Genomic DNA, 58774 nt, shown 5'->3' on the forward strand with positions numbered 1-58774 from the left:
CTTTCTTCTTTCTTTCTTTTTCTTTCCTTCCTTCCTTCCTTCCCTCCTTCCTTCCTTCCTTCCTTCCTTCCTTCCTTCCTTCCTTCCTTCCTTCCTTCTTTCTTCTTTTTCCTTTTTTAATTAGATGGGATGCAGGCTCTCTCTTTTAAGATTAGGTTAAATTACAGGTGACAAGAAATAAAACAGCAGTAGCTTAAACAAGATAGAGGTTTATTTCTTGCTCATGTAAAAGTCTAGGTAGATGGTTCAAGCTGGTATGGTGCTAAGTGTGAAGGATAGGATTCATACATACACCATGTGTACCTGGAGCTTATGGCCCAAGATGACGGCATCCAGGTTTCAGGCAGCAGGAATAAGAGAGAAACAAGGGAGCACACAGGTTCAGATCCCTAGGGAAGTTCTCAGAAGTTACCTGACAACACTTTCGCTTATTCAGTTAGCCAGAACTTAGCCCCATAGCCACTCTGAGCTCTAACATAACTGGGAAATACAGCCTTTGTTCTTCAAAAGCAGGTAAGCAGCTAAAAATGGATATTGGGGGGCAACTAGCAATTTCTGCCACAGATTATCCCTTTGATATATATGAAGGCACCCTACTTCCCACACAAATGGTATATTCACTACTAGACCTCTCCCTTTACTCCAGTCAGCTCCAAGTCCAAGACAGCTGAATAAATGTGTGGTTCTCATAAGGAACAAATCTCCTCATCGTCCAGCAAATTATACAGTAAAAGATGTTATCTGACCCAAAACACTCAGTATAAAAATGGAAGTGTAGGAACAGAATAATCACAATTCAGAAATGGAATAAAATGAAAATTATGTATCGTCATGTCATTACTTATCAAATACGGCTCTGCAGAAATTTTGAGGTCTCCCTACCCTACAGTAGAGCGTGTGCCTTGGTTAGCCCGTGGAACATCCCGATTCTGCTATTCAGAAGGAACTCCTTGTCTATTTTTTCCCAGGAAGGTTTTTCATTTTCCATTATCCTTCCTGGCTATGATTGGGGCCGCGCAGCTTTCAAACCTCACTGTAGGTGATTAGAGTGACCACAAATAGCAGTTTGCCCAGAATAATAGCTGTTCATGCCTGTTACCAATGTAATTATTAAAAGTTCTCCTTTCTCAAAAGTACTCTGGGTAATAAAATACACACTCACTGCATTCCCGAATTCAATTCACAAGGAAGTGAATTCGGCTGACCACCACAAACCACATGAGCTTGGGAAGGAACCCAAGTCTCAGATGAGATTGCAGCCCCGGATGTCACTTTGATTTTAGCTTGGTGAGGCCCTGAACAGAGGACCCAGGGAATATGTGCCTGGCCTCCTGACCCATGGAAACTGTGATAATCTACTTGCATTGTTTTTAGATGTAACTTTGTGATAACTTGTTACACGGCAATAGAAAACTAATACATACTCTGAAATATTGGGCTTGGGTGGGAAGTGTGTGTCCCAGGCCTGGCTGACACTTGGCATAGTCTGTGGGATGAGGTGAGTACAGCTCCCAGCGCTCAGGACAGTTCTGGGGTGGCTGCTTCGGCTATAGGATGATGGAGCAGAAGGGACTGAATTATCTCTGGAAGAGATGGCTCAGCTGGCCTCCAAACGGTGATGTCGTCCCTTAGGCAGAGCCTCCAGAATGTGGCACGTTTGGCGCAAGGTGCAGGCAATCACTCCTTGATTAACTGGCTCATGTCTGCTGCACGGACAGGGGGTGCTGACCTGCGGGAGTTGCCAGAGACTGTGAGCAGATGGACCATGTACTTAGATGTGTTCCAGATAATTCAGGAAATGGGCATGCGACAGATGATGTTTCGCGCCAAGTATACAAGCCCCGATGAAGAGGTATTTACAACCTGTATGAAAGACTTGATTTTGACTTCTGGCCCGGCCAGTACTTTTGGCACCATGGTGGCACCATGGCGGCACTGCTGGCCCCTGACGTGGATAGGCGGATCCATGAGGTGACATCTGCTATGGCTAGGTTGGGGGATGTGGAGGTGAAACGCAGGGAGTGTTCCACTCAAGTGCACCGTACTGCCCGCAGCACTCTCAGACCTCCGGCCAGTGAAGGGACGGAGGCGTGGCCAAAATGGGGGCGGGGCAGCTCCCAGGCCGTTCAGCAGTGAAAGTGAGTGCAGACAGATGTGGTTTGATCTTGTGGCAGGAAGGATTGAGCAGCAACCCAATGTAGTGCTGCTGGCGCTGTGGAATCAGCTGTGCCCTGACCAGCAATTCATTTTTATTCCTGGAAAGCCACAACCTGTGATGTTGCGCCTGGCAGATTATCTTTCTGATCAGGCCGGGGCACCTGGTTGGCGGGGGAGCCGGTTGACCTCAGGCTGCATGTGGAACTGACTATACATTGGTCCCCCTGCAATGTACAGAGGGAATTAGCCCTCATGGACATGGCGCTGACAGTACCCTGCTTTATAGGAGTCCAGAAAAGTTTCCTGGGCCCACTGCAACTATAGAGGGCTATGGGGATCAAATCATTCGTGTACAGCAGGTCCCTGTGACACTGGGTATCGGCAAATTGCCTCCTTGGGCATACCAAGTGTACATATCCCCCATAGAGGAATACATTTTGGGGATTGATATTTTGCAAGGCTTGACTGTGAATACCACTGCTGGTGAATTCTGCCTTCGCATCTGGGGTGGTGAAAACTATCATCCGGGGACATCTACACTGGTGTTGCCTCAGGATACCTGGGTAGCGAACACAAAACAGTATTACCTGCCTGGCGGCCATGAGGAAATAGGACATACTATAACAGAGCTGGAAAAAGCCAGTGTTATTCGTCTTGCTCATAGCCCGTACAACTCCCCCCTATGGCCAGTGAAGAAGGCTGATGGCTCCTGGTGCATGACGGTTGACTATTGGGAATTGAATAAGGTTATACCACCCCTGCATGCTGCCATGTCAAACATCATGGACATTATAGTCTGGTTGTCACATGAACTTGGACGATACTATTATGTGGTGGACTTGGCAAATGCCTTTTTCTCTATTGCCATAGCTCCAGAAAGTCAAGAACAGTTTGCCTTCACCTGGGAAGGGCGACAGTGGACATTCCTCGTCCTTCCCCAGGGCTATCTGCATAGCCCTTCCCTGTGCCATGGTCTCGTGGCTCAAGATTTAGCCACGTGGAAACGACTGCCTGCAGTGCACTTGTATCATTACATTGATGATATAATGTTAACCTTTGATTCTCTTACAGGACTAGAAGCCATGACGACCGGCCTGTGAGAAGTCTCATCGACTGGGGTTGGGCAGTCAAGGAGGACACGGTCCAGGGGCCTGGGTTCTCTGTCAAATTGGGAGTTGTCTGGTCGGGTAAGACAAAAGTAATGCTAGAGGTGGTGATTGATAAGATACAGGCATATCCTTGACCTGAGACTCCAAACCTATTTAGGACTGCTGGGGTTTTGGAGAGTATTCATTCCTATTTGGCCTCCTTGATGTGACCCCTGAACCATCTAGTGTGACTGGCCCTAATCCTGTGGAGGGGTGGCTGCAGTCTTAAGGAAGACTCCTTGTACGGGAATTGCACAGACTTCCTACACTGTCCAAATAGAAGGATGTACTTGGAGCAGGGGGCACAGTTCTCTGAGAGCCCCCTGTCTGGTCAACTGCAGTCCCTATTGGGACAATTGCATTTCTAAGCAGAGCTCCTGGTGGAGCCTGCTGAGATGGGAGATGTACCGAGTCCCTATGTAGAGGGTCGGACTCCATCCCTGAGGATGTCTGGTACGTAGATGGCTCGTACCATGGAACAGGTAGTGAAATGATGGGGGCTATCACTGACTCAGGCACAAGCACAAGTTGCCATGTCACAATGCCCATGGTGTGCTGAGCAGCACCCAGAGAGAAGGCGGGTAAAGAGTACCTCGGGGGTGATGCCCCACAGGGCTAAGCCACTCCAGGAATGGCAAGTGAATTGTGGGCCCAAGGTAGCGCCCTCTGGGCCAGATCCTGCACCGTGACCCTGTAGGGGTGGAGTGTGGGTCCCAGGCCTGGCTGGTCCCAGGTCTGGCTGTGATCCAGGCTCAAGGCTAGGAATAAGACCTGGATTTAGAATGTTACAATAGTGTAGTAGTAGTGTGCCTGCGCCTAATATATGTAAGCATGACTCAGCTTATTGTATTACGCATGTGTGGCTGAATGCCACTATTGTTCTCTGACATATAAAAAAAGCTCATGCGGTCCCCTAGAGAGCAGAAGCAGCAGCGCAGCAGAAGTGTGTTCCTCACAATAAAGTTGGTGCCTGCCATTTCATTCTCATGTCAACCCCTCATGCATTCTTCCAACTGGGCTTCTCACCATCGAACCTTCCCTTCTCAATCAGCTTGGCACTGACAGGAAGGCAATAATTCCCTTATCGTCATCTCTGCTTTCAACCTTATGTCCTGTTGGTGTTATCATTTTACACCTGCAGTCCATAAATTACATGTGAGAAAATGAATGACCCTAACAGATTCAGTGAACTTGGGAACTTTTTTGGATCAGTGATTAGTACATGGTAATTTTTGCGAGATGTGATGGTGCAACTGGGTTCTCAGGCATCCCAGACATGGGAGGAGGGATTATGTACAGTTATTAACTGCTTCCTCCCATTTTCCACCTCACCCTGTAGAGTAGCTATCTTCAGCCTAAGGCAAGAATTTCAATGTCTTTGCCTAAGTCACCGGCTTTCCAGCCTGCAATATCTATGCCTTACTGTACCACCCTAGACAGTAGTTCAGTAATATTCCCTTCCTCCATGGGGTTACTTTTGATTGTCACAGGATTAGATGTTTGTGGCGCTTGGTGCCTGGGGGCAGAGGTGATGAATGCACTATGGAGTGCAGTGTACACATCGTACTGTATTAGTGTCAGCAGAATTCCCAATGATGTGCATGGCCTTTAGCTAGTGCCACGTTTTAGGTTTTGTTACTGGTAGGATCTCATCTCTGGTCCCAAATTCTGAGTAGGATGGGAGGCAAACATGAACAATTAAAAGAGTGGGAAAAAAAGCCAAAACAGCAGTGGCTTAAACAAGGTATGTTTACTTCTCAAAGTCCGAGTGGGCAGAGACAGTGAGGCTCTCCATCATGTCAGGGGCTCAGGCTTCATAGGATCTGCTTTTCAATTTTTCTCCTGGACTCTTATTGTGTTGTAGGTGCTCAATAGACATTAGGAAAATCAACCATTTGTCAAATAAGTTGCATTTTTCTCCTGTGGATGGTTTGTCTTTTGACTTTGCTTAGAGTGTTTTAAGCCACGTAGAAAATCTTGATTTTTATGAAGCCAAATATATCAATTTTTATTGTATGGATTTTGAGGATTTTGTCTTAGAAAGGTCAAATACTCTGAAATTTTTAAAAATTGTAAGCATGATTTCTTCAAGAACTTTTGATAATTCTACCATTATATCTTTGATCCAATTGTAACTTTATGTAAGGTGTGAGGTATGGATCCAATTTAACTTTCCCTTCCCCCTCTGCTGGCTACTGTTGTCTCAATGCCATTTATAGAGTAATTCATCTTTACTCCACTGATTTGAAATGCTGTGTTTAAAAAATCAGAACTGAGTACAAAAATTTTGACATGTTTTAATGGTATTTACTGGGAGGATCACATGTTCCTCTCCTTTAATATGCAAATGTAGTACACATTATTAGATTTGCTAAGAAAGAACAATTTTGTATTGCAGTGATAAATTGTACTTGGTCACATTGTAGTATATTTTGGTTATTACTATATTAAGAATTTTTGCTCTTTACAGTGAAGTTTCATCAATGGTTTTCTTCTTTTGGTGCTATTCCTATTTAAGGTTATGCTAGTTTCATATAATAAAGTCCCATCTTTTTTACCATCTAGGATAATTTCTGTAACATTGAAATGATCTGTATATGGAAAGTTTGATAAAATCTATTGTACAATATGGGTCTAATAAGTTTTTGTATATATTTCCTTCTCATATAGTTCCAATGTGTCTGCCTAAGTTGTGTAATATTTTAACTTACAAACTATATCAGATATAAAAATTGAGAATGTTGTAGTGAATACTTGTATCACCCAGTTTAAGAAATATTCTTACGGATACGATTGAAGCCCTCTATTCTGTTCCCCAATCCCATTCCTCTATTCCTCCCCACACATATATGATCCTGATTTGGTTTTTCCCTCCATCGCATGTCTCATACATTTGCTATTAAAATGACTTACACTCAAAATATTGTACTGTACTTACCTTTTCACAACTTGCTTTTTTCTCCCAACATTTATAGCATGTTGCTACATGAAGATCTGGCTCATGAGTTTTTAAGAAGTATTAAGCTTTATCCTTTGTGTGTTTATTCATTTTATACTGTGATGTGTTTAATGCTATTTGACTATGTGTATCTATCAGAAGGAGCTTTACTAGAAACCTTTGATGCTTCATTTAGATACAAGAGAATTTCCTGCCTACTAGTTGCATACAAGCATACTTAATCCTTTGCAGGAAATCTTCCTTGGCCTGACATCCCCTTAAAAGCTACCTTAGTAAGTTAGGCTTGAAGAACATCTTGTAAAAAATCTAAAGTATTTTATATGTGTTATCCACAGCACGCTTCTCTAAAGGTGTACCGAAGATACTGGTCCCCTGAGCCTATAGGGCAGTTGGCAAATCGCCTCATCCATTCCCTCCAGAGTACCTTACAAATATCATTTTATATCTATGTTGTGATGTGAAAAAGTTTGGAAAACACTGTTATATAGTCCCATGACTACTTTGTAGAGAACTTTAAGAAACAGTTTCATATTTTCCTGACTCCTCAATGCCTAGAAGTGGTCCCCTGAACACAGTGTGATTAATCAAGAACAACCTGACATTAATTTCTAATACCAATTAGACCTTTAAAGTTTAACTGGTTATTTTAACTGGTGAATATTTTGCATCTTTTCCAACCATTAGCACTAACAAAGCTTTTACATAATACTAAGAATGTCAACTTTGAAAATTCCTATAAAAAGTTTTGCCTTTAAAAAGTTTTGTTTCAAGGCCAAAATTACTATAATTTAGAAATAACAAGCACACTGCAATTCTTTTAAATAATTTACTGTAGAGAAGTGAACAGAAATACACATTCTTCTCAGGATGTTTCACAACATGCATGCAATTATGAAACATCTGTGTTAACTGCTGGCAAAATATGCCTTTATATTTTACACCTACTTGCTGGCAAAGGCACAACTGATTATCAGTATGGAAGATCTTTTCAAAGGATCTTGCATTCTTCCAAAGCTTTTGGTGTGATTAAGTCAAAAATGATTTTAACCACAGAATGGACCACCTAAACAGACCACCTAATGAACAAGTTGACATTATAGAATTATCTATAGTTGTGCTTAATCATTTTCCTAAGAATTTCACTTTTCAGGAACATTTGCAATGAACCAGAACTTCTAGGATGCCTTTCTTCGAATGCTCCTGTTCTCGGTTTAGTTTCCAAAATCCAGAATGAGATTAAGTCTTGTGGTATCTGTATCACAGATTTATCTAACTCATACAAGTGTATTAGAAATGCACATACAGGTATAATCTACAAAAACAGCATTCACGTCAGAACACTTACCTCTATCGTCATTATTTCAATATTCTCAGCAACCTTAGGCTTCACAGTTGCTGAACTCCTTGGTCACACAAGTCATTACCAATACCTTTAACTCCTTGAAAATCTCATTTTTAAGCACACAACGTTTGCCACCATTTCCTACATTTCTAGATTATTCCTTTTTAGGATCCCAGCTCTCATATACCTATAATCCTGTGGATGAGAACAGTAAATCAAAAACTCCTGTAATAAATCATAAACTCCTAACTGGGAAGGCCCTTGTGGGGAGTCATGCCCCAGACATGTGACTTTTTTACTGAAAAGGTTTTTAAGTCAGCCCTGTCCATTGTTCTTGTGCATTTAGGTTAACACACCTTTGAAATGCCAGAATAACCACCCTCAAGAGAGCACATAATCTTAACTATCCATAATCCAATCCCCGTCTTGTAATCATGTAATCTTCCTTAAATTCCCTCATTAATTTCAAATGCATAAAATAGACTGCAAACTGTCATTCTCTGGAGCATTTAGATCTTGCTTCCCGGCAATTGTCAGTTTGGCTCAAATAAACTCATATAATTCTTTATAGGTTTGGACATTTCCCATGTCAACGATCCATTGATTGTGCCCCATTTTCACTATCTCTCCCCTCCCGTCACATCCTCACTTGCCTGCTCACCTAAATTCCACAGACTATCGTAACCTTGTCCCCTCTTTCCATGTGGTCAGTCAAGTTTGTCAAATCATATTCTCTTGGCAAAACCACAATCTTGGTTAAATTCATCTACTCTATGCCTGTACCCACGCCAACTTTATATGGCTAAAGAAAAACAAAGCCATACTCATTGATTTCACTTTAAATTCATTATTACTAGCCTTGAGGAACCCTTTATTTTACCTGGCATTCAGACTGTTTCCCAGACCCATTCGCTCTCCCATTCTAGAAGCCCAGAGCACTCCTCAACCAGAAGTCTCCAGCATGAAATTTCCCCTTGAAATCCAAGATGGGGCTCCTGACCTATTAAAACGACACCACTGTGCTTTAAGATGCTCTGAGTTTCCATTCTTCCACATTAATAAAATGCTATTCTTAGACCATAGAAGGCTACTATATTGTACAAACCTTATTTCAAACTGTGTTCTGAATTATTTTGGTAAATATTACCTTTCACATACACATCATCATAAAAATAACTGCATGTATTTTCAAGAAAACATTCTAGCTATAAAACAGAGCCAAAGCAATTAATTGATCTTCAGGCGATACAAACCCATGACAGCCCAACTGATATGACTGAGCTAATCGATTAACGATTCATCTAGTATTTAGTTAAGAATCATCATCAAACTTTTGAAAATGACTTAAATTTTTCAATTAATTTTCTTTAGGAATCCCCATATGGCAAAACTTGTATTTTAAAACTAGAGAAAACAATTTAAGCAAAAATGTCATAATTTCATATTATATTCTCAATCCTTTCAAAGCCCAACAGTGATTTTTAAAAAGAAATTAAACATGCTTTCATTTAGAGAATTTAAAAAATCTATACAATTCAAGCTAATGAAATATTTTATTGTACATAAAAGTGGTGTTTTTTAAAAAACATTTCCAGGCCCAGACATCTGCAGGAGTATGTGAGGAAAGGATTCCATTGGAGTATAAGCGATACTCGACTGAATGAAACCATAATCCACCCCACTCCCTATAAATACTAACATTCACCACAGGCTTGAAATACCTGTAGCATCAGTAAATGTATTTTTTTTTAAAATATTACAAACATGCGTATGATGCATAGGAAGATGGAAAAATTTAGACTGTAATTGCATACCATATGTATTCCCAGCTTTTCTAATTTACAACCAGTTAAGAATCACAATATCCAAAGAAAAGTATTTTAAAATAGTATATGACTCATTGGTAAGTGATTTTCTACTCAAATAAATAGAAAAATTTTCATTTTAATGTTACATTGAATTTCAGTACTTTTCAATCCAAGAAAAAAAAATAAACTGAGACACGGTCATGAGTTCAGGATTATATATATTACAATTTGCCTTGTTATAATACATTTGTGGCTTTATGATAAAAATAACTCAGGAACATATGGAATTCAAGCTAATTTGCGTTAACTGTCACAAGAAAAAAGCATTAAATGCATTTCTGAAATAAGTATTCTCATTTAATTCCAGAATCTCAAAACAGCATTAGACGTTGGCCTTGTTTAAAAAAAGTTTAGTTAAACACTAAGCTAGCTAAATAATCTTCTTGAAAGGTTTAAACACAATCAATATAGAAAATGCTTTTCCTCTAATCTCAATCTTACATAAATGGAAGAGGTGAGGGGAAAAGGTAGACAATTTCTTTAGCAGCATACATGGCTAAATCCATCAACCACCTTACACTAGAATGTGTGTTACTGACCTCATTAAAAGAACTGAGCGAATATCAAAAGTTACCCATTTCATAAACCAAAAGACAATTTTAGGGTTACGGTAAAATATTTTTGAAACACTTCAAAAACAACATTAAACTAGAGAAATCATCTCTTCATCGTAAGAAAGGCATAACAGAAAGTGAAGACATTTAAACTAAACTGATTTTCAATCTTCTTTGAACAAAAGAAATGAAAAATAATGGTTGATTAGCTAAGCTTTGTGCTCTAACCAAACTAATTAATTACAGTGATTTTAAATGGCAATAGCCCACTGGACTGGGCAGCTTGACAGTTCTGAATACATCTGCAATGATTTTTTTAAAACGCAAAGACACTAAAATGATCCGATCATGCAATGTTCATCTTATGCGTTCTGCATCTCTTTGCCAATCTTGTAGCTAAGGATCTTGTTCCAATCAATCTTAGTGCGTGTAACTGGCAACTGTCGACGTAAGGCTTTGAAAGTAGTGTCCGACATTGTCTGATAATTCTCACTGATGGCAGTCTATGAAAAATAGTAGTTAAAAGTTTAAAGGCATAAAAGAAACATAACAATTTATAAAACACATAGATGTTTTAAGAAAAAACTTTATTTAAGCAGCCTGTTTCATTGCTTTTAAAAAGCCAAATAAAAACCTCAACCTGGTTTTAAAAAACTATTTAAAAGCAGCTAGAAAAAAAAGCATATAATCATTTTGAATAATTAAATTCAAGGAAATGAAATTGTAAATGAGAGTTAGTATTTGTGTGTCCTTATTTTGAATCTATTTTACTATTTCTCACAGAATAATTCCATAAATTACTGTTTGCAAGGAGTGGAAACTTGTCCAATCAACAAATTAAATGCTTAAGTTCAAGAGTGTATAACATAAAATGCAGAAAATTTAATATCATCTAATCAGATTACACATAACCTAAATGCTTCGGGAAACACAACCTAAAGGAAAATTTCTAACCAGACACAAAATAACCATTTAAAATTTTGGTACATTTTGACAAATACTCTGAAATTGTAGTTGGCTAAAACTGAGTTTTGGCCACACTGTCACAAGTTTGTCCTTTACTAACATTGAACAAGCAAACAAAAAAAGACTGTATCTTATTATAGTGAAAAAATTAAATCTAATAATTGAAATTAAAATTTCAGTGCCATTATTTGTAAGCAAATATAGATTATATAATATTTTTGAAAATCGTACCTGGTATTCATTTTCTGCAGCTTCTACAATCTTTATAAATTCTTTTGCTGTTTGCACCTCATTCTGAATAAAAAACAAAACCAAAAATAAAATAGTAATTTAAAACTATCTACTATTACTTTTAAATAAATATGTTGATATATATGGATAATAATTTGTTATAATTTAATAAGATGAAAATTACAATAAATAAAGGGAAAATACTGTAAGATCAATTGTTCTAAGTCTGAGGGGAACCAAGTAAAAATATTTTAAAAGTCTATAGACTGAAGCTGGTCTCAATGTTCCACTGGTTAAGGAAAATAAAATTTTAATAATACACATTGCTGAAAAACTCAAGACATTTAACATGCACTCTGATAGAAAATCTTTGCAGGTAAGACGTTAGTCATAGGTTCCTAATAAATGAGTATATTTGATTATTGTTAAATTTACAGAACAATATTTACCACCATAATGATATAGTAAAAAAATTTACCAAATAGAATGAGCATATTTTAAAGTTTAAGGTGAATTTACTATAGTCTTTAAATGTTTATTGGAAAAATTTTTTTAACTTTTTAAATATGAGTTTCTTTGCTTTTTTCCTAATAGTAAATGTTAATGAAAGTCTAGATTCTTTTATAAAACAATGTTAATGTAAAATTCTCAAAGACCTTATTTTATATATATTATTTGCAGCTGATCCTTGAATAACATGGGTTTAAACTGTGTGGGTCTACTTATATTTGGATTTTTTCAATACATACATACAGTATTGTGAATGTATTTTCTTTAACTCATGATTTTTAATGTTTTCTTTTCTCTAGCTTCCTTTACTGTAAGAATACCGTATGTAATACATACAACATACAAAATATGTGCTAATCAACTATTTATGTTATTGGAAAGCTTCCAGTTAAGTTTTTGAGGAGTCAAACATTATATGCAGATTTTTGACTGTGAGGGGGGTTGGTCCCCTTAATCTCTACATTGTTTAAGGGTAAACTATTATATATTTACAAATATATTTATATTTTGATAATAGGTGCATTTTTCATCTAAAAACAATAAAACAACAATGAAAACCCTACAAGATAAAGTGAAAAATATATTCCTAAAAATCTCAGCACAAACTGACATACTAGTCAGTTTAATTATTATGACCACTTCTTACAACTCCACAGTCTAAAATTTTGTAGACAAATTTCTCTTAAGAATCTTTGCTCAATGTCAAACTCTCCAAAGAAGATAATACCAAGTACCCTGTTATACAAATAAAATTATGCTTATGCTCATGATACAGAACTACATCGAATACAATGTCTCATGGAAAACAGACGTTTAAGTTTCTTTTACAGGCAAATTTTATAAGAAGAGCACTACTTAACAAAAAAGCAGAAATCACCTTAGTGCTAATAAAAACTTTTAAAAAATACACCTTTCTCTTTAGGTAGCATCTGACTTACCACATTCATACATGTTTCTTAATGTTAAATCAAATGCTTTCTTGAATTAAAAATAAACTTTTCCTCATTATTTGTAGGTTAGCTAATTTTGTATATTAGCAGTTAATGTTTAAATATACTGGTACTTTTAGGTATATACAAATGTTTATGGGAATAAAATGTCATTGCTAATGTTATATTATTAATATCCCTGGAGCAAAAAAATTCCACAAAGAAATAATTGCATGTGCAGTGGAAAGAATGTATAAAAGAACTCTGCAGGGAAATAAAACCAAGTTCAAATATTCTTGAATTTGAAAGCTGAACTTCAGAAAAACTTTATTAAATCATAACCCAAATAGATAAAGGGGAAAAAAAGCATACAGTATGAACAAAAGTTAAGTACAGGATCATGAATATAAATTTAAGAGCTAAAACTATAAAATTCTTAGACAGATATAAGTTTTGGTGAGGATGTGAGGAAACTGGGACTCTCATATGCAACTAATATGTAAGATGGTGCAGCCGCTTTGGAAACAGCCTGGCTGTTCTTCAAACGGTTAAACACAGAACTCCCACATGACCCAGCAATGCCACTGCCACATATATACCAAAGAGAAAGTAAAAAAATGTCTACACAAAAATTAGCACATGAAGATTCATAGCAGCAAAAAGTAGAAAACACAAATGTTCGTCAATTGATAAATGCATAAGTAAAATGCAGTATGTGGAATATTATTCAGCAATAAAAAGGAATGAAATACCAATACATGCTCCAACATGGATAAACCCTGAAAACATGCAAAGTGACAGTCAGTCAGTCACAGAAAACCTTGTATTTAGGATTCCATTTATAAGACATGTCCAGAATAGGCAAATCCAGAGTCAGAAAGTTGACTAGAGCTGAGAGGCGCTTGGGGAAAGGGCTGGTGGGGGAGAGTGGGGAGTGACTAGCACAGGATTTTTGGAGGACAAAAATATTCTTAATTAGATGGTGGTGATTGCTGTACAATCCTGTTAACATACTAAAAATCACTGAATTTCACATTTTAATTGGATGAACTGAATGATATATGAACTACACCTCAATACAGCTGCTAAAAGAAAGTTAGGTACCAATTTCCATTACTTACCATCTTTTAATCTACCCGAAAACACTTTAATCCGAAGCAGAAATATTACTTAAAATGTTAATTCCAAAACTGTTCTGGTTTTATAGAAGTTAGGTTGTTTAAATTTTATTTTAGAATCAATTACTTACAGATACTGTTAGGGAATCTTGTATATCTTTATGACTCACTAGCTGAACATTACCATCTTCATAATAATGAACCTATTAGAAATAGAAATCACAGAAACCATATTATAAATAGGAACCATTAAGATCCTCGTGGCTTCAACAGTCACATCAATGCAGATGACTACCAATTTCAGCTCTAACCTAGACTTTTCTGCTGAGCTCCTGACCTTTCAAACTCCAGCAAGACTCTCCTTGCCCTCAGTCTAGTGAAGAGACTGGTTAGCGCTTCTCATGATTACTTAGGCAAGCCCTCTACTGACCTGATCGCTGGACATTTTACCTCATAGATATTCTACTGATACCTAAACTCAAGATTTCCAAAAGCAAGCTCACAATATTCCCTTTCCAACATGCCTCCTCTTTTGTGCATTTCCAACAAATCATTTAATTCCTCAAATTCAAAGACATGAATTTATTCAATAAACATTAATTAATTACTATATATGCCTCCTACTAAGGTTCTAGGGACACATAGCTTTTAAAAAGATAGTCTTTGACCTCATATTTCAACACAATAGTAAGAGGCAGGTAAAAGTACTTTAGCAATACTCCAGACTCTCTCTGAGCACTATAAACAAGGGCTTCAGAAAAGAGGCAACACTGCACTTACTGTACTTGGGTTTAGCAAAATGACTATGACAATCAAGCCGGAAAAGATAAGGAAACCAAGCTTAGAGAACAGCATACTTTAGGAAGGCTTGTAGGTACTTATGGGTGGAATGTGCGTGAGGTCAGGGAAGGAAAGGAGTTGCTGGAGAAATTTGTATAGGTAGGGAATAAGTCAACTTTGGGCTTTGTATGCCATACAAATGTGTGGACTATCTACTAGATGAGAGTGTACTTCTAAAATGGTTTTAAATAGGCAAGTAACATAAGCAGATTTAAGTGAAAAAAAAAATCATCTTTCTTGATGGTAATGTGAAAAAAGAAGGGATAAGGGAATGGCAAAGTCCGGCAAGGCCACAAAATAAAGTAACAATTATATGCCAGGCATGATGCTACGTGCTGAAGATAGACTTGTGAACCAGATAATCCTAGCTCTCAACAAGCTTTGGTCCAACAGGGACATCATTTCAGAAATTATCCAGGTAAGAGCTGCTGAGGCCTAACTGAAGGAAAAAATGTCAACAAAATTGGCTACTATTCATCAAGCACTTTATGTCTGTCTCTATTCTAACCATTTTGCCCATATTAACGAATCTTTAAACAACCCATATGAGCTTATTTATTGAGGTTGTTTCCTTTTAGCTGATGAGGAAACTAACAAAAAGAGCTTAAATGACTTTCTGATGTCACACAACTAATAACTGGCAGAGCTGGTATTCACTTGGGCAGTCCATGCTCTAAACCTCATTTCCTTATTAGCTCCTAAGGAACAGTCACCAATACATAAAATAACAGGATATAAGACTAGAAATGTATACAAAGTTAGATGATAGAGCTGCATCATGATTTGTCTTTATTCCTTTATGGCTCTTAGAACAGTATCTTTCATGATAGCTGATCAACAAATGTACTGAATTTATGAACCGAGATAGAAAAATATTAGTCAGTATTTTTCTTTAACTTATTTAGTAATATTTATATTGAAATACGTGGTCTTAGTTATCAGGTATTCTTCTATATAAACATTTGAGCTTATGTTAAAAGTCAAAGAATTCAGTTCTAACGGGTTTCACATAAGAAGCCAAATATGGGTGCAGCAGATATTTGCAAGATGTACTATGTACACATATTAACATATATATAATAAGTACATTTATACATCTAAACACACATATATTAATATCATACTTCACCCAACTCCACGCAATTGAGAAGACAGCAGCACAACTCAAACTCAGAAGATGCTTGTATGAACAAATTATATGAAGAGCAGAACAGATGGTAGCATCTAATTTTAGCTGTGTTTTTAGAATCTGTCAGCTATCCTTCCAGATTTCTGATGACAAGGGAATGAACTACAAGGTTATTTAAAAGACGAAATCAACACTACTTATTTTTCCCATTACCTCAAAACAAAGATCTGAAAAGAATGTCTACTGCCTATTATGTAAATATAAACTTATGAACCAGCAATTTTTCTGTTCAGAATCACCCTGAGATCAGTAAACAAATTATTTTAATTTCATACCTGAATTTTCAAGATGCCAACCACTTGAGTGGTCGAAGGAGTGATTGTAAACTTCCACTCTGACCTCCAACGACCATTCCTTAAAAATAAAAACAGCAGCTGTAAATAAGGTAGGGAAAATAATTTGAATAAATTTTAAGTTCCAGATTTAAATTTAACACTACAGTATGAGAGAATGTAGGGGATGGATGCTAGACATTCATTTTTTAATCACTGAAATATTAAAAAGAATTAAAAGATTAGTAAGTTCAGTTATACTATATTTAATTTAATCTCCACCCTACTGATAAAAAAGGACCTATATACTGGAGGCAATATCAGAATTCCAAAGCTGAAGCTTAAAATATAGTTCAAAACTAAAATATATAAGCTACTTTTGGAGAAAAATTTTAAGCTACTTCTTCGACTGACTCACTTATGCTTTAATTAAGAATAAACTGAATACATGTTCAGATTATCAAGGGCTTTCTCAAATACAGTCAATGCAGTTTAACATCCACTGAGTGATATAAAGTACCAAAAAATTTAAAAAGAATAGATAGTAATATATCATTCTTAATGAAGTTTTGATATCTGGAAGGAGAAGGGCTATAAAAAGTTTTTAAGCATCATATTTTTTTTTCTTTTCCAATTTTAGGTTTAGAGTTTTTATATAAAAGGCACATACTCCTACTTCCCACCAAAATGATTTTTGGTATACAAATTAACACATACTCATCATGGTAGGAAATTGTGACATTACAAACAAGCAAGAGGTACGTTATTCATTTCTGTCTCCCAGATAATGAATTTTATCCTAATTTTTTTCTGACAGCATTTCACAGCACCTCCTTTTCTTTTGACCTCTACTTGCTCTTCGCATGCTAAAGACATTCTGATATGTAAATTTATACCTGTTAGTTTTTTTGAACAGCATACATTTCTAAAATAGTCACTGGATCACTATACTGGCTTTGATATAAAATTATTCCTGAGTTCAACATTCTTGCAGTCTAGCCAATCATGAAAATCTGTAGAATGACGGTAGTCTCATACTCAAAGTTAACACTTAACATTTGAAAAGTGCTATTATTAGAACAGTGTATATGGTCTACAAAGTAAAAGAGAATTTTATGACATGTCTTGATTTTTAGTGACTCATCCAAAATTATCCATAGAAGCTTGGCTGGAAAGAACCTAGGTCTATTCATTTTATTTCATGATCCCAAAAGAAGTTATTCCTTTTATTTAGGTATCAGTATCAACCATTTTTGAGTTCTAACAATATCCACTTCTGATTTTTGATGACAATATGCATATATCACCACTGATTGAAAAAAGAAAAAAAAGGAAATTCCAATTAAGTAATAATAGTACCAATATGAGAACTATTTGAAAAGATCCTTCCAAAGACATTACTATATAGTAACAGTAAACGATGCTTAGTAAATAGCAGCCCTTTATTAATGGAGTAAACAGTGTCAAGATGTCTTAACCTTTAATTATATTCTTCCCTTTTCTATTAATGCTGTAATTACAAATGTGTATTCATTCAACAAACATTTGTTAAGCCCCCAATACTGTTAGACATTAAGACAACAGTAGAGACCAAGAAGAGAATGTCCCTAGTGAAATCTACAAAGCATCTATGACTATTATTTTTCGATTTTTATTCTATCTCTTGGTGTACTAAAGTATATTTCTTTGTACCAAAATATTTAGATTTAACTGAGATTATTGTGATATGTGACGTGTAGCACTTTAGACTATCATATTAATTTTGTCTTTTCCAAAAAGTGGAAATCATTTTTAACTTCAATGATTATAATGTTCATAGTGGTAGTTTAGAAAAAGATATTCAGATATATAAAGTGAAATAGTGAGAAGAGAAAACTCAAGGACAGACATCATCATTTTACATATGCTACAGCTCAAATTAATTGTTTTTGAAAGCTAAAAAAATAAATAATAACATCTCCAATATACTTTAAAGTAAAACTTAGTAACAAGAATTTTCCTTTAATAGTAGTTCAACTTCAATGAGTCTTTTATTATACATATTGTGGCACAAATAACATAAGTAGTGATTTTGTGCAGATATCTTTAGGATCCTGGCAAATTAAAGCTACAAGTTTTTAGGATAAAATGGAGAAACTACATTAAATCCATAAAAGTAACTTTGTATACCAGAATCTTCAGGTGACTGTAGCTTGTCATTAAGGTAGATGTTTACACATGGAATTGATTTTCCTTCAGTGATAATGTATCTGCATTCCTCCAAACGTTCTCTGTTCACCTTGTTAACCTTTCATTTATTTCTAAGATGGTTAAACAGTGGAACAACCTTGGGCCATAGACCAAACTGGTCTGTACAGGTTATTGATAACCTGTTACTTTGCTGTCAATAATACCGCCAACCAATCTGGCTAACAGGACAAAGACTAATCTCCTTAAAAGGTAAATATTATGACCATATTTACTCTGATTACCTTAGCATGTACTAACTAAAAAGAAGAATAAAGGTAAAGATTTCATTTAATGTTGAACTTATAAAGTCTTGGAAAGCCTCAGAAATTTATAATAGAAGATATCTCAGAAACAGTCTTATCTAAGAATAAAATGGCATAACAATTTATCGAAGGTCAAAGATTAATAGAGCAAGTCAGTGCTTTGAGGGGCTAGACTTTTATAAGGAATAATCAAATGATTTGTACACAAAATTATAAGATATGATTGTAATTTGCCTCACTGTGTAAAATATGCTGTTACTCCTTCACATTGGCCAACCAAACACAAGATAATCCACATGAAATTATCTACTTCAGAGCCCCCAAAGTTCACAAAAAACCCATAGTTCTTCATTTTATAATTAGTTATCTCTGTCCTCTTCCCCTGTACAAGTCCCATTCAGAAACACCACCTCCTCAGAATAATATGGGCCTACCAACTGGTCTGCTCACAGGCACACATGTTCCCTTAGGATGCTGCTTACTAGTCTCCAAAAACACTCACTGCTCTCTCATACTCTTTTTCTGACTGTCAATGGATTTAGAGCTACCTTTAAATGATTACGCTGATTATGGAGCAGATATCTTTCTTATATCAAAAGTTCTATATTATGTTTAGATTGCACTTAGTCAATCATATACAAATGAGATATAGACCCGATTAATAAAACAAGAACCTTTTACAAAGAATATAAACAATGTCAAAATTCCCCAATATACAAAATTTTAACTTACCAGAAGTTTTTTGCTTGGAACTGATGGCTTTCTATGCATGCAATAATGGTTTGCTGTCCATCTATTTTTTTACCATATACCTTGATGGCAAAGAGAATAAATACAAGAGTGAAGTTAGGGCACAGAATATCCAACTTTAAACATCTATAAAATACTTAAATTCTATGGCACTTTGGCAAGAATGTATAAAAGAATCCAAAGCAAATCATCATTCTAATATAGTTGCTAGAAAAACATACTCAAGTATTACACCTAATCATAAATGCTTAGCGGATCATAAAAGAGCTCACAATTAATAAAGTACAATTTATTGAGTAAAACTAATTGTATTTTAAAATATTCATAAACATCCTAGACATACCATTCTTTTCATTCCAAACACAAGTATCATAAGAAGTGTAGATAATTTAAACACATAGATATCAATCTGGCTGTTTCCATGAAATAAAAACTGGATCTAGATTGTGATTATCATCTTTGTTTACTTCACAACGGAGAGGTTGCCATTCCTCTAGTCATTTTTTAAAGAGTATCTGGATAGAGGTGAGAAACTTAATTTACTTTTAACTAAAAAGGTTGTTAATTAAGAGAATGCCTGTGATGGTATGATGTTATTTCACCTCTTGCTTACTGCTTTAAAAGCAAGGAATAAACTGTGCCTTTCAATTCCCCAGGAATAAATGAGGACTCTTAACCTAACCTAATCACCTTATTTTTGAGTTATTCTTCCAAAATAATCCTAATCAACAAGGTTATATAATTCAAAGAACTTGTAATGTATTATAGGTTATGTTGCTTTATTTTTCAAATAATTATTGAGAGCTAGATACTTAAAGGGACCATGTGAGTTTCTATCCTAACCAGGAAACTTCTGAGAGTGAAATAAGGTGCTATTAATAACTATGATGGGACAGCAGGTATAAACCAGAATGTATAGCCATCTTTGGCTGGAGAGGTAGGCAGAGGCCCAGTCCACAGGGCCTTGAAAGCCATGTTCAGAAGCCTGGACTCTAAGTGCAACAGGAAATCTTTGAAGAATTTTAAGCAGGGGATTTTCATGATCTGATTGGCATTTTAAAAGATCACTCTGGCTATGGAGAAGATTATAGAAGCACAAACCAACCATGGGGAACTAAAAAGCCTATCTAGGTACACACAATATTATGGAAAAAAAAAAGAAAAAAAACACTCCTACTTTCTAACATACTTTATCCTGAGAATATAAAAATAGGTTAAACCTATGAAAAACACTAAAGACATAAGAAATTTGACTGTAAAAGACACAAGGACACGATTCCACTTCCAAATAATTTTATTTGTTCTAAGATCTCATAACTTAATAAAAAGAAGTTTCATCTAAACTTACTGAGATGAGTCAGGAACATGAGATTAAAGAATCTCATTCTAATCAATGTATAAAAATTCCTACTTGAAAATTAATTCAAGGTACAACCATTTTTCCATTTTGGGCTATCATAATAAACTTACTATTTAGGGTTTCTTGAAAAAAATTTCTTAGAAACATTTACTTCAAGAAAAAAAATAATGGTAATTAGTTATAAAATGTCAGTTCTGTAAGTTATTGTAAATTTCAGATTATAAAAACACTGTTGAATATACATAAGACAGAAAAAAGGTACACACTGATGACTTACAGTGCAGACCCCATTTGGATAATGTTCTTTTACGTAAGCTCGCAGAGCAGTTTCTACTGAAGTTCTCCATGATTCAACTGCATTTTCTGCTTCATATGGTCTTGGATCAGTTGCTTCCTTTCTTAAGTGATCAAATTTGAAACAGATTCTGTTTTTTGGATCCAAAAATTTTCCATTTCCCAAGTCACCATGTTCTGTGATCAATACCTTTAATGATGCAATAAAATTTGGAAAATAAGTATTTAAAATAACATTTAAGTACTGACATACATTAATATACATTCACTTAAGCCTTTTCTTTAAAACTATAAAATAATTCTACTCTAAGCAACTAGTTTAATTATATGGCACAACTATAACACTTCAAATGAGCAGACTATAAAGACAATTTGGCTACTCTCATTCGGCTCAGAGCAGTGGATTAGATCTAATAAAACTTCCAGTTACCCAGTGGGGGAAAAAAATGCACTGCATCTTCTAATACACTGCTGGAGTCAGTTTTTTATTTTTTTGAGAACTATAAAAAGTTACTTTTTCTGTTATCAGTCTCCAGTTCCTCAAATCTAAGGAACTAGTAATAACATTTGATGAGGATATTTACAAGAATGGTTTTAATCCAGTGAGACTCCTCCTCAACATGACCTATCCTGCTCCTTGGCTCACAATCTCATCTCCTATGAAGTGCCTCCTTCTTGTTTTTTATAAGCTAATCATTGACAATTGTTTTCAATTGACTCCCAAATTTAAAAAATGTAATTTATTCTATGTACATTTATATCACACATGCATAAATTTAACATTGTGTTTTGAAAAAAAATTTCTCTTTTTCCTTTCCTTGCAACTATCCCCATTTTTGACTCCTTATCTATGTCAAGACTTCTCTATCCTCTCTGATGTAAATCATACAAACATACGATGATTCCCTCTAATTTTTTTTCAGTCATATAATCCTGTATATAAATATATACACATCTATGTATACATATACATGCATATAGGGTTTTTATTTTAGTCACTGTTATATAACAACAGAATAAAAGTGCATGCACACACTGATTTTCTGCAACTGGCTTTTTTCAACATTAAAACCTTACGGAAATCCTTCAAAGTTAACTGATATACCTCTCACCATTCTTTTTTAATAGCTGCGTAATATCCCACGATGTGGATACAACAGAATTTATTCTGCTTTTCCACTACTGATGGCCCATCTCTTTATTTCCAGGCTGTTTTCTTTTTGGGGGGAAGGGATGGATACATTAAAAATTTTGAAAGAAGTATTACTGTACATTTATTTTAATAAACTGATGTTCTTACTTCCATTGGATAATTCAATTTCTCCTGGATGGAGTCTCAGAAGGACAGAGGTAAAGGGTTTACATATTTAATTTTTAAGTACATAATTAGATTCCTTTCCAAAACATGGCTGTGACAAACCACATTTCTATGAAAAATATTTGAGATCTGTTTCCCTTTGCATTATCAAAATCAAGAAGCACGTAGTTCTTTTCTCAGTCTGAGGGATATAAAATATATCCCATTACTTTAATTATATTTCTTTGACTCCTGACAGATCTAAATATCTTTTCATGTGTTGTAGGCCATTTGCTCTTCTGTGAACAAATATCCTTTAATATTTTTACCTTTTCTTTTTCTTATAATTTATGAGTCCTTTGTTTAAGGTATCTGTTTCATTCTACAGTTAAAATAATTATTATGTAGCAAAGTGTCCACCTTTTCTTTCATAGTTCCCGGGTTTCCGGTCTTATTTATAAAGATGATCCTTATCTTGCACATGTAGATTTTTTCCTCCTAAAATTTTAGTCATTTTACAAATTATTAATTGACCTGAAATTTATTTCTGTATATTGTATGAAACAGAGGTCGATTAACATTTTCTTGATAGAAACCAGTTGTATCAATATCTTTTATTAAATGTCTGTTTAAATTATAACCTTGTCATGTATAAAAGTTTTCATATCTTGGAACTAAATCCTGGTTCTATACACTGCTCTACTGATCTATTTGTCTACTCCATACAATACTACTATGACTTAATCTTACATTAGCTGTAAAGAATCTTTTGCTATCTAGGTTAATGTATAGCTTCAGCACTATTTAAAATGGAACTCTTCTCCCTCCATCCATTTCTAGTTTAAAGTACTAACTTCCCACAATAGAGGAAAGTTAATGAGTTTTGTATACTTACCTTAAATTCGGCTATTTCATGGAATTCTTTTAAGTTTAGTAGTTTTTCATGGTTGGGAGGTTAATTTTACTAAAATCTCTCAGTATTTCTAAATAAATAAATAAATCATATTATCTAAAAGTGTTCTTTTCCAAAGCTTTAAAAGTTCTCATTCTCTTGTATTTGCTACACCTCCATTTATTAGGAATAATAATGGAGATAAGTAGATATACCTTACTAATTTTCTATTTTAACTAAAATTGTAGTTTATATTTATATTGGTTTCTGTTAAACAATCTATTATATTTAAGAGTTTTTTTCTATCCACATTTTACTTAGGGTTGGACTAGTTGCTGTATTTCTCAAATTCCTTTATACTGTCTATTGATATAAGGTTTTTCTCTTTGATTTGCTGGCCAATAAGAACAATATATTGCCTTACATGAAACCATTGTTACAGTCCAGTAATACATTCTATTTGGTCTTGGCATATTATTCTTTTGCTATATTCCTGGATTTTATTTCTTAATACCTAGTCAAAGTTTTAAAATCTATAGTCATATGTGAGATTACAATTTTCTTTTTTTGTTTTATCTTTATTAAAGTATTAAAATTATGACAGGTTTGAAAAATGAATTTGGGGCTATCCAACATTTTAAAAAGATGCATTCCATAAACCCAGCGAGTCTTTTTAGGGATTTATCTTTAGAAAATCATCATCAATGTACCCAGAAGTACAAAGATTTTAATACAGCATTGTTTATAACATAAAAAAATAAAAATTAAAAAAAAAACCAAAATCTCACAAGAGAAGGAAAATAAATTTAGGAGATTAATAAAATGAAGCACTATATAGCTTTTTATATATGTGTATACACACGTGCATATCTACATATATGAGCTTATGTTTTCCTTTCAGTTACAAGTCATCTTCTGTCTAGTCTCTTTTCTCCCTGTAATTAGAAGACTACATATTATGTAATGAATAGCAAATATAAGTTTTGCTATAATTAGCTATTAATTATACTATGTATAATTAGTTCAGTTACTACTATGAACATAATTGTTACCACTCTTATGTTCTACCTGCCAGTTTCTTCTTCATATTGTTTTATATATATTGTGCTTCACAAAGCACAATATGAATTAATACAATTATTAGCAACTCTAAACCAAAAAAAATAAAAAATAAGAATGCTAGTGAGTGGCCTTTTGTGGCTTTTCTTAGCTTAGCAATTCTAACTTGCACTTCGAAAAGAAAAGATTTAATAATTACTAAATGCTAAGTTACTCACATGAAGACTGTAGAATTCCAGAGCAACCAAATTATGATATAAATCTTACTAATATATATTCTAGATTTTGGATTAATATAGGATTTTTTTTTCCCTATAAAAAACAAGAAAGTAAATTTAAAGCAATTATTTTCTAAAATCTTAAAAGAATTACATTTGAATATTTCTAAAAGGGACTTTCTGCTAATAGCATTATTGATTTCAACAAAAGAAACTAAATATTACTTTACCCATAAATGGTTATGATTAAAACAAACACTTTTTTATCTTTAAACATACCACTTCACAATTCTTGCAGAATATTGACCATTATAAATTAAACAAAAATAGTCAGATCCTGTGTTTACATGAAACATACCTGATCTTCATAACCTTCAATTTTTACTGGGGTAAACTGGTCCAAGTTATACTGTGCAAATGCACTAAAAAAGAAAAAGGCCAATTACTTTAAATTACTTAATACTCTTAAAAAAATCAAACAACTCACCTGTCAATAAAAGTCAAATGGCAAGTTAAATAAAATTATAATTCTCCATGAGTGATCTTATACAGGTATGACTATTTTTAAAACTGATGAATGATATCCAGCTTTCAATGTTAAGCAAAAGAAAATTAAATCAGTAAATATAATTAATCTTTTCATTCAAAATCCTGAGAGTAAAGGTTAGCCATTTATAAGATACATATCCGATTATTCAGGTATATATTTAGTATACAACAGACCAAGAAACAGAGTAGGTGTTGTGAGAGATGAAAAAACATGATCTTATGATCAAAGGGCTTACGGTTGAATAGGAGGAGGTAATTGATAAATATAAGACAAAGTAGAAAGTACCATAAAAGAATGATTAATAAAGCATCATGGAGAATATATATTTTTAAAAAATTACATTCTGTTAAGACAAGGTAAGAAGAGAATTAGAGGTGATTTCATAATGGATGTAATACTAAAAATTGGTCTTGAAAAAATGGGTAGTCTCTGTGGTCTTGTAGAAACTGGAGAGATGGAAAGAGAAGAATATTTCAATTGGAGGGACCAGGATGAGCAAAACACATGAGATGACAGGTTAGGTCCAACATCATAGAAAGCACCAAGCTCAATGCCTGACACATAGCAGGTGTTCAGTTATATTTGCTGAATTGAACTGAAAGGCTTAAATGATGGAATAGTTACTTCATTTGGGAGACAAAGCATACTCACAGCTTTCTGAGAAAGGAGAACCTAGAACTATTGTGAAAAAAGATTAACATGGCAGTAGTGTGTAGGACAAATTAGGAAATGAAGCAACTATAGCCAGAAAAAGTAGTTAGGTTATTGTTAGGCATCCGTCCATGTTAGAATTCCTAAGAAGAATACACTAGTCGCAAAAGGACAAATACTGTATGATTTCAATTACATGAAGTACCTAGAGAAGTCAAACCCATAGAGACAGAAAACAGAACAGTGGAAGCCAGGGGATGCGGGGAGAGGATAACAAGAAATTATTGCTTAATAGATATAGAATTTCAGTTTGGGATAATGAAAACAGTGGTGGAGATGATGGTAGTGATGATTATACCACAATCAATGTGAATGTACTTAATGCCAGAGAACTGCACACTTAATAGTGGTTATAATGATAAATTCTATGTTATGTGTGTTTTTCTGACAATAAAAAATAATAAATAAAAACTGCTATTAAAAAATAACGAATTTAAATCAGAAGCAAAATCAGATAAGCCTAGAAGTCTGGTGAAACTCTACCTTTGTTAGGGTTAACTGTAAAACAGGATATATATTTGATAAAGCCTTCAAATGTCATAAAAACAGAATCAGAGCAAATTTCCCCCATTAGTTAGGATTTCATTTAGATAGTATAAGAGGATGAAATTAGGTGACTGGATGAATTCTAATATTCTCAGTAAAATTTGTTTAATTATATCATTTTCAAATGAATAATGAAGTTGGTTAGCCTAAAATATGGGTCCCCAGACTTTATTTTGGGAGGTGGTGGTAGGGAAGAGAATCAACCATTTCTCTGAAATCTTAAGACAGTTGTGGCAAGTCATGATTCTGGTCACTGGTCCAAAGATCATGTACTGGGATTCAGAATTATCTGGTTCTCTGAAGCACTCACTCTGAATCCAGTAAATACTTATTAGGTAAATATGTGTCTGATACTATGGTAGATATTTGTGGATGAATAAGATAAACTCCTAACCCTCAAAAATCCATTAGGGTCAAACATATAACCAAAAATAAAACCTGTATAAAAATTTAAGCAATCACAATTTCAAAAACCAAAGTTTCTAAAATAATTTTACTCAACTTTGCAAAAGTCAAAATGTAGTACTGAGAATATAAGCCATTGCCAAACACAATAAGAGAATTTCATGTTATAATTGTGTCTCTATGTCTCTCTGTGATCAAAAATATTTATCTTCTAGCCTAGTACATATGTATAATTATGTGCAGTTATATAAATCTGAACTTGATATGTAAATATCTATTTCAGGGATTAATGCTTAAAAACCACCTTTAAAACATTTTCCCATGTCACTTCTGTCATGTAAATATACTTACTGGGCTGCTCCTTCCCTGAGAAGATTATCGTTATTAAGCAGTAACCGAACATCTGCAAAACAAATATTACGTTTTCTGTATTACTATTTTTCTGTGTCTGAGATTTCTACATAATAGATACAGGTTATTTTGGTCATGTATTAACAACTCCCTCCCCCCAAACATGTAAGCAAGATCAAAATATCACTTTGATGGCTAAAATAAGTACAAAACACACCATGGTATTAATTTAAAAAGTGCTAAGAAATAGAAGAGAAAATGAAATAGAAATACAAGTTATTTTATATCCTTAAAAGTCAATGTAGGCAGACTATAATCTATCTCCAAAGAACTAAAAGGGAGATAAGCTATACCAAAAAGATGCTGTGATAAGATCTGAAAAGCCTTATTAGCTCTATACCTCTAGTCTGACATTACTACCATGAGTTTCAAATGAATTTGCTCTATAGAAAAGTGATTGATTAAACAATAAACAGCTTGTGAACAGAGTGCACACATAGACATTTTTGTCCTCAGACAGCATACGTTCAAACAAGATATTTAGTTTGACATAGAAGCTGCTTTATTTTAATTTAATATTCTTTATTTAATTTAGTATTCTCACTTCGGTTGATTCTTAATTCTGTCCTAATTTTCAATCAATTATTATGTAGATGTTTGCCTATTAATCACTAAAATATAACTTTAAAAATAATACTTTTTATTGGAAAATTCGAGCACTCTGTAAAATATAAAGAAAAAAATTCATACAATTTCACCAAAAACAACCAAATTTCTACTGTAGTGTTGGTATATTTTCTTTCATTATTTTCCCGATGTACCTGGCCTTTTTACATAAAGTTATCATAAAGTGCATAAACAACATATCCGAATTTTTTCATTAAATAAAAATAAATTATTATTCATTAAGAAACTGGTTTAACATAACGAACAGTCCATAGTTCTTAAAAACAATGTAAAATTGGACAATCATTAAAAATAATGTAGATATGTATTTACCAACATGGAAATACTTTCATAATAAAATAAACAGAAAGGGGAAACTCAGCATGGATAATATCGTATTTATATGTTATGTATGTGTATAAATTGAGATGTTAGAAGCATTTCATTCAAACAGGAGAAGTGGAGGGTAGAATTCTGCATGAATTTTTTTTTGTATTTTACAATACAAAATTGATTCAATAATTTTTACAAAAATAATAGTTATTTCAAAAGAAAAAATATTGCCTATTCACATACCTCTTTTCAGTAGTAGGATCTGATTTAAAATCAATCTCTTGTTTTTATCATAAGGAGAGTACAGTGTAAGAAATATAAAGATAGAGAAGAATTTGAATAAAATAAAAACACACTATTAAAGAAGGGATTAGGCTATGGTTCCAAGCCAGGCTACATATCAGAATCATAGGGTAGTGGGTGGGAGGCTTAAAAAGAGTCCCAGCCCAGACAGATCTACCAAAAATCAGTTTCTGAGAATAAAGACCAGAAATCTATGTTTCAATGATTCTGATGTAGCTGGTCCAGGAAATAACATTGGGGAACACTGAACTGACAAGATTTTAAGACTGAAATTCTAAAATTTGTGGCTTCTCTTGGAATTATTCTGATGCCAATGTTATCAACAAAAATAGAATGAAAATAATCAAATTCATATGAGATTTCCCCCTCAAATATTTAATTCCTTTTTAACTCTAAAATTTAAACTCCTCTGTCAAAACTTATATAACATCCTATAACCCACTTCTATTCCACAGCTCATTCTCCATTCCAGGCCTACTTACTGGCTTATCTTAAATGCCCAAATTTACTGTACCTCAATGCAGAACATTCAACAGCGATTTCAATGAGACTTAGAAAAGCAATTTCTAGGACTCCTACATTCTTTTAGGACCTTTCTGAGTAACAGATTTGTAGGGCATTTTAATTCAGAGTAAAAACATTCTGTGAAAACTTTCTTAGAATTATAACTTACTTTTGGCTCTATGAATTGTGCAGAAGTCTATATGGGCTACTAACTTTAATGCAGTTTCACCATTATCAATTTAAGTTTCATGCTCAACTTTTGAACCTCACAAGAGGCTGTATCTTCTTTAATGCCTCGACTATCAAATATATTAGTCGTGTATTTAGGTTATAGAAGCTGAATAGTAAAGCACAAGTTAAACCCTACAGAAGAAGTACTTTTGAATTCTCCCCAACTTTCCAATTCACTACTACAGATTTTATTATCTTAAAAGGCAGAATTATTTTAATTTCCAATTTTTTTTACAATGTAGACTTGCCATTCTTCCTCTAATGTAGCTCAGTGGTTCAATTTTTAAATGCGTAAGAATTATCATATGTAATTGCATACACAAAATCATATATTATTATAATTTGTGGATGACTTAAAGAATTTTCAAGAGTAATTTTAACTTTATATAATTTTTGCTTCCTATTTTGACTTTCAAATCTAATCTTTTCTGAGATGAGATTCCATTATATCTTATACTATGAATAAAAATGAGTGATTAAACTTAATAGACATGTTTAAAAAATGAAACTAAAAAGCCCTGCACAAATTAATTTTAATTTAAGGCATGGTGAAGGCCAAATATATATGAATTAGAAATAACACATTTAATGTACTTGTGGTAGCTTATTCTTAAAACTACTTAAGTTTTGTAAAAAAAAAAAAAAAAAAAAAAAAAAAATCACCACAGGCCATTTTCCTGGCGATTGTGTGAACCATGTCATTCTTATTGTTAAAGTGGAGCTATTGTTACAGTTTTTACAGCAACCGGGAGACTATAGAACAGTTTAATTTCTGATATATAGGTGAATAATTATTAAAATGTTTGCCAGTGAAGCTTAAAGAAAAGCATACTGTAAACTAATTTATAAGATATTATTTAAATAACAAATTTAAATTATAATATCATCTGCTAAATAAGCATGGTGAAATAATACTCCACCCCCTTTGACTGTTCATATAAATCCAGTATGTTTTTCTTTACAAGAAATACAAAAATGTATGCAACAATTCTAAAAAATAATTAAAATTGAAGTTTTCTTATCTTTTTAAATGATTTAATATTATTCTCTTAAGAGTGTTAATTTAGTCAAACATTATTATCACATATACCATAACTACATTATATTCTAGCCATTACAAAATCCAGATTGACAAATATTTTCACTGTAACTAAGAAAACACAGAATTTCCTATATATTCCCCTTTGCTTATTTTGGTTACATAATTTATTCTTTACAAAAAGAGTACTTGATATATCGATTAGTGTTATGACTTAAACACTCACCATTAAATACCTCATTAAATTCTCCAGGAGGGGCGTGAATGATGAACTTGGCTGCTATACGCACCTAAAATAGAAATGAAGATATAAATGTTTCATAGCATAGACCTCTGCTATAACAACAACAACAATGATAACGAAAGCAAAATTATACTATTCTAAAGTTCTACTGAAAATAGCTTAATAAAAATTTAAAGAGTCACACTTCTTCGTTTAAACACCTTAAGCTTATTAATATTTTAATCATTTAATATAATCACAATATATAGGTTGAATATAGATAAAACATATAAAAGTCTCATGTAAACAACCCAGTTTTAGCCTTATGGAATTAGAAAAAGAATAAATGAAGCCCAAAGTTAGTAGAAGGAAGAAATAACAAAAATTAGAGCAGAAATAAATTATTCTGAGACTAAAAAGACAATAAAGAAACCAAGAGCTGGTTCTCTGAAAAGATAAAATTGACAAGCCTTTAGCTAGACTTACCAAGAAAAAAAGAGAAGACTCAAATAAAATCAGAATTGAAAGAGGAACTGTTACAAATGATACCACAGAAATACAAAGGATCATAACAGACAACTATAAACAATTATATGCGAACAAACTGGACAACTTAGACGAAGAGGATAATTCTTAGAAACAAACAACCTGCCAAGAATGAATCATGATGAAATAGAAAATCTGAACAGATCAATTACAAGAAGGTTGAATCAGTAATCAAGAACCTTCTAACAAACCAAAGTTCAGGACCAGATGACTCCCCTGGTAAATTCTACCAAACATTCAAAGAATAACTAGTACAAATCTTCCTCAAAATTCTCCAAAAACAGAAGAGGAGGAAACTCTTCCAAACTTTTATAGACCAATATCCCTGATAAACAGATGCAAAAATCCTCAACAAAATACTAGCAAACTGAATTAAACGATACATTAAAAGAATCACAATCCTTTTAATACCGCAATCAAGTGAGATTTATGCCAGCATGCAAGGATGATATATCATATTAACAAAATGAAGGATAAACAACATATGATCATCTCAATAGAAGCAGAAAAAGTATTTGACAAAATTCAACACCCAATTATGATAAAAAATCAACAAAGTGGAGAAAGAGGAACATATCTCAATATAATAAAGGTCATATATGACAAACCCGCAGCTAACATCATATCTGAAGATGATTTTAGAGGAAAAGCTCTAAGATCAGGAACAAAACAAGAATGCCCACTCTTACCACTTTTATTCAACACAGTATTGGAAGTCCTAACCACAGGAATTAGATAATAAAAGGAAATAAAAGGCATCCAGTAAAACTGCTGGTATTTGTTGGTGACATATTATATACAGAAGACTCTCAAGACTATATCAAAAAACTGTTAGAGTAAATGAATTCTGTAAAATTGCAAAGTACAAAATCAATACACAAAAATCATTTCTATACATTAATAATCGACTGTTAGGAGGAGAAATAAGAAACAACCCCATTTATAATTACACCAGAAAGAATATCAGAAATAAATTTAACCAAGGGGTAAAAGACTTGTATATATTGAAAACTACAAGACTTTCATTCGTGAAAGAAATTGGAAAATATAGCAAATAAATGGAAAGGTATTCTGTGCTCATGAATAGGAAGAATCAATATTGTTAAAATGTCCACACCACCCAAAGCAATCTACAGATTCAATGCAATCCCTTTCAGAATTCCAGTGGCATTTGTGACAACATGGATGGAGTTAGAGGGAATTAAGCTAAATGAAATAAGTCAGAAAGAGAAAGATAAATGCCTTACGATCTCTTCTGCATGTAGAGTTTAGGCCAACCAACTAAGCAAAAACCTAAGCCACCAAGCTCATAGATACAGAGAATAGACTGGTGGTTGCCAAAGGTTAGGGATGGAAGGGAAGTGGGGAAAAAAAGAAAAAATATATTTTCATGTATAATTTAATGCATTTAAAGATTCAAAGCTACCCTACCTATAAATATTTCCTTGTAAGAAAGTTTTTCTTTAGACAAAAGTAGAATAAAATTATTAAATTTCTCATGCTAAGTGAAATAAGCCAGAGAGAAAAAGTTGAAAACCACATGATATCACTTATATGTGGGATACAAACCTAAAAGCAACAAATGAACAGGACAAACAGAGACTCATGGACATGGACAACAGATGAGCGGTGACCAGAGGATGGGTGGAGGTTGGGGGGGTAGGAGGGAGATAGATGGGGTAAAAGGGGTCAAATGTTGGTGACATTAAAAAGTTAAATAAAATTTTAAAAAAAGAAAGAAAATTTCTATGTGTGAAGAAATAAGATGCAGTTAGGTATAATGAAGAAAACGGACACATTTGTGTCTATAAAGTCACAAATTAGTAAAAAATACAGAAAGGAAGAGGGGAAGAATGGCCTAATGTTTTTAATAACATGAGACTTGACTATATCTTAGGAAATTTTAGTTCAAAGATAAGTGAGAGAAAAAAATATCAACAGGTATACTGAGAGGCATATTTTAAGAGAATAAAGGCTATGTTTGATAAACAGATGAATCAGTAATATATACCTAAGTGGTTAAATAGCATGCCCAGTCTTGAGTTTTCCAACCACTACACAGTAATCTCTGACTACGTTCAGGCAGTGTTCCTCAAAGCAGTACACCAGTGATTTTGTCGGAAATGCACAGTCATAGGCCCCTCTCTGAACGACTAAGTTAGACTCTGGAAATGAGGCCCAGGAAATACTATTTAAACAAGCTTTCCAGATGATTTTTAAATGCACATTCAAATATTTGCTGAATTAAGGGATCAATCAGCCTTGGCAAAAACAAAAGCTTCGACTTATTTTCATCTTGTCCATTTTACTAGCACTGTCATTTCTCTAATGTGGAAACTAAAATAACGGAAAGAAAAAGAAATAGTTATATGTGTTTGTATATATATGTTGTGTGTATGTGTGCATCTAAGTACACATCTGATTTTCAGAAGACAGAGACGGATGAAAAAAGTGCATATAGCTAGAACAAAGATGTTCCTAGGTAGAGGCCATGTAATTGACAAGGCCTTAAAAAGGTTAAAAAATGTCAATTTAAAAAGTTTTTATAGTCTGGAACATTAAAAAGTTTTAAGCAAAATCAGTGATGGGTTGTTGGATACCATAGAGATAACAATGATGAAGATGATGACAAAAACAGGATTAACTGAAATTAGTGTTTACCAAGCACTTTGCATGGATCATGTCATTTAAGTTTATAAGGTAGTTACTATTATATTTGCAAGTTTTTTAGATGAGGTATTGAAGCAGAAGTAACTCACTCTGATTTGAGTCTTTTATTCACTACATTATGCTGCTTCTCAGGTTTAAAAGTTTTGGTACAATGGATAAGATCCAGCTACCAAAAGATGAACATGGCAGAATGTAATAGTGTAACCACCTACAACTGTCTATTCAATATAAATTTTTTTTTTTTGGTATTTAAAATGTCATTAACAACTTAAAATGAAACAAATTCCTTAAAAGACACAAAAACCTAGATTCACTCAAAGGATAGATAATCTGAACAGTCCTAGATATATTAAAGGAATTGAATTTGTTGTTAAAAGTCTTTCAACAAATAAAACTCCAGGTTTTCTTATATCCAACATTCAAGGAAGAAATATACCAATTCTACACAAATTATTCCAGAAAACAGAGGTGAGAACACCTTCCAACTCATTTTAAGAGAACAGAACTACCCTAAACCAAAGACCAAAATATTACCAAAAACTCAACTGTAAAAAAAAAAGTATAAAAAGAGCCACTTTGAAATGGAGCAGGAGCTGCCATCCCAGAGGAACTGCCTTGTACTTATGCCTCAAATCTTTGGAATGTTTAAACAGGGCAAAATAACCTTTGGACTGGGCCTAAAGCAACAATGTGTCTCAAACAACTATTTGCAAAGATAACAAGAAAGCAGATACTATGACTACAGGACTGATGACTACCAGACTGAAGATTAAAAACACTGTTTAGAATTAGCATCACTATGTTAGCTTATCTGCACCAACAGAAATATCTTCCTTCTACTGATTTAACTGTCTCCTTCACCTTTCTTATAAATACCCTCAGCTTTTTTGTCTCCTAATTGGAATGCTATTTGGGTTTCTGCCTGAATCAGCGCTTCCCAAATAGCTGTTCTTCTCTGATCCCAAATAAATGCCTGTTGCTATTCACTTTGGCCTTTTATTTTTAGGTTAAGACAATTCATAGACCAAAATCTCTCATTAACATAACTGCAAAAATCCTCAATAAAATATTAGCAAGTTGAATCCAGAAGTATACAGAACAGATAACACATCAACAAATAAGGTTTATCCTGGAAATGTATGTGTGTTTCAATACTTAACAATCAATGATAGCAATTCACAATAACAAGTGATTAAAGATGAAAATGACAGATCATCTTAATAGATACAGAAAAATTATTTGATCTTCAACATTCAATGAAGGTAAAAACTCTTTGCAAACTGAGAATATCTTTAATCTGATAAAAGGTATCTACAAAAAAGCCTACAGCTAACATCACCTTTAATGGTCAAAGACTGAAGGCTCTACCCCCTAAAAGCCAGAACAAGACAAGAATGATCATTCTCACTCCTATTTAACATCACATTGTCTTACTACAATAAGAAAAGACATAAAAGAAAGTTCATAAATAATATAAAACTTTTTACTTGCAGATAACATGATTGTTTACAAAATATAAAAAAAAAAAAGACCTATAAAACTCTTAGGTATAAATCTAGCAAAATAAGTGCAGGGCTAGCATGCTAAAAACTACAGAAAACAATGATGAAAGAAATCAAAGAAAGGCTAAATAAATGGGAGAGAAATGTTATGTTCACAGACAGGAAGTTTCAACATCATGAAGATAATCTTTCCCAAACCATTCTACATGGTCAACAGAGGTCCAATCCAAATCTCAGCAGGATTTTTTGGATATACACCAACAAGCGGATTCTAACATTGATGTTTTCTTCGTTATTTTTCTATGTTTGAAAAATGCAATGAATGCTGATTATTTTGGCCATGTATTAATACTCCTTCTGCTCAAATGCAAGCAAGATAAAAAATCACTGATGCCCAGAATAACCACAAATACACACACATTAATAAACACCATGCTAGTAAAAAAAGGATTTTAGTTAGTAAAGAGAGGAAATGAAATATATGTTATTTCATATCCTTAATAGCAAATGCAAATAGTAAAGGCAAATGAACTAGAATATAGAATAGCCAAAACAATTCTGAAAAAGAACAAAGTTGAAGATTCATACTATCTGATGCCAAGACTTAAAATAAAAAGCTACAGTCATTAAAATAGTGTATTGGTGAAGGGACAATCAACAGAACTGAGAGTCCAAAAGCATACTCATATATACATAGGGCCAAATGATTTTTGACAAAGGTGTAAAGGCGATTCAATGGAGAAAGGATATCTTTTCAACAAATGATATTCAATGAGATATCCATGAGCAAAAAAAAAGTACCTCAATCTAAACCTCATACCTTATTTAAAAAATTACTTCAAAATAGATCATAGGTCTAAATGTAAAACAAAACTTAAAAAACTTAAAAGGAAACAGAAGAAAATCTTCATGATCTGGGGGTAGGTAAAAAATTCTTAGACATGCTACTAAAATCATGATCCATTAAAAAAAAAGTTAAATTAGGGAAATGAATATTAAAATCATGAAATACTACTACATCCCTAATAGAATGGCTAAAACAAAAAGATTGGTAATAGTGCTGATGAGGATGTAAAACTGGAACAGCCCAGTGAATTACTAAATACATTCCTAGACCTACTGCTAACCCAGTATAAAAGAGTTTGGCAATTTCTTATAAAGTTAAGCACACACAATACGACACAACAATCTCACTCCCAGGTATCTACCCTAGAGAAATGCAAATCTATTCACAATTGGTCAAAACTGAAAACAATGCACAACCTAAATGTCCACAAATGAGTGTATGAATAAATGATGGTGGTCTACACAATGGAATACTACTCAACAAAGAAAAGGAACAAATTATGAATATTTGCAACAACTTGGATGAATCTCAAAAGCCTTATGCTGAAAGAAACCAGTCTCGAAAGTAATAGTATATGTTTCATTTATCTGACATTCTCAAATAAACAATATTAGAGCAATGGAGAACAGATCAATGGATACCAAGGGCTGGGAGCAGAGGTAGGAAGGGTGTGAATATAAAGGGAGAAGTGAGGGAAAGAAAGAAAATGAACAAGTTTTGGGAGGCGACAGATTTTGGTAGTGGTTACATGAATCTGTACAGGGTTGAAAGTCATCAGAAAAAAGGGGGCGGGTACTTTTGCTGTATGTTAATTAAAAATATATTTTACGTATTTTCAAACCATTTTTTCCTAAACTATTTAAGAGGACTATTAAAATAAAAAGGCAAAATATAAAGATTACTTTTAAGCAGGCAAGGATGAAATAGGTTATGGAAGATAGCACATGCTAAACATACATTGGAATCTATTATGATTATGTAAAAGTCTTACTTTTCTTCTGCCCCTTCCTCATCTTTCCTACTGAGGTAAGGAGTTGTTAGGGAGAATTTAAAACAAAGTCTTAAACACTAACACAGGCAACAAATAAAATTGTGGTAACCTGCTGATGAATTAATGAAACGTTTCTTTCGAAACTTTTAGAATTTAGAGGTAATTGTTTTTAATACTCCTAATGACTTCCATACCACCTATAAAACTGCCAAAAATTAAAGTATTAAGAGCAACACACACACACACACACACACACACACACACACACACACACAGCATGCAAGAGGGCACGTGTATAGTGATGGGATATATTAGTTGTTGTGCTTTAAAATTTTAGTTGTTTCACAAAAAGGCATAAATCATTTAGAATTTTCGTCAGTTCTATTTTGAGTTTTCACCAAAAAAAACAAAAATGAAAACAAAAATGATCTATATTTTTATTCTACAGACTTAATTGCAATTGTTATTGCAATAAATGTATGCAGTAGCCAAAGGAGTTAATGGACTGCTCACAACATCCAAAGAGAAGGGTAGGTGAGAAGAAGCACTAAGGGTTGGGAGGTCATGAGAACAGTTGGGTTGAAAATCCTCAAAGTTTCTCTAACACACATGGCACTATTATCTACCCCTAGGTATATCAAAGTTTTTCTGGAAGAGCCCAGTGAATTACTAGATACATTCTTAGGTCAACTGCTAAATCCTTTACTTTAACCACCACCTTCCTCCATATGACATTATTAGAAATCAAGCCTTTATTAACTGGAGTCACATTCAGGAAAGAGCTATTATTTTCATTGTATTTCTAAACTGCAATTCTAGATTGGGTATGGGGGGAATACCTTGGTTTTGATGGGAAGGTGTGGCTAGATGGGAGTCACCAGCAGCTGACAGGCATGCCGCATAACAACTGCACCAAGAAATATAGTTTTAAAAAGTTAACCTTCTTAATGTATTAACCTGGGCTAAAAGCTGAAAGAATTATATTTCTCCTTTTCTTTTTCTTGGACCCAAATCTAATTTTCTATAAGATATACAGAAGATAAACATAACATAAAAAGTATGTTCCATTCTGTTGTGCTTCTTGTAAAAGAGCAGGTACCACAAATGACTATAGTTACTTATACAGAAGATAAAATAGTGTATTCAAAACCATATCCAAAATGTTAGCTCTGAGAAAAAGTTCTTCCCATCAACTGAGATACAAAAGTATTTATTCACTGTCGAACTTCATTTTTGTACTTTCTCTTATGTGCTTAAAAAAAAAAAAATTCTACAATTCAAGTAACAAATAATGATAGAAATAAATAGTAGCCCAGAGAATAAAATAAGAATCCAGAGTCCACATTAATATAAGTGAATGAACAAATGGAGAAAAGGGAAAGCTCTTTGTTATAGTAGAATTTCAACTAATGTAGAAGGAATAATTGAATTAGAAAGTCAGCTTGGGCAACCACCACAGTAATTGTTGCAGGCAAAAAATTGTCTATGGATGCTAAAATTAGTGGGTAAAAGTATGATAAAACAACAGGACTGAAAATATCTTACATGGTCTGAAAATATCTTTCCACAAAATACTTAAAGGGATAAACAGTAATTTTACATTGAGGAAACCTGCCACATACCACCTTTACTCAATGATCAGTTATCTTAAATGACAGGAAGAAATGACACCATGTGCCTCCTCTTCATAGGATATATGTGAGGACACAACATCACTTTTGTGATAGTCCTGCCAAAAATTCGTAGGCTGAATCTAACCATGAGGAAATGTCAAACAAACCAAATTAAAGAGGAGTTTACAAAATTACTAGTCTGTACTCTTTAAAAGTGTTACAGTTTTGAAAAACAAACAATGCTGAGAAAGTTTTCCAGATTAAAAAAAGACCAAGAGATATTACAACAAAATTCAATATGATCCTGGACTGGCAATTGGTTGAAATCTGAATAGGGTCTGTAAATTAGATAATATTTGTCAATGTTTAATTTCTTGTTTTTGATAACTGTACTATGGTTATGTAAGACAAATCCCTAAACACAGTGAAATAGTTAGAAAGTAGGAAAAAATTCATCCTCTGTAGAAGTTGTGGAGATTTTCTCCTATATTTTTTCTAATTTTAAAGTGCTGCTCTTTGCATTTAGGTCTTTAATCTACCTGGGATCGATTTTTGTGTTATGATGTGGGATGGAGATACATTTTTTTATTACATTGTCCTATGCGCAAAAAAAAAAATCCTATTTCTTAAAATGTACCTATTTTCCTCACTGGACCAAAAATAAATATTTTAAAAAGTATCTTATATGTTCAGCACTATTTTAAAAATGTGAATTACTTCTTTAAGTCAGTCAGTTACTTCTTCATAGTCATGTCATACATTTTAATAAATTCCAAAAATCCTTCTAAAAAGTGTCTAATGAACTTACCAGTCATCATTCAGGTAGTAATCACAAGAATGTAACTTGCTCAAGGAACTTTTGAATATTCAATTTACAGGCAGTAAAAAAGGGTAACTATCCTGTTATTACAGAGGCATGGCTAACACTAAGAATATATCAATGTAAGTAATGTGACATTAATATTCCATTTCTCACAAACAACTTAATTTGTTTAAAGATTTCCAATGGTTATCTCAGGAAGTAATGAATAGTTCATTTTTGTACACAAAAATCCTAATAAGGTTATTCAGGCACTGTTGCAGTTTACCATGAGCTACTGTCTCCTTAAAATCAAGTTAAGCAATTTTGGATTAAATAGAGGGTTCTAATTACCTGATTTCTAATTAAACACCTACCTAAATTGTGTTTGCTGGCTGTAACTGTTTAATACAAATTTTCAAATGACAAAAAACTTGTCTTTATTTAACCTACCAAAATTGTTTATTTCAAAAGTTCTCCCTTATGACCAAGCAATTTCATAACTAGGTATTTATATAAATGAATGCATATGTCTACAAAAAGATTACCTAAGAATGTTCATAGCAGCCTTATTCATAATAACTCTGAATGATTATCGAGAGGAAAACGGCTAAATAAATAAACTAGGGTACTGATACAAGCAACACCATGAATCTCAAACACGCTGAGTGGAAAGAAGTCAGATGCACATACAAAATACTGTGATTTTATTTATACGACATTCAAAACCAAGGAAAATTAATCTATGGTGATAAAAGTTAGAGTTTGGTTGGGAAAAGGGTATAGGGAACTTTCTGATGTGATAGAAAATGTTCTTTATTTTCAGTAAATAAATGGTGGTTGCAAAGGTGTATATAGTTGTGAAAACCCACTGAACTGAACATTTAAAAATTGTGCACTGTATAGTAGGTAAATTATATTGTAACTAAAAAAATGCAAAAAAACCCTCATATACATGATAGCATTTTACCATTTTGTCTTTATGTATAAATGTTAATTAAAAAGCATTCTAACAATGACAATTAAGAAGTGAAATTATTTTCTAGTTAACAAACACAAACGTTTTAATATTAATTTTTACTGCTAAAAATCCACAAAAACATATTTATCTAACCTTTTGCTTTTCTAATAAAAATACAGTAAAAAAAATTAAAAATAAATGTTAAAGAAATAAAGGACCTTAGGCTTTCATTCTGAATTACAGAAAGTACTATGTTGGCATGAACCTACTATGTAGGGCATTTGCCTCAGTCTCCTTAAAAAATATCAGACATTCTGGAGGAAAAAAAAATGGCATAGATAGAGGCTCTGTTCATCCCTCTGGCAACCAAATCAAGGTTATGACAGAAACAAGGAGCAGCAGCAAGGAAAAATCGCCTGGGATGTAGCCATACAACTAGGGAGAAATCCAAGAAATCGCCCTGCAACGGCAGAAGGTAGCACGGGGCGAGGACGCAAGGCTGCCCAGTCTCGAGTGTCTGAGTGAGACAGAGGCTGTCGCAGCAGCAGACGCCTCTTAAAGGGGCCACATCCGCGAGCGGATTTTTCTGGTGATAGACGTGCTCACTCTGAGCACCAGTGCTGGTTCAACTATGCGCAGGGGGCACCAGGGACTTACAGGGAGATACTGTTGGAGTGAGGGAGACTTACAGGGAGACTCACTCTATATGGAAGTGCCGGCAATATCCATTGTTCTCTGTTGAGCCCCTCCCTGTCCCAGTGTGCAAACACAGCACCTCCATAGCCAGGACATCGTCCAACTGGATAACAGAGGTCGCTCTGCGCAGAGGATTCCCTGAAACCCCAACTCCCCTAACTCGAGGTCCCACCCAAGTCACACCCAGGTATATCTCAGCCAGTCAGGTGCTCCTTGCTGAGCAGCACCTAGACTCACACTGGAGGCAACCTCCATTTCTGGTGTGGCCTTTTGAGGCAGCTATAAGCACAGCCATCTGTAGATTGCTTGCTGAATCTTAACAGGTAGCCCCAGAGGGGCAGACGCTTAGGCTAAATTTGGCCTGTAGCTGAACCCCTCTCAGGATTGTGCCACTGGACACTTACTTCACAAATCCATACTAACAAGACCGGGAGACTTAGCAGCATTGCTTAGTACACAGAAATAGACACAGAAAGGCAGTCAAAATGGAAAGACAGAGAAACAGAAACAATACGAGAGAACAGAACAGAGATCCAGATACAATAGAGTCAAGTAATCTAACAGATGCAGAGTTCAAAATACTGGTTATAAAGATGCTCAATGAACTTTTGGGAAGTGTAGACATTCAGCGAGAACTTCGACAAAGAGATAAAAAACATAAAAATGGAAATGGAAATTAGAAGAGGGAATCAGTCTGAAATGGAGAATTCATTATCTGAGATGAGAAGTATATTAAATGGAATAAACAAAGCGAATAAACAAAGTGAATAAAGAAAAGGATCAAATGCTCTATCTAGGAAATGGGGAAGCCAAGGACATACAATCGGAATGGCAAGGGATAAGATGCCAAGACTATAAAAATAATTTAAGGAGCATATGGGACACTATTAAGGGTCCAAATATCTATCTGATGGGCGTACTTGAAGGAAAACAAGATGTTGGACAGCTATTTGAAGAAATAATGATGGAAAACTTCCCTAACCTGGTGAAGGAAATGGACATAAAACCCCAGGAAAATCAGAGAATTCCAAAAATCAGGGATCCAAAGAGGCCCACACCAAAACGCATCATAATTAAAATGCCAAAGGTTAAATACAAAGAAAGAATATTAAAAGCAGCAAGAGAAAAACAGATAGTTACTTTACGGAAACACTGGCAGCTGATTTCTCTAAAGAAACTATGCAGGACAGAAGGGCTTGACAAAACATATTCAACAGGATGAAGACCCAGGATATACAACCAAGAAAACTTTATTCAGCAAAGCTATCATTTAGTGTCAAAGGACAGATAAAGAGCTTCCCAGACAAAAATAAGCTAAAGGAATTTATCACCACCAAGCCAGTATTACAGGAAATGTTGGAGGGACTTCTTTAAGAAGAAAAAGCATGTATCAGAAACATAAATAAGAATGGTAATAACTACATTCCTATCAATAAGTACCTTAAATGGGAAAGAATTAAGTGCTCCAACCAAAAGAGAGAGTGGCTAAAAGGATAAGAAAACAAGACCCCTACATATGAAAAGGAATGGGATGGAAAAAGATATTGCTTTGATGGACCTAGAAGGTATTTAAGTCAGACAGAGAAAGATAAACACTATATGATTTCACTTATATGCAGAATCTAAGAAATAAAAAGAACAAACTAATCAAAAACAGATGCACAAATATAGTGGATAATTTGGTGACAGACAGAGGGGAGGAGGGTTTGGGGGACTGGAAGAGTGGAGCGAAGGGTTAAAGAAGTACAAATTAGTAGTTGATGGATGGTCACAGGGATGGGGAGCATGGCAGAGGGAATGCAGTTAGCATTAATACTTTGGCTAGGTGGAGGGTCAGGGAAGGGAGAGACCAATGGGGGGGGGGTTATTTTACGAACTATATAGATGTCTAACCAATGTACTGTGTACTTGAAACTAATAAAATAAATTAATTTAAAAAATATTGGACATTCTTGCTTAAGGTGAGGACTCTGGTCAGGTGTTTTTACTCTACTCACCATTTCCTTTACCAGTACACAATTTATAAGGAAGAAATCAGTGCTCACACTGAATAAACTGAAGCTGATCATTCTGAGTCAGCTTCCTAAAAAATCCCAGAGCAGTGAAATTTCTACATTTGGAACTTTATAAAGTTTTTATCATAGGTTTCACCTGATTCTCAAGGGATATATCAAAAAGGGTCACTGCCTTAGAGATGGGTAGTAAAGTTAAGAGCTATTATGCATTTTTCCACTTCAACTATAAGAATTATTTGACATTGTTTCCTGTAACTCCCTAAAAATTGCCTATGCCTTTTTGAGAGTTACAAGCAAAATAAGAATAGAAAAACACTTTTTAAAACTCTTTCTTATTTATTTTTATTATGGTGACATTGGTTAACAAAATCCAGAAAGTTTCAGGTATACGATTCAACACTAAAGCATATACATATTGCATTGTGTGTTTATCATCCTGAGATTTGTTTCTGTCACCATATATTTGACCCTTTTCACCTCATCTCCCTTACCCTTCCCCCCCACCCTCTGGTAAGCACTATTCTATTGCCCATGTCCATGAGTCTCTGTCACGTTTGTTTCTTTTAGGTTTATATTCCACATACAAGTAATGTCACGTAGTTTTCAACTTTTTCTGCCTGGCTTATTTTGCTTAGCATGATTATCTCGAGGTCCATCCATGTTGTTGTAAATGGCAGTATTTCATCTCTTCTTATGGCTGAGTAATATTCCATTGTATATATGTACCACAGCTTCTTTATCCCATCATCTAGCATAGTACACTTCAGTTGTTTCCATGTTCTGGCCACTGTGAATAAAGCTGCTATGAATATCAGTGTGCAAATATCTTTTTGGACATATGTTTTCAAGTCTTTAGGGAAATTCCATACTGTTTTCCATAGTGGTTGTACCAATTATTTAAATAGTTTATAATTAAGTGATCACTATTGCATGTCTGTGTTACAGACAAATTTCCTTCAATTTTTTCCTTTATAATTATCATTTTGAATGGTAATTAAAAACAGGGTCAATATCACTTAATCTGAAACTAGGTCATCTACTGAATTCAACATCAAATTTTCTTTAAATATGCTTTTATTTTTTATTTAAAATATTTAAAAAACCACGATCCCAAAGTAGACATTAGCATTAAGTGGAAAAGTTATATAAGCTCTTATTTATCTTACATTTTCTACTTCTTGCCTCTGAATCATTCCCCTCGGCCCACAACCAGTCCTGAAGTTTTTGTTTCTTTAAAAAAAAAAAAAAAAGTATCCTTAAAATGAAATAGCAGAAAAAAATGTAGTAGTAATAACTAGTCTTTCTTTTCTGCTTAGCTACCAATTTTTTTTTTTCAAGAATAATTTATACTTTCTGTCTGTTTCTTATCCTTTAGTCAACATTGACTGAGCACCACAATACAGTGGGACTAAATCCTGGTGGCACATTCAAATCATCTAGGAAGCTTTAAAAAAACAAAAAGCACAGAGGCTCTAGGCTTCTCCCATGAGTGAAGCCTGTGCATCCATGTTTGTTTATAAACTCTCCAGTTGATTCTAATGTGCAGCTAGAGCTGGAAACCACTCATCTAACATGTGCCAGGCACTGTACTGGATTTACACAGATGACTAAAACACAGAGCCTAACCCTGAAGGACACAAGAAATAAGAACATCAGGAAACTTATTAAAACTGGTAAATGTTATAACAAAGGTATGTACAAACTGCTGAAGGAGCAGAGATAGGCTAAGATACAAACGTAGATGACAGAAATCTTTGGATCTAGTTATTGAAGAATGAGTAGTTTACAACACACGCAAGACTAAAAGGCCATTTCTGAAAGAGAGAAAACATATATGTACTTTTTTAGATCCTGGTAATCTGGCTTTTTGCTCTTTGCTTCCTGCTCCAAATTGTAGTAAAACTGCTCTCTTAAAGGCCACCAATGATTTCTAGTCCATTACTTAAATACTTGGCCTCATCTTTCTTTAACAGTTTCCAATCAGTAAAATAGAAATAACAACAAGATTACTCTGACAATTTAGAGATATAGTAGATATTGGATATACAGTAGTAGATATAATTTGTTTCTCATCCCTTAAATTCAAAGGCTCTTCTCAATCCTATAGTCCTTCTTAATCTCTCTGCAACACTGGCACTGCTCCTTCTGGAAATTCTCCACAAGTTCTACGATATGAGCACCTACTCTGTTCTACTTCAAGGGTCACTCCTCGCCTTTTTCTTTTCTTCTTTAAATGAAAGCATAACCAAAAGTATATGCTCTTTGCCCTCTTCTCTTTGTTATGTCTAAACTTGTTCTCTTAAAAAGCTTATCCCATCTCATTCCTTTAACCTGCAAAGAGTACTTCCAAATCTATATACAATCTCTGGGCCTGACCTCTTTCCCAAGCTCCATTTCTTCATCTCCATATCTGCTAGGCATGTTCACGTAGACCTTCTGCTAGAATCTCAAACTCAACATAACCTAAATCAAGTTTGCGCTTACTCTTCTCCCAGCTGTGCATCCTCTTTCCTATGTTCTCTAGTTAGTGGTGGGACCACTTCCTAGTCATCTAGATTTTAATGTTCGTAGTTATCTCTGATTCTTCCCTTTCCCCTACATTTACTCACCAACTCTGAAATCTGTTAGCAATCTTGTTTTTCCTTTATGTCTTATGAAAATACTTTAATTCGGACCCTAACACTTAACCCAGGTTCCCAACTGTTCTCACTAGCTCCAATCTGTCTAGTCCTGTGGTTTCCAACCAGGGGCAATTTTGTCCCACAGAAAATATTTTTGATTGTTATGACTGCGGGGATGATACTGGAATCACATGAACCAAGGATGCTATCAAACATCCTACAACGCACAGGACATCTTCCACAACAGTTATCCAGACCAAAACGTCAACAGTGCTCAGGATGCGAACTCCTGTGCTATTTAATAGCACGATTCATCTCTTACTTGCAAAATACCTGAGATATAATTCATACTCCCTGCTTCCTCCCATTTTCCTAATTTTTCTTCCTCTGTTGTGCTCTCTGGCATGACCTTATACCCCAACTGATGTTCACCATCCTCCTAGGCAGAGGTATTTTTCTGTCTTCTGAATTTCCATGAACTTAATAATTTTTGACCCTTTACAGTATGTATATATGTTATATATGTCTGATTCATCTCAATCTATAGTCTTGCATTGTGTCTACCAAACAAGTAATCAAATCACCAACCTTCAGTCTGAAACTTAATCTATGGTGTCACTACTTCTATTCACAAATATAATTCTCTTCTCCTTCCCTGCCCATCTGAAATTAAGTTTACAGATTTAACTTGCTTTAGTTAACTGAAATTTGAACAGAAGTATAGTGAATCTGAGTGTGTTGTGGGTAGGGAAGAGGAGAGCTTTAAAAACCAGTGTATCATTCACTGCATTTTCTTCTCACTGCTTCCTGGACTGTAAAAAAAGGGCTAAGTTTAGATTGGAATCCTCCAACAGCCTGAAATGACATGACTTCTGCTGACCCACACTAGACATATATAGGATGAGTGAGGAGATGTCATACAAAGCTCTCATCACCAACCACCTCACGCCAAGATTTTCAGTTGTTTGTTATTGTATTATATCCTTGTTTACCCTGATTCATTATTAATGTAAGATGTGAAATGTTGTGTACCGCTAAAAAAGGGAAAAATGCTATCAATTAAATATCATAAGTCACTGACTGTATAATGCAGCCTGATCTTAAGATATGGAAAATTATTATACTGAAATCAATGAAATATGGTATATCTGGTAAATAAATGAACGTGATGGTAGTTTTCAAAAATTATCTCCATTTATTGTTAACAGAAACTAAATAGAACTAAAATGTGCAAGAAGTTTTCAGCCAGTAGATTCACAATAAAATACGTAAATAAATGTGGTTAAGTCAAATTACATAAAAATTATACATCTAACCTTCAAAATAAAGGTTATTGTGAAACTTACCTTTTTGGATAACTATAGGCTCTTCTATGGAACCCCTATTTTCTTTGATATGCATGAATCTCTAACAATAAATTACTGCTTCAGGCAATTAGGCTGTTAGATAGAGCACAGAACCCAAGTCAACTTTTCCCATCATGCTTTTTAAACTTAAAAATTACTTTGTACTCTCTTCTCAAAGTGTTCTCATGTCCCTTGGTTTTACACAAAACTACAATGTTCCAGGTATATAACTATCCTTATTTTACAGACTGGATTTCAAATGCTCCGAAAACATATAACTTTACTTTAATGTGCAAAGTCTGAAAAACCCCACTAATATTATAGCAGCTATCCAGTTTCTGCTTGCTGTAAAAATTTTTTTTATTGGTGCAATGACAGAATTCATTCACCTACAAAATATAATCAGGAATATTTCTACATTAATAGCGTACTAATTTTACATTAATTATGGTGGAATATAATAATGGCTTATATTGTTTTTATATACAATCAAAATATGGTTGTGTAGTGAGAGAAAAGTATATAAACTGCTTATAAAGAATATTTAGCATGTGTATGTGACTTGAACCATAGCCAGTGTCATGAACTGTAACTCAAAGAGCACCAGGAATTTCATTTGACTATCTGAATCTTTAAAATCTATAATACTATTTAGAAATAAAAAATTTAGGCACACCAAATTTATCCTCAAAAATTTGCCTTTATATGATACTTTTACTTTTCATAAAACTTTTCTCTTTAACATTTTGAATTCATGATTCCTTAGTTCCTTTACTCACTGAACCACTCATTTCATGCAGCATAATGACACATACTAAAGATGACATTATTTCAGCACTTAGGAATCTCAATAGAAGAAAACAAGACAAGTAAATAATTATTACTGAAAACTGCATTTAATATTAATGATGTGTTATAACATTCAGAAGAAGAGATTAAACTAGCCACGTAATGTGAGTTAAATCTTGAGGGAGGAGTAAGACTTTCATCTTTCAAAAAGAAAACAGGCCAGGGAATCAGAGTTGGTAAAGTCATGAGCAGAGAAAATAAGTACAACTGACTGTGTTTACTACATGCCAGGCACCACTTATATTTACAGCAACTTACTGGTTAAGATACTTTCTGTTATACCCCCACAGAACAGAGGAAACTGAGGCTGAGAGATTAAATAACTTACATGAGGTGCCAGATGTGGACTAGCATGCATGTCTCTTTGAATTCACAGCATGATTAAATAAACGTATATATTGAAATATCAGAACTATTTAGGTTACAGTGGAATACAAAGCCACAAATACTATTTTCATGAGTTGTACTTCCTTGTAAGAGCAATGGAGAATCCAGGAACTAAAAGTTTGGGACTAGAAAAACAACATATTAAAACATGGCTTAGATACAGGAAATTAGAGGGATTAATCTAGAAAGTTTACAACAAAAGCCTAGCTGTAGCAAAAATAACAGAAGGGAAAGACCAGATATGAGACATTCTTCTAATCATACTTTTCCTCTCTTGGCTTTATTTCTTACTCAACAAAACAGGTAGGATCAATTTGCATTCTTTTTATACTGTAAAACTTTGTTAATAAACAACAGTAGTTAATATAAATAACAACAGCTAATTTAATAGCCTGGTCAACTGATAGGTAAAATAAAACCAAATATTAATATAAATGAACTTTTCAAAAAGAAATAAATTTGTATAAAATACATTTTGATAATGGATGTGACAAGATTTAGAAACTGTAAGGTACAGAGCAAAAGGAAAAAAAGTTAAAATAAAGCTGAAGTTAAAAACCTGAATGACTGGAATTAATGAGAATAGAGAAATAGAGAGGAAAATGAGCAGGAGGAGATCGAGTTCTGCCCCCATTTGTGTAGGAGGAAAGAAGAGGGGCATATATGAATTTACTTTTAGGCAGGTTCCGTATTAACTGTCCTTTGTGAACAGGACCAGCAGATCAAAATGTGTGGCCAGGGCTCAGGAGAGAAGTTAGGGCTGAGCTATGTACTTGAGACACATCAACAAAGATAATAAAAGTCGAAGCTATGAGAGTGGACCACTATAATCTCTGGGGGAAGGTGGGAGGGTCTAAAGGAAAAAAAAAAAAAAAAATCCTTTCCAAGCAAAAACTAAGTGCCTTCCTCCTGAGACTTGGAGTGACTTCCTGGATTTTTCTTATCTAAAGAGGGGTTTGGGAACGGTTCTTCTCACTTGAGCCTTATACAATTTCACATAATTTCAAATTCAAAAATTCTATATTGTGCCATACAGCTGATCTAGGAATGAAAAACATGATTGTTTTTTGGCCTAGAGTTTCTCTATGTAAAAAGTCTGTGGAACATACTATAGCAAATGAATAACTTTAAAGAACATTATGCTTCTTTGGATAGCTTATTTCCTATTAACCCAGTGGCTAAAAGTAAAAAAGGTTAATAAATTTCATAGTGATATCCTTAGAAAACTGGTTCATGATTAAAAAAAACAAAGATACAATTATAGATTAATTTCTAAAATGCTTCTTGCCATAGAATATATATGAAACTATACCTGTAATAAGCTTCTAAACGTGTTAAACAATAAACAACTTTTAAAGAGATCAAAACACAAATTTATAACATTATTCAATGTTTAGTATGTACAATTATTAAAAACAAAAAGAATCATTTTGGTTTTTTTTTTTCAAAATAAGCTGTCAACAAATTAAAAACAAAGAGATAAATGCAAAAGAGGGTCATATCATCAATTGTTTAAGGGAGTGTAATGTCACAAGCGCATAAACTTTGGATCCAGACAAATGAAGGTTTAAATACCACTTTTGCCACTTCCTACTTAGGTGTCCTTGGATGAAATACTTAAAGCTTTTAAAACCTTATTTTACTTATTTGTGAAATGGTAATTGTAAAACCTACTTCAAATTTACAATAAACTAACAAATGTATTTTCTGAGTCAGGCATAGGGTACTACACAAGTCTTAACAGCTTCCGTTCTTCAGATCTGCAATCAAAATGAAAATTCCAAGAGCTTAATAGCATTAAACGCCTATTTTTTTAAAATTACAAACCAGGAGACAGAAAGAGTAATATGATTTAAATATTAGTTTAAAAATACCACCTTTAAATCCTCTCTATTTGATTCCATACCAAACGTCCTGCTCCCCCAAAATTAAAAGAACATTTAGATAACTAAAGTGACAAGAATGATAGAATTTCACTTAACCAGTTACTCGAATTTAACTCAAAAATTTGGTCAGTATTTTTCTTAAATTACTAAATTGCAATGAAATCTATAAGTAAATTAATAGCCTTACAAAACTCAAAATAAAAACAAGCACCAAATTCCTTCAAATTAAGAATTGTCATTCATTTACTCTTAAAACATTGTTAGGCAAGCTTAGAGAATAAGACACACACCATTCCCTTTATTGGGTTAGTGCTCTGAGAGTGCCAGATAATATGGCATCTTACCATCTCATTTTGAAAAAACTTCCCTATTTTAGGCCTTGCCAACACATGGCTGGTCTGTATTAACTCCCACACTGAGTACTCTCTTCAGCTAGATTTCTAGCCACGAGCCACTAATCACCACTTCAGAAAGGTAGAATAAAAACATGACAATCTCTTTAACAAACTTTTCAACACTAATTAATTTTAAATGTGTGTGTGTGTGTACACAAGCATACATTTTCAGTTACCAACTTAATAGTTATAAACCAGTATTACACATGTGAAAACTGCGTAGCAACTTTCAGTATACAGGGATCTGTCTGCCTACCAAGAATCTTGTTGCTGTTCCCATTTTGTTGTTTTATTATCACTTTCACCAAAAGCAAAGAGAAAAAAAGATTTCCGAAACTGAAGATGAGGCTGACTTTTGCACTGACACAGGAAGATGGAACATTACATTTCGGTTCAAGAACAGACTATAGAAACACTTGGAGCGGAGAGTTCCAACTGAAAGTATCCTTTACATTAGGATTTCTTAAAACACCATGATGAGTCTGAGTTTCCTACATGGCTGTACTGCTTTGGAACTTAAAAAAAATAAACACTGCTAAATTAAGACTGGACACTTCGAAAACTGCAACCATCTTATTCATGTTATTTCAGTTACTTTTGAGTTTGAGAAACGTCAAGGTCCTTTCCAGAAAAATACTCAATATTGGTAGGATCCCTACTTCCCCTCTCTGGAGAATGGGCCTCACAGTAGCCAAAGGAAACGCGAATAAGAAAGAACTAGTCTAATGATCGGATTTCTCATTTTAAATGCCAGATAACTTAAGTCGTTCATCTGATTCCAATGCTGTCACAGCATTTAAGATACAGTAAAAGTAGTTGCTCAACCTCCTCTCTTCGGAAGAATTCCTAGCAGGACGATCCGGCGCAGCAAATCAGCCCCCGGAGGGCTGCTGCCAACCTGGGCAGGAAACGACTACTGACTGGGGAGGGGTCTTTCTGTGAGCAACTCGGCAGCCTCCGAGGGAACACGGAAGCTGCAAAGCTTACAGCTAAAGACAAAAAAAGAATAGGAAAAAGAGAAAGGCAGACTTTCACGGGGAAAGGAAAAAAGGGGTAGAGAACCAAGAAAGGAAGCATTTTGCTACTGGGAGGAGGGATTAGAGGGAGAAGTCAAGGTCTGTTTCCTAAGCGATTCTTTCCTCTTACCCCTCACGCCGGCTACACTCTTTGACCAGGCCGTCGGGCTGGGCGCTGCCCTTGGGCCGCTCGCAGGCCGGGACTCAGACCCCTTTGCAGTCCCCAGACACTGGCGCAGGGCCCTGCGGCCCAGGCGGAAGGACAGGGTCCCCGGCACCGCCGCCCTCCGAGACCCCCGCCCGCGCGCCGGGCGCCGCCGCCCCGCTCCCGCTTCCTATTTTCGGAGCACACACCCTACAAGGAGCGCAGCGAGCAGCCCAGGCAGAGACCTGCCCCCGCGCGCGGCCTCGGGTGACTGACAGGGGCAGGCAGTTGGCCGCCGCGAGAAGAGGGGGAGGAAGGGCAGCTGAGGGCACAGATCGATGCCCTTCCCCCGCGGCCGGACTCCGGGGTGATACGCCGGGGCTTTGCTGGCTCCCGGAACAACGGGCTCCGCCGCCTCCGCGGCTCTTACCTTCTCCTCATCAGACAACTGCTCCTCCAGATCCGCCATTTTCCTTCTGGCGACAAACCGCGGCAGCGGCGGCGGCGGCGGCGGCGGCCACCTGACTTCCCCCTTTCCGTGCGGTCCTCCACGCCGCGCGCCCCCGCCCAGGGAGGGGCCCCTAGCCCAGACCGCTGCGCACGCGCCCTGGGAGCCTCGCCTTCCTCGCCACAGCCCGCGGGGCCGGAGCGAGGATGTGCGCCTGCGCGGGGCCTCGTGGGGCCTGGGAGAGGGAGGAGTCGCCTACCGCCGCCTGCTGCAGGCTTGTCAGCATCATGAGTATGGGTTTCAGTGACCATATGGACCCAGTCTGCGACAAGTACATTCTGAGCCCTTGATTATGTTCCCATTAAGTCCTGAACTCTGCCAGCAGAAATATGAAAAGTGTACGAATAGAAGCTTTTTAAACATTCTGTTTTTTAAAAACATTACTGGAAAAATATTCAGCTTTCATTAAACTATGCACAGACAACCCAGGTTATAATTGGAAGATTGCTCTTGATATATTAACTTATTTATTAAAGAAATGTGTATTAGTCTTTTACTGTGTGTCAGGCACTATGTCAGTCTCTGCGAATATACAATGGTAAGCAAAAACCAGAGACCTGTTTTCAAACATCCACTGAACCATGGAGAAAGGCACTGTAGTATTGCAGGGGAATTCAAAGTTATATTATACATGATCCTATGGTTGCCAGCTAAAATACAGAAAGCCCAGTCAAGTTTGAATTTCAGATAAACAATGAATATATATTTTAATCATAAATATGTCTCATGAAGCATTTGAGATATACTAAAAAAATTATTCATTGTTTTCAAATTATATTGGATATCTACTACTTTTATTTGCTAAATTTGGCAACTGTACTTCTGAAGCTTCAAGTTTAGCAAGAGAGCAATGATATAGTCAAAGCTGTATGTATTAATTGGCTAGGAATCTTGTTAAAATTAGGTTGCTGATTCAATAAGTCTAGGATGGGGCTGGACAGTCTGCATTTCTAACGAGCTCTCAGATGATGCTAATGCTATTGGTTTGGCCCACATTTTGAGTAGCTAAATAGGAATTAAGACTTTAATCATTCTCACTGTAGCCTCATGAAGTAAGGTATTTATCAGCATTATTACACCCATTTTACAGAAGAGAAAAAACTAAGGCTAAATATTTGTCCAAGGCTGTACAGCTCTGAAGTGACTGAGTTGAAATTGGAACCCAGGCATCTTATTCTATATCCCATGTTCTTTCCATTTTGAGATCTTTCTTTCCCTCTAAATTCCAGGCACTCTCCACCAAATAAAATTTAATGAAGGCGATTACTCTCCCATCCCATCAATTCTATTTACCACTACATACTGCATCAACAGTACTTCCCTTTTTCTTCTTCTCCTACTGCCTTTTGGTTTCTATTTACTCAGCAATACCTAATATCAATAATTTGAATACAGTGAGTACCAGTAAATGTCGTTACTTGACTAACGGGTTTCCTGCTCCCTCTAAAGACATTACCCAAATCTGGTAATGTTTTGCAATAATTTGAGTCAGACTATGTAATCTGACTTGGTGATACTTTACATGTGGTTTCCCATAGTGACACAACCAGCAATTATGTATAATTTCTGATAATCTTTTCAAAAATTTCCCAATACCATCCTCTTGATACAGTTACAAAGAATTATAAGATTCATGTAATCTAGGAATTCTGAGAAGATTTCAAGCCGCCACAAAAAAAAAAAATAGATATAAATATAGAATAACCATTGTATGAATGCAAACAGAAATATGGTACAGGTATTCTTGATAATTAGTTATTTTATGGTTAAAACAAACAAAATATTCCTCCCATATACAATTCTACTTACTATGTGAGGATTTCTACTCCTTTATCATTTAATCTCTTAACTCACCTTTCTGCTTATTCGTGGTGTAATCTTGGCCTTCCCAATTAACTGCACGAGAACCTGATTTTTTTAAAAAAGTTTTTCCTTTTGTAGCATTAGTTTTTAAGTTACTTGTATGCTTCTAAATCTAGTTTCCTGTGGATGTGCTATATGCCCTCAATTAGATTTTAAGTTCGTCAAGGTCAGAGGTTACCCAATTTCATAGAATTACAATCTTAGAGTTCATCTAGTGCAAGACTCATTTTACAGCTAAGATGAGATTTAGATAAATAATATGTCTTGATAAAAATTTCAAATCTAGCTGATATTATTTTATAACCCAAGCATCCTGATGGTCAGGTTCATGTTCTACCTTTTATAGAATATCTTATACATACACATACATATGATATAACGTATCTGAATCATATGATATATAATATAAATGTTCAGTATTACTGACTGACCACTAAACAGTTACCAAATATAGCCTTCAAAATAACATATTATTTAATCTCTGTACTGGAAAACTAGTAACTGTAGTTTAAAAATGTGGCTTACCTCACTTCTGAGAAAAACTACCAATGTTAGACAACTAATATTTTGCTAATATTTTGTTGTTTGTTACCATCTCATGTTCAATTAACATAACTGGTCTCAAGCATTGTTGTTTAAGGCAGTAGAGAAGAGTCAAAAACCATGTATATTTTAAAAGTAATTCTTTCTAAATCAAATAATTGCCTAAACTATTGGTTACTTGTAGTTAGTGTGTTCTAATTATAGTCCATTTCCTCAGCTAGATTTGAAAGGCCCACACAAGTGGCACACCTGGAAAAACCTGACATGGATCACTCTAGAGCTACAAAGTAATTATAGAAGAAGTTTGTTTTTCATTTCCTCCTCCCTCCTAAATATGCTTTCCTTTGTATTAACCTCACCACCTTTGCCATAGCTCTAAATGCACACATTGCTGAAACACACAAAATTACCAAGGCATCACACTTTCTCATGCCTCTGTTGACACTCTATCTAAATTGTGTTTTGCAACCTATCCATCCTTTAAAATTCAACTCAGTTATCTTTTTTTTTTTTCATGAAACCTACACTGAGTCCTCTAGCTAAAGCTAGTAATTTCTTCTTCTAGATTCCCATAGAAAGTTTTCCATGGATTTTTGCCATGTACTATAGTGGCAAGGTGTACAAATTTTATAAATCAGTTCTAGGTTCTGATCTCGGCTTTGCCTTCAGTTAACTTGGACAACTTGCTCTGGAAACTTCGGTTTCTTCATCTGTACATTGGGGATAATAATGGTACCTTCCCATAGGGCTGTTGTGAGGATTTAATGAGCTAGTTCAGGTAAAGTGCTTAGCACTCAACACAGGCCTTAGCAATGAATGTTAGCTATTATCATCATATTATAATACCAATCAGTTCCTGGAGGACATGGGGTATGTCTTAATTAGCTGTCTGACAAATGCAGACTCTGGCTCCTAAGTGTTTAAAAAAGCTTTATTGTAATACATACTGATTGAATGACGTTTTCATTTTATATCCCTAAATGTTAGCTGAAAAATTGAGCTAGCCACCCATATAGGGTTTAGAGAATGCCATAAAATGTGGCTCTGAGTCTCCAGAACAGGAGAGCGAACACTTCCTCCAGAAAACCCCCAGTCATACAAACAATCCTATTCTTTCCTACTCTACATTCAGTCACCACTTACATTTCTAATTGATTTCCTACTCTTTCATTTCTCTGTCAACATAAGTTCAGGCCATCAGCATTGTCATGCCATGTCCCAAATGAAGTGCAGAATATGGGAAGTGTCCAAAGTGAGCCTTTAGGTTGAGATAGGACAAGTTTAAAGCTTCTACTTATTGCCATTAACTTATTTAAATCATTGTTACACAATATATCAGATATAGAAAAAAAAAATCTTGGTTTATCCCTTCTAACTTCCATTCCCTTCCCCATAGGCAACCACTAATCTGAATCTGGTGTTCATTATTCCCATCCATTTTGGTTTTTTCTCAACACACAAAACTGTTTGTTTTTCATCCTTTTTATCCACTTAATATATGGTACCTAATTCAAAAAGCATTTACGGAATGAATGAATTAGTATGATTTCTTTGCATAGTCTTAAAAAACTATATGACTAGAGAATATTAGACTAATTTCTCACTTTTAAAAATCTCCCTATTTGGCAACATAAATTATGGGGCATGAATGAAAAATTAAATCAGACTCTTGACCTGGAAAGAAGAAACAGCACAATGAACAGATTTGCTGGTAGTAAGTGAAAAGGTAAATTCAACATCTTTAATTTTTTACCCTTAGTGTCTGACAATACTTTGAACTCTTATTCAGACTCAGTAATAGCAAAATAGCAGTAGAGCAGAAAAAGAAGTTTGTCTCTTGTGTTTACTCAAACCACTCCAACCTACAATAAAATCATGTTTCTCTAACTCAAGTCTAACTGAACAAATTGTACGAGTACTTGCCCAGATTCCTTCTCTCGGTTCTTTGGAGATGCCTCTTTGGAGATGCCGCAGTGATCCATGTGCAGAAATGTTTACACTGTCAACTTCCTTCGTCGTTTGATAATGGCCTTTCTCAGCTCTGCTGCTCCTTATCTCATCAGACCTCTCCCACTGTTGTAGCTTTAACAATTTTTCTGATGCTCCCCTCATGGGACATATTTCAGTGCTCTTTTCTCCTCATCTTCTTCCTCTGTGACTTTAGCTACATCCATTGCAGGTAGGTGCTGACCGATCTCTGGCCATTGTCCCAGGCTGTGTGGTGGGGCACTCAATTTTCTTCAGTTTTCTCCTGTGAGCTGCTTCTGATGAATAGAGCTGTGACAGGCACTGTGTGTGGTCTGACCAGATCCCGTTCGATCACTTTTGACCCTTTCTATGCTTCAGTGCTTTTTGCCTCTGCTTCACAGAACCTGTAATTATTCTTTGAAGGACTGCTCTTTTGCTGCTAGGGCTGCTTTGTCAGCAAGCACTGAGCTGGGAGTTAGGTCCTCTGAAGGAGCTCTTAACCAATGGCTGTCAAATGATGGGGTACAAAAACCCAGGTCAAGCCTCAGGTCAGAACAACTCTGAAGTGTAATTTGCATTCCAGATTTCTCCTAATGGAGAAGGCCAATCTCAACTTGCCTTTCCCCCTTTTCCTGGGAATGAATGAAATGTGAAAAGTTATCAGAGTAGGAACACGAGGATGGCAGTAGAATAGAAGGTAGGTTTTGCGTGTGAAGGCGTTTTGGTACTCCAGATTGTGCGGGCCAGTTATAAAACTTGGAGAACTTCATCAGGGTTGAACCAGTCTTGAGCATAAGCCTCCAAATATTAATTTGGAAGGACATTAATCTACTCTTGCCTCCGTAAGATTAGCCCTGGGAATAGAGTACAGCTAAATTTGCAGGTGACTTTAAATGTGGAGAGGAATAGAGAGAGCAAAGCCAGGAACTCACCCAATTTATACTTGACACTGTGCAGAGCAGAGGTGGAGGAGAGAGAACTTTAGACTACAGGACATGATCCATGTCCTAAAATAACTTACATGCTGCTTGTGAAAGGCAAGAATTCAATACATAAAAAGGTACCCTACAAAGCAATATATGATAATTGAAAAATAACACATATGAGAAATGTTTTCTTTACATGTGTGAGATAGGATGTGTCAAAAGTTCAGAAATAATAGAAGTAAAACTAATGAATTACTGAAGTAGTAATTAGTAAAAGTTTATTGTGCACACATAAAAAAGACAGTTTGCAAACTGGGCGCACTCAAACCAAAACATGGAATGAGGCTCAGGGATATATTGTTATAAAGCAGCTTATATAGTAAGAAAGCAAGGACTGTTTATTCTTCACAGCAATTGGTAATACTAGAATTTTCTTAAATTATATTAATTTTGGGAAACACTTCAAGTTTTGCTTATGATTTCCAGAGGCATAAGCAAGAAATGACCCAGGTCAAGTTAGCCTTGCAAAATAAGCTAAATTAAGCTTTGCTTGTACGACAAAACTGGTTTTGTCTGTTCAGGGAATTTTCAAGGACGGTCTCTGTTTTTGATTTTAACAGATGTAAATCATATTGAAACAATGGATGAAAGGAGGAAATATAGACTTTCAAATTCTATTTCCCCTGTGTGTTTCTTAACATACCATATTGCCTATGTCATGAGTGAAGTGTGAATTTAAAGCATATTACAATGTTAAATTATTGTTTATTTATAATGTTAATATTTCTATAGAAAATCTAGATTCTAAAGATAAGTGCACATGTGATGGCATCTATGAGTTCATATACTAACTGCTTCTTAGATTAGTTGGTTTATTTTAGGAAACAGTTTCCGAATTTCATAATTTTTGACATAGTACGACAAAGAGATTAATGTATAGCAGAGCATATTACAATAGACTATTTTGAATGGTATTGAAGAAAAGAATATCTGCATCTAGGGAAAGTAATTTCTTTCAATAAGAAATCATGTCTTCTGTTTAACATTTTTATATTTTGGCTTTTGGAAAAATTAGCTGTATAATTTCTGCTAATTAGTGTAGTCATTGAGACTCAAGTTCATCATCCATTAAAAGGGAAACAATGGTAAGTAATATTTATGTTATGTTCTTTGTAAGGATAAAATGATATATAAATGTTGCACACTTTATAAATATATAAAGCACTGCTATTTTTAATTCACAATCTGATGGAGATTGAATTCTATTCATTCATCTTCACTGTGATAACTGTAATGAACATATAAAATATTTCCATGAATGTTTAAGTTTTCATTTAAATGAAACAAAGATATTTCCCCCAGTTTGTTTTGACA

General features: G+C 34.7%; 1 protein-coding gene and 1 long non-coding RNA gene across 2 annotated transcripts; both read right to left on the reverse strand.

Moving 5' to 3' along the window:
• Positions 1-9140: 9140 nt before the first annotated feature.
• Positions 9141-52203, reverse strand: CAPZA2 (capping actin protein of muscle Z-line alpha subunit 2). Its single transcript, XM_011372385.2, has 10 exons — positions 52023-52203; positions 30311-30374; positions 27009-27060; positions 24804-24867; positions 20963-21169; positions 19308-19387; positions 16087-16165; positions 13914-13985; positions 11226-11288; positions 9141-10531 (listed from the first exon to the last, which is right to left on the reverse strand). Exons 1-10 carry the CDS (start codon positions 52059-52061, stop codon positions 10391-10393), a joined length of 861 nt encoding a protein of 286 aa, XP_011370687.1. The 5' UTR covers positions 52062-52203; the 3' UTR covers positions 9141-10390.
• Positions 43687-52014, reverse strand: LOC111746945. The gene is made up of 3 exons (XR_002783336.1): positions 51578-52014; positions 44114-44177; positions 43687-43734 (listed from the first exon to the last, which is right to left on the reverse strand). It is a non-coding gene; the product is annotated as an uncharacterized LOC111746945 (long non-coding RNA).
• Positions 52204-58774: the final 6571 nt, after the last annotated feature.

The sequence above is a fragment of the Pteropus vampyrus genome, unplaced genomic scaffold (assembly GCF_000151845.1).
Source record: "Pteropus vampyrus isolate Shadow unplaced genomic scaffold, Pvam_2.0 Scaffold206, whole genome shotgun sequence".
NCBI lineage: Eukaryota > Metazoa > Chordata > Mammalia > Chiroptera > Pteropodidae > Pteropus > Pteropus vampyrus.

Coding starts and splice junctions, on each gene's coding strand:
- CAPZA2 (XM_011372385.2), bottom strand. CDS start 52,061: ATGGCGGATCTGGAGGAGCAGTTGTCTGATGAGGAGAAG. Junction 13,986..16,086: donor TTGGCATCTTGAAAATTCAG/GTATGAAATTAA, acceptor TATTTCTAATAG/GTTCATTATTATGAAGATGG. Junction 10,532..11,225: donor CTGCAGAAAATGAATACCAG/GTACGATTTTCA, acceptor TATTTTTCATAG/ACTGCCATCAGTGAGAATTA.